Source organism: Benincasa hispida, chromosome 12 (genome assembly GCF_027475165.1).
Source record: "Benincasa hispida cultivar pf3 chromosome 12, pf3_genome.v1.1, whole genome shotgun sequence".
NCBI classification, from domain to species: Eukaryota; Viridiplantae; Streptophyta; class Magnoliopsida; order Cucurbitales; family Cucurbitaceae; genus Benincasa; species Benincasa hispida.
Window position 1 is genome coordinate 16,201,588 of NC_143489.1, and position 72,089 is coordinate 16,273,676.

At 33.0% G+C, this 72,089-nt stretch overlaps 3 protein-coding genes and 1 non-coding gene across 4 annotated transcripts; 3 read left to right on the top strand and 1 right to left on the bottom strand.

Annotated features, from left to right (window-relative positions):
* The first annotated feature begins 2,398 nt into the window (after positions 1-2,398).
* On the top strand, positions 2,399-4,730 carry LOC120068331 (disease resistance RPP13-like protein 4). The gene has a single exon (XM_039020062.2). The coding sequence runs from the start codon at positions 2,559-2,561 to the stop codon at positions 4,581-4,583; it is 2,025 nt and encodes a 674-aa protein (XP_038875990.2). The 5' UTR covers positions 2,399-2,558; the 3' UTR covers positions 4,584-4,730.
* Positions 4,731-8,132: 3,402 nt separating this feature from the next.
* Positions 8,133-10,764, top strand: LOC120067342 (uncharacterized). The gene has a single exon (XM_039018910.2). It carries the CDS (start codon positions 8,249-8,251, stop codon positions 10,532-10,534), a length of 2,286 nt encoding a protein of 761 aa, XP_038874838.2. The 5' UTR covers positions 8,133-8,248; the 3' UTR covers positions 10,535-10,764.
* A 12,513-nt stretch (positions 10,765-23,277) lies between these two features.
* LOC120067419 (putative disease resistance protein At4g19060) lies at positions 23,278-24,535 on the bottom strand. The gene has a single exon (XM_039018986.2). The coding sequence runs from the start codon at positions 24,358-24,360 to the stop codon at positions 23,530-23,532; it is 831 nt and encodes a 276-aa protein (XP_038874914.1). The 5' UTR covers positions 24,361-24,535; the 3' UTR covers positions 23,278-23,529.
* A 25,601-nt stretch (positions 24,536-50,136) lies between these two features.
* Positions 50,137-50,210, top strand: TRNAI-UAU (transfer RNA isoleucine (anticodon UAU)). Its single transcript has one exon. It is a non-coding gene; the product is annotated as a tRNA-Ile (tRNA).
* Positions 50,211-72,089: the final 21,879 nt, after the last annotated feature.

A 72,089-nucleotide genomic window follows, 5' to 3' on the forward strand; every position in this document is an offset into this window, starting at 1 on the left:
AAACAGGTGTAGCAGTAGTCGTCATCTGCTCGTGTCAAAGAGGGTCACTGTCGTCCGTTCGTTCAGGTTCAGCAGGTATTGTTGTCACCATCGGTGTAGCAGTCATTATTCAGGTGTAATAGCAGTCGGCCGTTCGCACGCAACAGTCACGTTCCTCCGTTCACATTCGCATTCCTCCATTCGCATGTGACATTCAGATTCAGCAGTCGTCCGATAGTGAGGTTGAGTGAAAGTGTGAGGGAATGGAGAGTTAAAAAGGGAGGGAAAGGGTGAGTGGGTCGAAAATGGTAGAAGTGAAAATGGAAGAGGGGAAATAATTGGGGGAAGAAAGAGGGAGGGAAAAAACCTATAACTTTTAATTTTTTTTTCATAAAATTATATATATTTAATGATACATTTCTATGATGCTAAAAGTATTCAATATTTAGTGGCATTGATAGCTACGTTGCTAATTCTTTTAGTGACATTGATTAAAGATGTATTGCTAATAATAAACTTTTTATGACATTTTTACAAGGCATTGCTATAAATAGGCTTTTCTATATTCATATAGAAAAAGTAGAAGAAAAATTATTTCAAATGGTAAAATTGTTGAAAATATTTACAAGATATAGCAAAATTTTAAAACTATCAATGATAGATGTTGATAGACACTGATAGATTTCTATCCGTGTCTATTAACATCTATAATTGATAATTCTAAAATTTTACTATATTTTGTAAATATTTTAGTTCATTTTTCTATATTTAAAAATAACCCAAAATAGAATTTCAAACAATTTGAGAAATAATAATAAGAAAAAAAACAGAAATAAGAAAAGACAAATATGGAAAAATTAGGAGAACCTCAATATTCATTTTCCGAGAAAGTTCAAAATAATCTGATGAAAAATTAACTTTTTATTCAAATTTTTGTAGTCGATCTCGACCAAAATGCACCGAAAAAAAATTATTTGAAGGAATTTTTAAAAAATTCTAGTTTTGAAAGATGAAACTTTTTTGGATGCTTATTTCGACCATTCCCCAATCTAGAGGTTCGGTCAACAACAATAAGGGACTATTTAGGGCACTAAGATGATATATGATATCTGGAGATCTGATGTATGCGGAGTTATGATGTCTGGGGAGTTATGATGTCTGTGTTTGAGGTGCAGAGTTGTGTTGTCTGAGTTCATATGTCTGTGTTTGAGTGTGTAGAGTTATTATGTTTGAGTTCATATGTTTTGTTTGGGTGTGCAGAGTTCACATATCAGTTTGGTCTAGTTTTTTTATACTATAAAATAATTTGTCTGTATGAACACTATTTTTTTAATCTCATAGTTCAATTATTGTATCAATTTAGTTTTTTGTATTCAATTATTGTCTTTTAAATAATTATTTATTATTGTTGTTTTAAAAAAAAAAGTCAAAATTTAAGATTAATCGTAAATAGTCAACAAAATACCAACATTTAAAAATACGAAATTTAATTCTAAGCCAAGGATGAACAAACCTTTTTTCACTTTTAATACTAAATATAAATATAACTTTCGATCATAACTTGAATTTTAAAAAAATTCTTCAAAAGTAAGACCCATAAAAAATAAAAATAAACGAGTGAAAGTAGTATTTATAAATTTAGTTTTTAAAAATTATCAAGAACTAAAGGGTTATGAATGATCAATTAAATATTTTAATGAGGCATTTAGAAAAAAAAAAAAAAAAAGTTTTGCTTTTGTTTGATTTTAGGGATTTTGTTGAGGCTTTTCTCATATATATTCACGGATGAGTTTTATATTGAGGTTTTATAATGTGTTTTTGAATAGTAGATTTTGAATATTGATGTTGTATATGAAGAGATTTTTTTTATTTTTGAGAAATCGTGTACAAAGATTTAATCCAAAATATTGTGATTTTTTTAATGGGCATTATACAGATAAATAATGATATACTAAGCAAATAAAAATGGAAACTTGAATGACATAATTTATAGATAATAAATTATTAATATACTCTATCACATGACACTGGAGGGAAAAATGTAAGTTGAAGGTAAAAAATGGGTGCATAGAACTAATTGAAATACCATGGTTTCTTAATAAAATGGATATAGTAGAAAAAGATTACATTTGAAGTATAATGAAATAAACTCAATAAAAGAATAAAGAAATAAAAACATAAGTGGGTCATAGGAATGGAGGAGAGAGTGTAGATCGAGTATGAAAAGGGAGGAGACATATGAAGTGATGGTAGAGAAACTGGGAAAGTTGTTAGATGATATGAACTACCTAAACAAGAATTCTTGAACAACGAGAATTACTGTACACATGTTGAAAAAAGTGAAAAAGGATATGATATATCAGTCGGTCAAACCGTGAAATAAAAATGATATGATGTCCCGACATAATATATTTGACCCACAAATAGGCCCTAAAGAATTAAATTGTGGTCGTTATCCACATTAATATTTACTTCCAACCTCTAACCACACTTGGTCCACTTCTTCCGAGTTCCGACGAACTTTCATATCTTTCAATTTTCTTCGAATCTATGTGAACTTCACATACCTTTCTGCAGCAATGGCTTCCCGATCTGCTTCCTTCAATTCCCAAACTTCAACTGAAATTCTAACTATTTCCCAAATGATCGAATCGCTATCACAGCTGCACACAAATCTCTCCACTGCCATCCAAAATCGCACCGCCCCACCTCAATCCGCCGCCAATCAGATCGAGGAGGACCATCAAGACCCCAATTTCAAGAAATTGTTGAGCAACATCGAGCATTTGAAGGAGGCGTTGGAGACGACAAAGGAGCTCGATAAGCAGCTCAATGAGCCAATACACGGCATAAAAACCAGTCTGGAGGAAGTTATCAAAAGCGTCAATGCATCTCAAAGAATCGAAGAAACTTTTCTTGATGCGATAAGCAAGGATATGAAGACGTTGAAGTTCCGGATCCCTTCTTACCACAAATTTTCCTTGGCTGGAATCACAGCCCATTTGATTGATAGAGGGAGCGACACGCCAAGGAAGAGTGAATTCAAGTTGCCAAATTTGTATGCCCACGAGGTGTTTGGTGAAAGTCCTGCTTTTATAGAAATTCAGGAAATGTATAATAATGGGTTCAGTGATGATATTTGTAAGAAGTGTTTTTTGTATTTTGCTGTGTTTCCTGAAAATGTTGTGTTGAAGAAGCGGTTTCTTACACATTGGTGGATTGGAGAAGGCTTACTGGACCCTTTAGGTAGTGGGAATCAAACGCCTGAAGTTCATGCTGGTAAGATTCTTAAGGAATTTGCGGAGAAGGGTTTGATTGTGCCAGTGAAGGAAGAACAAAAGAAAGTCAAAAAGAGATTTAGAATCCCCCCTTTTGTGCGTTCTGCTGCAATTAAACTGGCCATAGCAAATGAGTTTTTAGATTATGATTTTGGGGACAACCCAACTGGTAAATCTTCTGGATGTGACAGGATTTTTCTAGTGAAAGGGGGAGGCTCTCACCCACCGGAAGCACCGACGAAGGATCGGAATTTGGAAGAAATAATGGAAGCAATCTTCAATGTTAACCAACCTTTCCCTGATTCTGCATTGGAGTGGTTAGCCAAGAAGGGAGAAGCAGACATGAGAACTACCAAAGTTGTGGAGTGGTTGCTAAAGCTGAGAAACCTCAAAGTTCTTTACTTGGGGAGGTGGCAGAGTGCAATTGATGAGCAGCAAATTGAAGTTGAAAACCTAGAGTTCTTACAAGGTTTGAAGAAAATGAAAAAACTGAGGCTTTTGAGCCTCCAAGGGATTTCTTGGATCAATGAGCTTCCAAATTCCATAACATCACTGAGCCATCTCAGTGTTTTAGACTTGAAATCTTGTTTCAATTTGGAGAAACTTCCTCAAGGCATAGGATCTCTCAAGAGGCTTACACATTTGGATGTCTCTGGTTGCTATATGCTTAATGGGATGCCCAAGAGTATATCTGCACTAACTGAACTGAGAGTCCTGAAGGGTTTTGTTACAGGAAATTCAAGTCTTAATGATCTGAAAGGCTTGAAGAAGCTAAGAAAGTTGAGCATCAACACAAGCCGCCGTGATTTCCCTAACAAAACGGATCTACGTGTTCTCCAAGATCTTGGGGAGCATGGTAGCCTTCGAAATCTCTCAATCGCATGGGGTGCGGAAGAGGTGAAGCAACCATCATTGAGCAAATGGGACATTACACGACAATTATCCAAGAAGATCAGCAAACAAATATCCAAGAAATTGACCAAACAAAGGAATCAGTCTGGTTGTGTGATCTTAGAATTGCCAAAAGAGCTAGAGAAGCTTGAGATGGAATGTCTTCCTGAGGAAAAGCTACCCCTATGGCTAAATCCTTCAAAATTGACAAGCCTCAAGAGACTCTACATTAGAGGAGGGAAACTAGCAGAGCTTGGGAACGAGTCGTGGACTGCCGAGGTTGTTCGTCTGAAATACATGAGAGAACTGAAGATAGACTGGAGAGAACTTCAGAATTTTTTTCCAAATTTGAGTTACTTGCAGAGAGTAAAATGTCCAAGAGTTACTTTCTGTCCCTGTGACGCCAATGGAGTTTGGATGAAGCCATCACAATAGTGATAAAAACAATGGTGGCATTAAGAAACAGCAAACACTAGAAGAGCTGCTTGTGGTATCTTATGGTTCAGCTTGTATCTTGGTTTCTGCTTGTGATACATTATTAGTTGGTACTTAATAAATTTCCATATTCATTATGAAACTAAACTTATTGATTGGCCAAAGGGACATTTACTTATTAGTAATTGACATGTACTCTCTTTTGAAGTTAAAAGTGTGACCCTCTATTCCGGTATTGTTGTAGTTAAAGAAAGAAAAGAACCTATTTTGATTGTTTAATTTGAAAATTCGATTTAAAATTTTTGATTTTATGTTAAATTGCAAGTCTATTCATTAATTTTGATTTTTTGTTTTTTTTTTTTTTAACTTTAAAAAATGCGTGATGAGTTTTTCAACTTTTAAAAAATGTCTAACATGTCCTTAATCTTTTGATTTTGAATTTTAATTTTTATTAAGATATTTTTTTAAAATCCATCAACCTACTAAAAACTAAATTGAAAGTAAGTTAGGAGTTTTATTAGACATAAAATTTCAATTTTATATCTAATATATTAGTTAATTTTTAAAAAATTTGAATATATCAGAAATCAATTATATAGGCTTGGTAGGATTTCATTGATAGATCGATCATATGAGCCACAATCGCAAACGTATTTGGATTGCTTTTGATCATGTTTATTTAGAATTATGAATTTACCACATTTACTGCTACTTTCACCATTATCGCTAGACATAATCTGTCATATTTATTGTTACTTTTGTCATTACTATTACCACTAGACTCAAGCGGTAATGATAATGGTAATGATAACAGTAACAATAAATATTACATATTCATAATTCTAATATAGTAATAGCAATAATATTTATAACAGTAATGATAACGGTTTGTGAGTTTCACATCAATTTCAAACGCAATCATATTGAGCACTCTCAATTCCTCGATCAGATTACATTCTTTGATTACAAAATTTGAAATGGATCCCACATTTCATTACGATTATGGAATATAGGTAAACAAAAACAAACGTAATCTGACGGTAAATTACAAATAACATAGAAAAATTGAATAAAAATTGAGAAACAAACACGTAAACAATTAGGTTGAAGCAAGGATATATCACTCTTTTTAAGGAGATTGAAGTCCTCTGCGGTGTATATTGAATTTCTTTATATCAACTACTGGTGCAACAAACATTCTTTGGTCCGTCTCCTTCAAGATACAACAATCCAACTTAAACGTTGTGTAGCTCAACCACTTTGCATCGAAAGGTTCAAAGAACTAAAATACCCTTCTTTTGGCCAAGTGCTCTTAAAAGAGCTAATGGGAGAAAATAAAAGAGAAAGATATATCGAGTATTGGTTGGTGTGTTTTTTAGAGTAAAGAGGGAGACCTATTTATAGTAAAATTATAGATTTGGAATCTACTATATAATAAATGGGAATTTGTTTAACATCGAACCAAATATGTTTTCCTTTAAGAATTAAAACTTTCTTATTATTTCTCCAAAGTGAAACTTCAATTTAACAAAACTTATCAAATATTTAAAAATGTAACAACATAATCAAATTGGATTCACTTTTCATATTACCATTGATTTATTACGTTTACAAAAATACGATCATATTTCAAATGATTATTTGACATTTTCATAATTGAGAGTTGAAACCTATTAGACGGTGGTTATAATTTAAACTTAAAATTTTGATTTTTTTTAAATAATATTATTTTAATATTTATTGATAAAAATAGGATTTGTTTGAAAATACTGACAAAAATGACGTTGTGAAATTGTGGATGGGGTCCACATTTCCTAGCCACATGTCAAGCATGCTATATTGACCAGAATAATGTGGACTAAGTCCACGATTTCCTTGGTCTCAAATCCTACCCACCCTCTGATCAGTTTCTTCCTCCCTCTCGACTCTCTTTCTTTCTTCCTCTCTCCCCTAACCCCACGCACTTGCCATCTCTCGTCGTCCGCCAGTCCGTAGTAGTTTTATTGAAAAATTGGAAAATCTAGTATCCGAAGTTTGTTTTGTCTGGGATTTAGTATTTTTTTTTTACCATTAGATTGGATTTTAAAATTTATTCTTGAATTATTTTAGTTTTGACATGAAAATTTGGATTTTTTTTTTTTGAATTTATTGTTGTAATTTGCGCTGATAATGTATTTTTTTTATTGTTTTTTCGATTTTAATTTTTTTTAATTTTTAATTAACAATTTACTTTACTTGTTTTTGTTCTTCTTCTTTTATATCATACGCATTTAGTGGATTTAGTGTCTCAAAATATATATATATATATATATATATATATATATAAACTTCAAATATATTTTTTTGATTTCGTGTCTGAATCTTTTATATTTGAGGTAGATAAAATACTCATTTTCTATAGATAAAATACTCATTTTCTATAGATAAAATATTCATTTTCTATAGATAAAATACTCATTTTCCATGCTATAGAATGATTGGTTAGTTGTCTTATTGATGCATTGAGAAGTCAAAAAGCACATGAATTCATTTAATAAATTGTAACGAGTATTTACTATTATAATGTTGGAAATACAACTTATGTATTATCCCATTAAATCTATTTTCATAATTACTTTAAAAAACTACCTTATTCTTCAACTTAACCCTAAATTTTTCTATAAAAAAATGAATTTTTAAAAGAGGAATCTCTTCCCATGTGTGTATTAAAGAAAACATAAAATTTAATGGGGATGTATTTCCAACGTTATAATAGTAAATATTATTAAATGACTTCATGTGCTTTTTGACTTCTCAATGCATCAATGAGACACTTAATCAATCATTCTATGACATAAAATATGAGTATTTTATCTACCTCAAATATAAAAGTTTCACGCACGAAATCAAAAAATATATATTTAAAGTTTTTCTTAATCAAAATGAGTCTAATTCAATTGATATAGTATTTGTGTTACTAACCTTAAAATTAGAAGTTTGATTCCTCATCCTTATATATTGTCGATATATATATATATAGTTCTAAGTTGACATTTCAATTGATGGTTGAAAATTTGAAAAGAAAAATAGACTAGAGAAAATCAAACATTTAAGTTACAAAAAATTCACTAGATGCCCATGACCTAAACTAAATTCAACACTACAAACACATATTTTTTCAAGTCAACGATTATTTAACTCCACAAATAATTATTTACCACTCAACTTAATTCCAAATGACAATTGACAATTGTTTTCTAAATGTGTATTTAAGTTGATTTATTTGTTTAATATATAAAATGAGAAAATTTCATTGTAAAGTACTCGATCTCCTCAAATTCCATAATCACGAAATTAAACGAAAAATTTTATAGGAATGGAGAATAAAATGGAAAGATAGAGTGAAAAATCAAAAGTCATCCCTAATCCTATCCGATTGTGTGCACATTCCATACTTTCAAGTTTAAGTCTCGTCTTTGTCTCAAAAAAAAAAGAAAAAAAAAGTAATAAATAAATAAATAAAATATATCCTATCTTTAAATTTTTCATTTTTAGGCTTCCAATTCGTCGGTAGACTTGGACCCACTGTTTCTTCTTTTTCTTTTTTGTTTATTCTTCTTCTTCAACTTTAACACCATTTTTAACATGAACCCATTTCACCATTGAGCTTGAAAACCAGTTCTTCCATGGCTTCATTGAGTGAAAAGTTCCCAATACCCACTCTATATCTTCAAACTCCACCTTCAAAAAATCAAACCTTCGATGTAATTTCACCACATGTCAAAGAACTCTGGGAAAGATGGAACATCAGAGCCTTAATCCTCTTCAGTCTCTCTTTACAAACCTTCTTAATCATCTGTGCTCCTCTCAGGAAACGAACCTCAAGAAAATTCCCCATGTTCCTCATCTGGTCCGCCTATCTCCTCGCCGATTGGACCGCCAGTTTCGTCGTCGGCTTAATTTCCAATAGCCAGAGCAAATCCGACGCCAATGTCGACCTTCTCGCCTTCTGGTCTCCTTTTCTTCTCCTCCATCTCGGCGGCCCCGACACCATTACCGCTTTCGCTCTCGAAGACAACGCTCTCTGGCTTCGCCATTTGATCGGATTGATTTTTCAGGTCATTGCTACTGTTTATGTCTTCATTCAAACCATGCCCCAGAACAAGCTCTGGGTTCCTGCCATTTTGATGTTTCTTGCAGGAATTATCAAGTATGCCGAGCGAACTAGGGCTTTGTATTTGGCTAGTTTGGGGAGTTTCAGAGCTTCTATGCTTAAAGATCCTGACCCAGGTCCTGATTATGCTAAATTAATGGAGGAATTTACTTGTAAGAAAGATGCTCATTTGCCTACTAATATTCAACTTGTGAATGAGCCTAATAAAGAATGGAACGCTTTCACTAGCACTGCAAAAGAGGGTCATCTGAGCCAGCTTGAGGTTGTTCAATATGCCTTTCTTTACTTCAACAAATTCAAGGGTTTGATTGTCGATTTGATTTTTAGCTTTACGGAGAGAAATGAAAGCAGGGATTTCTTTTTGAAGAGAGAGCCCCTTGATGCCCTCAAGGTGATTGAAGTTGAGCTTAACTTCATATATGAAGTTCTCTTCACCAAAGTAGTGGTTCTTCATAACATATTTGGGATGATTTTTAGATCCATTTCTTTGTGTTCTGTGACTGTGGCTTTGGTACTGTTTAGCAGATTGGATAAAAATGATTTTAGGAAAATTGATGTAAGGATTACTTATGCTTTGCTTATTGGGGCCTTGGCTTTAGATTTTATATCCATTTCCATGACTGTCTTCTCTGATTGGACTATAGCTACCCTTATAAAGGATGATTCAATTTTTGCCACTTTTTTTGAAAACTTTCTCCGGTTCAAAGCACAAAGAGGAGAGTCTGTGCATAAGAAGTCCCCATTTTCAGGCTCTACGAAGCTCGCCACTCCATGGATGTTTTGCCGGTGGCGAGAATCTGTGTCTCAGTTCAATTTGATAGCATATTGTCTTAGTGAACGCATCCCAATGGATGATTCAAGAAACAGATCAGTCTTTTGTGGCTGCTCTCTTGTTTGGATCAATAAAACGTTTCGGCTTTTTCGTCGTATAAACAATTTCATCATCAATTATATAGGCGCCAAAGAGTTGCTTGATGATTGGAAATATGTCTCCAGGCAACCAGTTTTGGAGAAGCTTTGGGATTTAATCTTTTACGAGATGCTTGAAAAGTCCAAAGCAGCAGAAAGTGTAGAAGTTACTGAAGAAATATGTTCATCTAGAGGCTCCTATGTACTAAAATTAATGGACCTTCCATCGGAAATTGACATCGGCGAGTTAATATCCGACATAGATGAAGTAGTTTTTGATGAGAGCCTTATGATGTGGCACATAGCAACAGAACTTTGCTATAGAGACGAACAAAACACAAATGACAACGCCAACGCCAACGCCAACACTACTTGTCGCGAATTCAGCAAGCTCTTATCAGATTACATGCTCTACCTCATAGTGATGCTCCCCTCGATGATGTCGGCTGTGGCAGGAATTGGGGGAATAAGGTTCAGGGACACTTGTGCCGAGGCTAAAAGGTTCTTCGACCGAAGAGGATACGAATGTAGCTCAAATGAAGGTATAACCACGAAGGCTTGTCGCGAAATGCTTGCCGTGAATGTAAATGATGCAAAACCTGTGGAAGTGAAGGGAGATAAAAGCAAATCTGTACTGTTTAACGGTTCATTACTTGCTAAGAAGCTACAAAAGTATGGAGATAAGCAATGGGAGATAATGAGCAAAGTTTGGGTTGAAATGTTGGGATATGCAGCCAGCCATTGCAGACCAGAACAACATGCTCAACAAGTTACTAACGGAGGAGAGCTCATTACTTTAGTTTGGTTATTGATGGCACATTTTGGGCTTGGAGAACAGTTTCAAATCAGTGAAGGCCATGCCAGAGCAAAACTCATAGTACATAAGTAGCTGAGATGGATTTTCTTTTCTTTTCTTTTGAAAAAGATTGCAATCTTCTATAATGGGGTTGTTCTTTTCCTTTGGATTTCAAGTGTTATGATATGAATCTTTCTTTCTTTGAGATGTGTTGTAAAACCCAGCTATTGGTGTATTGTTGTATTAGTTAGGACATAGGAGTATGTATGAGAATTTTGTAATGAAAGGCAATTGCCAGTGTGGATTTAAGTTCCACTTATGAACTGAAATGCCTCAACTTGTGAGAGTGATTTTTAATTATGTCGTTCGCGTGCAGGTTTGGAATCTTATAAATATTTAATTTATTGTACTTAATCACCATTAGATTTTAAATTAATTTAAATTTGTCGTCTTAATTATTTCAATATAGTTAAGTTTAAAATAAACTAAAAAATTTAGAAGAATATGTTTTTAAAAAACTTTAAAATATAGAAATTTTGACTAAATTTATAATTTTAATTAATCTATTGTTTTAATAATTTGATATTTTAATCTTACTAGATTTTGAAATAAAATTTCATAGACTTTTGTCACTTTAGCTAATTTGAAAATGATCAATTTTTTTTTATCATAATACGCTGACTTAAAATTGAAATAAACTAGTATTCTAATATTAAATTCAATGATTGAAAAACTGTACTTTTTTTTCTTATAAATTATATTTGAGGAATAAAAAATCATAAATTTTGAGTTTTAGTTTTTATTTGTTCGTTAAGTTGTTTTAAACATTTTAAATTTTTACGTTTAAAAAATGATCATAAGTGTTCGAGTTAGTTAAATTGACCAACAAAAAAAATTAAAATGTTATTAAATTAAATTGAGCTTTCAAACATATATAGTTCTACACATATAACCTAAATAAATATAGCTATACAATTGCAGACGTGTTTGGAATGACTTAAAAAATATATATTTTTCAAAAATTCATTTTTAATGAAAAACTTTTGATAAGAACTCATTAAAAAAACCATAAATGTATTACAATTCTTTCTTAAAAGTATTTTTATAATTTATCTAGTTTGTTATATACTAAAAGTATTTTTCTTAATGTTTTTCAAGGTTGGTTGGTGGCGGTCATTGGAGATGGCAGTCAAAAGGTGGCCAATGGCATTGGTGGCTTGAAATTTGCTGGAGGGAAAAGGAGTTGACAAATGGTGGTCAGAGTTGGCCAGGGACACTGGAGGTTGACCGACGACGGTTACCAAGGTGGCAACCAAAGTTGGCCGATGGCAATCGCTGAGGTGGTAGTCGAAGTTGGCCGATGACGATTGTAGGAGGTGACGACTAGAGTTGGCCGATGGCAGACGCCAAAGGTGGCAGTCGGAGTTGGTCAGTGGCGGTTGTCGGAGGTGGCGTCCAGAGTTGGTCGGTGGCGTTTGGTGGAGGTGGCTGCTAGAGTTGGCCTGCGGCGGTCGTCGGAGAGTGGTAATCAGAGTTGGCCGCGATGGTTACCGAAAGTGGTGTCCGGAGATTGGGCGCGTACTTCCTAGATTAAATTAAAAAAAATAAAATAAAATAACCCATGGGTTTGAATAATAAATACCATTCAAACCATGTTCAAACCCATGGGAAAAAGATGTAGGCTTCCTAGATTCATGTCCTTTGGGTTTAGGATGCGTAACCTATCCAATCCCATCTCTTGAAACAAACACCCCCTTACATTTTGAAATTGTTTGAAAAAAAAAAACTTGGGAGATTTTTCTATTATAACGATGATTGTAGATTTACCTAAGAGTTGATGTGTAAAAGGTTTGACATTATTTACAACATCATTTCCATAAAATGATTTTTTTTAATAGATGATGTCAATGATATCTTTTGTCTTTGAAAAGTTTTTAGATGAAAATTGATGTAGTTGTTGACGTGTAAAAAGGATAAAAGGATAATAAAATATTTTAACGTCATTTACAACATCATTCTCATAAATTTTGATATTGAAGCTAACGTGTAAAAATTGATGTTGTAAGTGATATCAATAATATCATTGCAAAAATGAGCTTAGTTCAATGGTAATTGGCATGACCTTCTTTTCAAGAGGTAGGAGATTTGATCCTTCATCTCTGCAATCTATGGCCAAGTAAATGAAGTTCATTCCTTAAAAGATGAGAACTCTTTAAAAGAACCGAAGTTCGAACTCTAAAGTGGCTAAAAAGTTAGGTCATCAAGATGTTTAGGTCTTTTTATGACATCTTCAACTATCACCATGGTATGAAGTCATTCAAGAAGAATTCTCGAGTGGTGAACCTCTTGTCAAATATTTTTCAAAAAGTCATTCACAACGCAATTTATAATAAAATAAAAATGTGTTCTGTTACATTAAGTTTATTTGATTTGGCTATATGCTAAAAGTGTACTAAAGTTAAATTACTATATAAGACGACTACTAAACACTACGAATTATAATTTCAATTTTGTAGTTAAAACAGTTTTACCAACTAAGTTTATTTGTGTTTTTTTTTTTTTAGTATATGAACAGTTGAATTAGTCGTTAGAGTTAGTTATTGGAGATGATTGATAAGTTGATGGTCAAAGTTAGCCACTAGATGTGATCGTCAAAGTTGGTAGTCGAAAGTAGTTGCTGAGATAGTTGCCGTTGAAGGTGGTTGTCAAAGTTTGACACTCATAAGTGGTCATCGAAGCATGTCACCAGAGTGAGGTAGTAGAAGTCGTCGACAGTGATTATCGCCAAAATTGGGTGTCAGAGGTGGTCACCGAGTTGATCACCAAAGGTGATCTCTAGAAAATGTTACGACGAGGAACGGTTGAATTGGTCGTTAGAGTTAGTCATTGGAGATGATTGATGAAGTTGGTGGTCAGAGTTGGTCACCAGATATGATTGTTAAAGTTCACTAGAGTCACTGTCGAAGGTGGTTGTAAAGTTTGGCATGCAAAGGTGGTCAATGAAGTATGTCACCGGAGTGAGGCTGTAGAAGTCGCCGTCAGTGGTTGTTGTCAAAATTGGGTGTCAGAAGTGGTCATCAAGTTGATCACCAAAGGTGGTCGCTAGAACATGTCACGATGATGATTGCCGCCACTGGCTAGCAGATAGAATCATTAGAAATATTAGAGGGAGCGAGAGAGAGGAAGATAGAGTTTTCCGATAAATGTGCGAACTTCAAAAGTAAACATCGTTGAAATTGGTGGAGTTTAATTATTTGACATGAAGTTGGTGGGCCAAATATTAAAGTGAAGTTTAAAACTCAACTCAACTCAATTCTTCAAACATCTCCTAAACATTTATGTTTCATTGGCCACCACCGCTCTCAAAAGTTATTGTGATGTTGGTAACCCATTCCAAAGTACTTGGACAATTTTTTAATATTTATATATATGTAAATAGATAGAGGTTAGTACTTGAATTTTGAACTTTGTGCCTGATTGGTTCGTCAACTTTTAAGAATCTCTAATAAATCTCTAAACTTCCTTAAAAAGTTTAAAATTTTTGAAAATTTATTTATTTTTGTATATAAATTTAAATGTTATGTCTAATATAACTTTAAACTTTTAATTTTGTATTTAGTAGATTCATGAATTTTAAAAAATTTAAGTTTTTAGAATATATATATACTTTAAAACTGTTACTTTTAAAAAGTCTTTGGGGCTTCAAAATTGAAGAAGCTCATAAAGTATATATCTTCCATTTTTTCCCCGTTAAAATATTGTGATTTTAAACTAAATCTTATGGAAAAGAAAAGAGAGAAAAAAAAAATGGAAATGGTGAGTGTTAATCGAGAGATTCATGTCAATTGCTTCTTTTATCATATATATTTTGTTCCACCACTTTAATAATCATCTTTTTAAGAAAATTAATTCTATAAATACTTTTTTTTCTATGTTTTTTTGTTATTTGAGAAGTGTTATCAAAATCTTAATTAAATTTTAAAACTGCGAAAAAGAAATCTTTTAACAACTTGTTTTTTATTTTGGAATTTGGCTCGTTTACATAAGAAATGTGATAAAGCATATATAATTTTTAAATATCAAGTAGTTATCAAATGGAGAACTTAGACCGACCCTATTTACTTTTTAATTTTTGAAAATAAGACTATGAACACCCTTGTCACCTCAAAATTTCTTGTTTTACGGATTCAAAAGCTTAAACTAATGGATGAAAACAAATTTAATATCATATCATCTAACACTTTATTATCTACTTTTACCGAGGTTTTCCGCGCTAAAATTTGAAGACTAAAAAAGTAATTTTAAAAAATTTATTTATTTATTAAAATTTGGCAGAGAATTCAACTATTTTACTAAAAAAAAATGCAAATTACGATAAAAAAAAATTAAGAGAAAATATGTTTAATTATCAAAAACCAAAAATAAAAAAAATTAAGACCCCATTTGATAATTTTTTTTTGTTTTTTATAATTAAACCTATTTTCTCTCTATGTCTTACAATGATTTGCATCATTCTTAAGTACAATAATTGAATTCTTAGCCAAATTCCAAAAATAAAACAAGTTTTTAAAATTATTTTTTTTAATTTTCAAAACTGGCTTGATTTTTTAAACCATCTATAAAAAGTAGATAACAAATGAAGAAATTCGAAGGTGGAAATAGTGTCTATAGCCTTGATTTTCAAAAACAGAAGTAAAATACAAAATGGTTACTAAACAAAGTCTAAATATTTACCAAACTACACCATTTTAATTATTATTATAAAATGGATACCAAATCATTTATTACATTTCCATGTTTCTTCTAATCATTATAATTATAATTATTATTAGTTTCTTTTGGAATATTGTTAAATATACATAATAAGTTCGAGTTGTTTTCAAATAAATAATAATAGTATTTATTAACATCAAGTTGTTTTAAATAATAATATGTTCGAGTGGTTGTTCAATAAACATGGAATAGTTATAGCGAATTAATTGTTACATGGTCCTGAATTAAATATCCTTTTAGACATATAGTATAAATTCTTTACTTCCATTTCAAACAATGGCTTTTTACTTTATGAAATTGTATAAATATCCTTGGCCTTTTAAGTCTATATTTTGGAGAAATTTTGAAATAGTGGAAATCACTTTTGTTATTTTCTAAATCATTTTGAGATACCTTTTTAATAATTTTAAAATTAATCTAAAATTTAATTATACACTTTTAAATGTAAAATTAATATCATCATAATTGAATTTGAATGATTTGAAGTATGTTTTAGAGTGATTTTAAAAATAATAAGAGTGATTTTAACCATATCAGGATTACTATTAAACATGACTTAAAGTTAATTTTTTTTTTTTTAAAAAATGTCATTTAAACTAAAATTATTCTCAAATAACTTAAACTAGCTTTATTGATAATTTTCTATTGACTATGATAATTTTAAAAAATATAAATAATGTCAAAATATACATAGTTCAACTGGTATAGCGTTTAACGATTCTCTCATTCCACACATTGTAAATAAATAAATACATAATATTAATATTTTGTTAAAGTATTTGATATCATTTTAAAATCATCTTCAGTTAAGCTACGCTATTATGTTATTTCTTTTTTTTTAAAAAAACTTATTATAATTTTTTACTTAACATAAAAGTAAGTGTTTTTAGAAAAAATGGGGAAGCTATTGTTTAGAAATAAACTAAATCTCAAGAGAATTAACGTGGTACCAATTATCATTTTAAATATCAACAGTTTAACCATTTCTTTATAATTGCTTAAGCTGAAAATCTTTTTAAAAGACAAATATGAACAAACTCTAAATATTATAGGATCATTATAAATTATCTCGTCAGATTCGTCGAAGTGTACAACAAATATGAACTTATTTTAAGACAAAGAATCTAGAAAGGGTTGAGAAAGGAGATATTATTTGTTTCTTTTCCTTGTTCTTTATTTAAAAAAAGAGAAAGAAAAAGAGTAAGGTAGATTTGAAGGTTAGGATGAATTATTTAGTTTCATTAATATTTTTGTTGGTTAAAATATTTTTAATGAATTTATAATGCATAATTCAATTGATCTTAACTTTTTTTGTTTAAAAAAAAATTACTCTGTAATTTTTAAATTTCTATATATTTTTTTCGTCCAAAACCAACTCCGACCAACCGATGAACACTTCTAATATAGTGATAACATGCATTATAAATATTTAAGTGAAAATGAGCATAAATTAATTGACATAGAACATGTATTATTGACCTCAATATTAAAGGTTTGATTCTGCTCTCTACATGTGTCAGGAAAAAATCATGTTAAAGAAATGCTAAAAAGAAAGTCATACGTGACACTAATACAACGACATTTATTGGTTTTTTTAGTACAACAACATTGGGATAAGGATCAAACTTTCAATCTCTAAGGCGAAAGATCATGTCAATTAGTTTTGAACTAACCTCTATTTGGTTAATTATTAATTTTTTACCGTAAAAGAAAAAGAAGAACCAACAAACAACTATTATTTTGAACTAAAAGAGGAAGACTATTGGTCTATTATTTTTTATTAAATTACACATTAATCTCTCAACGTTTGAAACTATTAATTTGATCTTGAAATTTCAATTTTTTTTTCAAAATTCACACCTCTACTAGATACAAAATTAAAATTTAAAAACAAATTATTAGACATAATTAAAAATTTAAAAACTTATTAAACACTCTTTAATATATCAAAACGATGAGAGTTTTAAAATTTAAAGGTCAAATTTGTAATTTAACCATTATTTTATTAGATGTACTGGCATTGAATGTATGTTTATTAGTTGACTCATTGACTCACTGTGCCTGCTTGTGCAATAAATGCTAGACTCAGGACAGATATATATAAATACTATATATAAATACATTGTGATAATTAATGTTTTGTCACTATACTATAGTTGAATTCCCTTTTTAAAGTTCAATTCAAGGGTGTGATATTACACTTTTGACCTTTGATTAAAATGTTCTAATTGATATCATATTTATAGATTTAAAATTTATGACTAAAAAAAGAGTGTCTATAATTTATGCAATAAATAATATATTAATAAATCTTTAACCCGTTTAAAAACAAGTGGAGTTGATAAACTATGAGACAATTTTAAAGACAATTAGATTCTATTTTATATTTTTAGATTCACTGAATTTTACCTACATATACAAAATATATGCGTTTTAAAAAAGAATTATTTTATGATCTAATATTATAACACTATTTTTATATTATTAGTCTTTTCATATTTTGAATTTGAAATTTTCAATGCAAATTTATATTTAAATAAGATTTTTTTTAAACAAAATATAACATTTCGTGTTATAATTGAATTTATTTTTGTCAAATTTAAATGTTATAGTAGAATATATTATTAATTAACATAATGAATATACAAGTTTTGAACATAAAATGTACATAAGTTAGCAATAATTTTTATTCAACCTTATATTTTTATGGATGACTATGTAAGTAGTTTTATGTTTTATAAATATATTATATCAAGGAAAATTTTCACCAATAGAAAAAATGTCAAACTGTTTATAGAAATAATAATAATAAAAATACTAATAGATATTGATAGAAAGAAGTCTATCAGTGATAGAAAATGATAGATGTCTATCATTGATAGATGTTGATAGAAGTTGAAGAAGTCTATTAGTGTCTATCAGTAATAGAAATTGATAGAAGTCTAAATGATTAAAATTTTCTATTTTGTATAAATAATTTTTCTTGTTTTTCTATTTTTTAAAACTCTCTCTTATATCAAAAGATTTTGGTTAATAATTTAAAGTTAAACTCAATAATTATTTTTTCTATTCAACCCCTTATTTTCAAATTATATACCAAAAAAGTCTAATTACTTCTCAAACATAGATCTAACTATTTAATTCCAAATCTTGCCTAACCAATCAAAACAAAATTCTCATAATTATTTTATAGAAAAAATACAATTTTGAATTGTTTTATTAATCTAGATGTCAAATGTAGTAAGTTAGCTGATTCCTTCCACTCTGAGATTGACAAGGATATGATTTGAGCTTTACATTAATTAACATTTCCTCAACCAGTCTTTTGTATTATCTTTTCTACAATCTCCTCAACCAGTCACCCTCAATCATTTTTTTTTGGTTGTTTGAAGACCCATCACGAACCATCTTGGAGAGCAAATTGGAAGAAGTGTCTCTTCATCTGTGCGTATCAAATAGAGAGCGTTATGGCGCTGCACGACAGCACTGCAACGGTTGCCTAATAGATTTTTTCTGTGAATGGCGCGGGGCACAAGCGTCATAGCACTTGCACAACGCCATTCCTCTCTTACTCGATTGTTTGCTAATTGCTCCATTTAAGCCCAAATTACATCCGGTACGTCCGGACGGCTTCTTTTTCTTGATAATGTAGCTAAGAACTAAAATAAATATTAAACTCCTAAGAACCAACACGATTTAGGATGATACTTTTTTTATTTGACTATTTATCGTTTTGGTATGTTTCAAGAGGAGATTTTGATTTTGGAATTTTGTGAAATTTTGTGGTATTTTATGTTTTAGCTTAAAATTTTAGTTTTTGTTTTGGTTGTTAAGAAAATTGGTGTCCGTTAAGAATTGAAAGATTAAGAAAAATATAAGAGTACTTATATGAAAAAAATAAGGATATCTATATAATTTATTTTAAAATTGGTTCTTTTCTAACTTAAATTTCAAATAATTTGATAAGTAGGAGCATTTTTTATTTTTTATTTTTAAAGTAATTTTTGTCACGAGGAATTGACGATTTTTGTTCAAATAGTAACGATGGAGGTATTTTTTTTTTTAACTTTTATTAAGTTAAGGGTATTTTTGAAACGTTTTGAAAATTCAGGGGTATTTTTAAACAAAATTTTAACGGTTTCCCTAAAAAACTAAGGTATCTTTTGAACTCTTTTTTAAAGTTAAAGGTATTTTTGAAACTTTTAAATCTTCAAGGACATTTTTGACACAAAGTGTAAAGTCCAGGGGCATTTTTTTACAATTTAACCTTAAATTTTCGTCGACGTTTCGACATTCATACCGATATTTTCATATTCTTATGAGTTCAATATTGATACAAGAGGTGAATCAGCATTTCTATTATATTATGTAAAATTTCTTAAACATAAAAAATAGGCAACATACTAATGTGAAGATGGTATAAATAATAAACATTTGAGCTTATTTACCAAATATACAATGTTTATTTATTAATTTTTTGTTTCTATAATTTTTTTAAGATATCCATCAACAAGGACATTTTACGGATATTTCCATCGAAATATCGGTACAATTGAGATTTGGAGTTTTTTTTTGTTTTTTTTTTTTTTTGACATTGACATTTTAAACTTTGGTTTGTTGATAGTATTAATCATCATTTTCCTCTTCTTCAATTTTAAGTTAAATGGCATACTCACAAGGAAGGGAAGAGTTGTATTTATCAATTTTAAAAATTCTCTCATTGGAAAATTTTATAATAAAATACTTCATTTCGGAGCATAATGAAATATTTTCCTGGAATTGTAAGATTTTAAAGCATAGAGATCTAACCGACTTATTTTCCAAACTTTATAAGTTAAAAAACACATCTTATCTTGTCTCATGTACTTCTCTTTGTCGTTCCAGCAACTTGATCCCACCAAATTGATGTATGATCTGTGCTAACAAGTTTCATATTTGTATACATCATCTCGTTCATCTCGATCAAAAAACTTTTCCACACTACTCTTTCATTCAAGAAAGTCCTCGAGATGCAATCAGGCATGAGATTTTAAATTCCCGCTTTCATCCAACCTCTTCTTTTTTTTTTAATGAAGTCATTCTCAATTAGAAATAATGTCTACATTAAAAAAAAAAAACAAGAATCTCAATTGGAACTTCTCCATAATCATGTAATCGAATCTAGTCGAATGGACTTAAATCGAAGCTCTTGAACTCAAATTTGTGTAGACTCTTGTCGTACCATTTTAAGCAATAATTTCAATTATAAATATAAAATTACTAAAATTTCGTAACAAAATTGCGAAATTTCATAATATATAAAAAAAAATATTTCATAAAATAAATAAATTAGATGAAAATAAATAGGATATGTGATATTTGAATTTTTGACCTTTTAATTGATAATTCATATATTATGCTGATTGAGTTATATTCTTATATTCACATTTAATAAATTATTTCTACAATGAAAAATAAACCTTAAATATTCATTCAATCGATTAATACACACTTTTTTTTTCTCCTTTCTCCCTCTTTATCTAAAATGTGAACCACGTGAACCTTTCATATTTATATCTTTTTTTATTATTTCATCAATCCATTTTCTTCATTCATTAATTTACCATCATTACTTTACCAACTACAACTACATAGTACATACATGTTTTTTTAATTAATAAAAAGAAAAATATCATTGAAATTTTGTAATTTGTGTAAAAAAAAGACTAATTAAACTTTCAAAATTTTCTTTAAACTAAAAAAATAGAAATACTCTTATTGTTAGTTTTTTTTTTTTTTTTAAAAGGTTAATATTTTGTTTAAAAAATATTCTTAAACTTAAAAAAGGTTAAAACATTTTGTTATTGTCAGTATATGAATAGAAACGGTTAAAACCCCCATTATAAAATATCTCTAAACTTTCAAAAATTGACCCTTACTGTTTATTTATACTGTTTATCTACTCTCATCTAATCACCTCCTTCTTCCATTTCCTCTCTGTCCTACTTTAATTTAATGACCTAACACCCAGAGATGTCCACGGGGTCGGAGATATCATTCCCCATCCCGTGAAATTTTCCAAAGGGATCGGGGTGGGATTTTCAAGGAATTTTTTCCCGTTACCTTTTTTTTGTTGGTAAAAAGCCAATCAATTTAAATCACTAATGTGAGAAAAATTTAATTAAATAATTAACTTTATCACTAAATTGTTTATTATGGTTAGTTTTATATGACAATTTGAATTTAAAGATAAATTAACTCAAATTTTGGCCTAAAAAAGATAATTAATTTTTTTTAGTAGAAAGAACTAAATATAAATCAAATTATTCACATATATAATCTAAATTTAAACGTATTCATTATCTTTTTAAATAAATAATCAAATTTGAAATTTAAATGTAATTTTTATATAATAATAATAATAACATAACATTAAATAACTATACTATATAAATATGTAAAAGCTAATCGGGGCGGGGACGAGGACACCCCCAACACTCCCTTCCCCATTCCCCGCCCCTCCCCGTTGGACATCTCTACTAACACCTCCCTACTTTTCCTTTTTTTCCTTAATATTCTCTCTCTTACTCCCTCGTCCATTGATTCTCTTATTGTTACTGATTCTGTTATTTCATGTTAACTGTATAACCTTTGTTTATTTATTTATTTATTTTTTTTAAAAAAAAAGTCCCTTTCAATTAAAGTATATAGACTATAGCAAGAAGGAAAAGAATAATGGAACCACCATGCCAAAAATTGTTTGAAATGTCGATGTTTATCAATGTCTTAATTTTGGAAAAATTTCGATGAAAATATTGGTAGAATTTTGATTTCAATGGATATTTATGAAAAAATCATAAAAATAATAATAAAAAAATTAGTAAATAAACATTTTTTGATTTTTTAAATAAGTTAACATATCTATTGTTTATATTATATTTACAATAGTGATATTTTATTGTTTAATTGTTATGTTTCGTTTTTTTACGATATAATAGAAATATCGATTCACCCTTCATTTCAATATCGAGCCTATGGAAACGTGGAAGTATCAATGGAAATATCGACATGTCGGTAGAAATTTAGTACTATGGTCATATGTTAGTTGTTGATCATATGTTAATAAGTTGTTCGAGTTTAATACACAAAAGGAAAGATACGTTGAGATCTAATTCATAATTTTGAGGACAACTAATAGGAGGAAAAAGAAGAAAACAGGTACATTATCAAATTTGTAGCGATGAAGGCTTTGTTTTTTTTTTTTACAATTCAAATTACTCAATTTATCATGAATAGTTAACAAGATTCATACTAAGATCAAAGATGATATTCCATAGCCAATATTATATATATAAAATGAGGGTAACTTTGTATGTTGTTTTAAAATTTGTTTTTTCCAACTCAAGATAAGTTCAAAAAAAATTATCTGTACTATAATAACGATAGGATAATTTTTTTTTGGAAAGGTTTAGAGTATTAATGTAACTTTTGAAAGTTCAAAGGTATTTTTGCAATGACTTTGAGCATAGGATTTAAAGGGGTGCCATATATAAATCCTCTAGTTCCATTGGTGCCTAAGTATATACATTTTTTTTCTGTATTCTCCTCAAATTATAAAACTACTCTTTCTCTCAGATGTGGCTAACACACTATTAATGAACCATGTAAATCTCTATGTCGTTCTTTACTATTCATGCTTTTTTAATTTGTCAATTTCATTTATGTCATAATAATACATTAGTGATACACTAAACTCTTTTATGTAGTTGATCTATGCATATTATTATTAATATACCAAAATTAGTGATACATAATTACATACATCAAGTTTATAATTGATCTACAAAAAAAAAATGTATTACATTATGAATAGATCAACAACTCTTCGTGTCCTACATGGGAGTTAATTTCCCTCTTCACTCCCCCAAATTATTTATACATTAACAAATTTTTAACTTAACATGGAGTGAAGTTGTGAAGTCATTGACTCACACTCAAAGAGTCAATAAATATAAAATTGACGTTCTTAATAGTTGAGACCACAAACGCCTAAGGACTAAATTAAATGCCCAAACAACTCCAACTCATACAATTCCTTAATCTCAATACCTCCTTAAGAAGTCAATCAAAACATAACATAACTATCACAATCTAAAATGGGCTTAGCTCCATGTTAATTGGAAAAAAAAAAAAAAAAAGAACATTTTTATTTTGGATAATGAACAATAATTAATCCAAACAAAATGAGAAACGAAAGAGGAACAGAAACTTTTGATTCTTAGTTTTCTCCTTGAACTTCATCATCTTGTTCTTGTTTTTTCTTCTTCTACTGTATCTTAACTCCTTTGTAATTCATTTTGGAATTGAATCTTCCCCATCATTTTAGCGATGAATGGAAGACCACCACATTTCTTCAACAATTCTACTTTCAATACCTCCAAATTTGGAGGATCGGAGATGGAATTTCCATTTTCCCCGACTTCTTGCCAGAAAATCTTCCAGAAACTTTCTGGGTCTTTATGAGGAACCAAACACCGCAAATTTCCCTCTCCGACCATAGCTTTTGCAGCTTTTTCGCTTCTGCTCGTTACAATCACAGCCCCTCCATTTCCTTTTGGAAACCCATCTCTTAATTTCTCTCCAATTTTCTCACAAGAATTCAAATCCCAGTACCAATCACTCTGTTCTTCCCCTGTTTTAAATTCTTGAACATCATCCAACACAATCAGATACCGTTTGCCTCTCAGTTGAAGGCGGACGGCGTAGAGGAGGCCGCCGAGTGTTTCCCCACCGGGAAAATTTGTGTCCACTCCGAGAGAGCTCAGCATTCTCTTTAGAAGAGCGATTTTGGGATCTCTGTCTTCGGTGAAATTTCTTGACATCGAGACCCAAATTCTGGGGAAATATTTGGATTTCACTTCTCGGTCTTGGAGAAGGGCTCGGCAAATTGTTGATTTTCCGATCCCTCGGACTCCGATGATTCCGATTGCTCTGAAGCCCTTTCCGCCGCCGCTGGGTGGTTTCTGGAGCATTTTCTGCAGAACCAGAAGCTCGTTTTCGACGCCGTGGACGGTGGATCCGGCGACGGGTTCAGTAACCCATCTCGAGATTTGGGTTTTTGGTTGGTCGGCGGGAAGGATCTCGGAATTATGGAGTTCGCCGTTCATGTCTCCAGTGGTCGTGGGTTTGTGTTTTGAGGTGCTTTATTGGCGGAATGAGTGGATCGGAAGATCTGCAATTTATTCCTCACGTGGAAGATGAGGCCATCTCTTATTGGAGTTCCGAGTTTGAAGTGTTAGTAACCATGGAAAATATATCTTTTAGTAAAAATTTACCTTTTAAAATTTTAAGCCCATTTTACATAAAATTCAAAATTTAAACTTCCAAACGGCCGAGCACACAAATTTCGATCCATTTCTATCAATATTTTCACATTTTCATATGTTCGTTATTGATATTAAGGGTGAATCAATATTTCAATTATGTCGTATAAAAATCCACAAAACATGATAATCAAGCAACAAAATATTACTAATATATATATAAGGTAAATAATAGACAATCATATAATATTTCTTTATTAATTTAAATTTATTTTTTAATTTGTTATTTTTATAATATTTCCAAAATTATCCATTGAAATTGAAATTTTATCGATATTTTCATCCAAATTTTCGTAAAATTAAGATGTCAATATCTCTATTAACATCGATATTTTAAACATTGATAGACATGATATAAATTTTGAAGTTAATATTTAATTACTGTAATCTCTAAATTTTGTTCTTCTTTTTAAATTTTCAGATTACACACAAAATTGAAAGTTTTAAACTTTTTGAAAAATTGATTAGGTTAAATTAAAAGTTGTTAGATACATAATAAAAAATTTATGAACTTAGCTCCAATTGGATTGACTTGAAAAAAGTGTTTTTAAAAAAACTCATTTTTATTTAAATATTTTTTTATAAAAATTTATTAAAATACATTTGAAAAAACTATTTCGAGTGAGTGCCAAATACTTTAATTTCTTTCAAAATGATTTATTTTTTTAATTAAAACACTCAAAATGTATTATAAACCTACCATTAATTACATAATTTAAAAAAAATCAAAAACTAAATAGATCTAAACATTCCAATTTAGAGACTAAAATTATAATTTTATCTATTTATAGTATTTCATTTGGCGATGTGATAATAGTAACTGAAAAGTATAAAGTAAAAATTATTATTGGCCCTGAATTAAGTAACATTAAGATAACTATCGCAAGTAATGATTTGGTCCCTTTAATTAAAAAAATATATACAATAATTTAGTCATTTCAATGAAGAAAAAAATAAGGATTGTTTTTAAATATAGAAAAATAAACTAAAATATTTATAAAATATAATAAAATTTTACAACTATCAATAATAGAAACTGATATAAGTGTCTATTAGTGATATTGATAGACACTGATAGAAGTCTACCAGTATCTATCAGTGTCTATCATTGATAGTTGTAAAATTTTGCTATATCTTATAAATATTTTCAATAGTTTTACCATTTGAAATAATTTCCCAAAAAATGATAAAAAAATTCCTTTATTAGTTTTGTTAAATTGGATAGTTAAGTTAGAATTTATGACTTACAGTTTGATAAAGGTATCAGAGACTATTCATGAGAAATTGAGAATTTTATCCAACCATAAGGACTATTTATGAGACTTTTTCTATTAGAAAAACTAAATTCTAACTTTCTCCAAATTATAGAGACCAAATTTGTAATTAAACCATTTTACTAATATTTTTTCCTTCTCATCACTTGTATTTGTATAAACTTCTTTTCCAAAATCCTTCAATTCTAGCTAATCTACTCTTTTAAATAGTCTTTTTTTTTCCCATTCAATGACAGAAGCTACTAAATGTTGTTCGTTGTTAACTCTGGATCTCAATCGTCGTTGTGTCATGAAAAATCCATTACCTTAAAAACAAAAATCGGCATAGTCTCGATTCTATACATCCCAATTGTTTGTTGCTTTTCAAGGTTTACACAACTTTCCAAATGCAAATATGTACTCGTCGGAGAAAGGAATGAAATCAAAGAAATACTTATTCAGATAAAATCAAAGAGATGAAAATAATCTCTATCTTCCAAAATAAAAAATTGTGTCCTCAATTTATAGAAAATCATTTTAGATCTAAAATTAATTTTAAATATGTAACAAGCGGATTACACATTAGAATGGTAATCATCATTACAATTTTTGTAACCATCAAAATATTTTTTTTTTTATTATAATATTAAATAAGTCACAAAGTTAAGAATAGAAGTCATCACAATGATAAATCATTCTCTAACACTTTAACATGTTGTTTGGAGCACAAGTTTGGAATAAAAAAAAACTTTGGTGTTTATTGGTTGGATGATTTCTGATGAGTTGTTTTTGCTTGATTTGGTTAGTCTTTTTTCTTTTCTAAAAAAAAAAATATTTAGGCATTTTAACCTCCATTTCTGGAACATGATAATTTGTTTTTAAATTGCATATCAATATTTTGACAAAACCCTTCATTTTTTAAATAATTTTTCAAAAAGATTCATAAACATCAACATTATTCATTTTTATTTCTTAAAATTGAGACATCGATATTTTTATCCACCTCGAGATTCAAAATCTTATCTAGAAGGTTAAGTTAAATGAAGCTTCAAATTATCCTCAAAATTTAGCTTAATTTTATAATAACATCAAACAATATTTTAACAGTACTGTGTTCAAAATTAAAAAACTAACGGTCTGTTTGGAGTTAACATGTCTATGGAGTTAGAAAGTCTATGTTTAAGGTGTAAACTTGTTTAGTCTAGAGTTAGAAAGTTTTTGTTTGAGGTGCAAAGTTAAGATGTTAAATCAGGAGTATCTAATGCAATTCTTTGTAATCTAAAAAAGTAAAATTTTCTAGTGGTTATTTTTATTTACTTAATTTTTTTAACCCTTTAATTGCATATAAATTTTACATATTTTTTAATACTCAATTGAGATGTCAACTTAAAACATTCACATATATTTTACAATTTTTTTTCATGCAACTATTCTACTTTGTTAATTGTGTATATTATATTGAATGATCAGAATAATAAGCTTGAATCAGAATACACTGAATTACAGAATAAATAGATACAAGTCCAACAAAGGAAAGAACCATAAAGGAAAAAAATACAGAAGGAAAAGATACAAAAGATCAATAATCGAAATAAATCCTAATTAACTTTAGCACCGTCCCTCAAACTCAAGGTGGTAGAAGTAACTTGAGTTTGTGAATGACGGACTGAAGCGACTATATGACAGAAACAGAATTAAACTTCTGAATCAAATCACGGTAGACTTGGACCAGAAACAAAAACCCATGAAAAACTTTTAGATTGGAAACAAAAACCCAAAAATAAATGAAAACACAAAAAAATTATGGGTTGGAGACAGAACCCATAGAGAACTTCTGGGTTAAGAAATAGAGATTCTCATGAAGAGATCTAAAACAAAACCCACTTATATGAAAACCCTAAGTTTTGAAAATTAAAAATCCAAATATTGAACCCCTAATATCAAATTCTAAAACCTTTAATCAATTTGACTATAATCCCAAAGGAAAGGTCTATATTTAGATTACCTTTTGATCGAAGACCAAGAGATAAGGAGAACTAGTTCTTTACTCCAAATTTGAACGCTTCACAAATAAGATGATCAGACTTACCTAAATGTTCTTAGCATGCAACCCTAATTCAAGAATTGCAAAAGTGTTGATGAAACTCTTTCATCTACCAGAGAATTTTCATTCAAAGAAAACTCTAAGACTTCAACATCCAAAAACTCTCCCCTACAACCTAATGGTCAGGCTTTATATAGCCTCCCAAAATCCTAATTTGTGCCACATTGTAGATTTAATAAAATGACAAAATTAATCTTGTTGGACATGTTTAGAAAGGATAAAAATGGAAAAAAAAATTAAATTTACACCAAAATTATTAAATAAACATAAATAATAACTTGATGCCGGGGAGGTTCATATCACTCTCCTCCTTTGAAGGATTTGTCCTAGAATCCAAATCAAAGTCTTGTAAGATAGTTTTAAAATTATGAGAAGAAAATGATGTCACTCTTCTTAAAATTCTCCTGGATGGTCTCCCTTGCAAAATTACCTTATAGTCATGAAATGTCAAATGTTAAAAAATATATATAATAATTGAGTCATTTTAATTAAAAAAATGATTTTTTTTAAATATAGAAAAATAAACTAAAATATTTACAAAATATAGCAAAATTTTATAACTATCAAGGATAGAAACTGATATCAGTTTCTATAAGTGATATTGATAGACACTAATAGAAGTCTACCAGTATCTATCAGTGTCTATCATTGATAGTTCTAAAATTTTGCTATATCTTATAAATATTTTCAATAGTTTTACCATTTGAAATAATTTCCCAAAAAATAATTTAAAAAAATTTCTTTATTATTGTTAAATTGGATAGTTAAGTTAGAATTTATGACTTACAGTTTGATAAAGGCTTCAGAGACTATTCATGTCACCAAAAAGCTGATAGAAGCTGATATCAGTATCTACTACATGTCTCCAAAAAGAATTAGGCAACTGATCATAACTCATCATTGAACAAACCATGTCCAACAGGGTTCTATTTCTCCTTTCCGCTACTCCATTCTATTGAGGTGTATCGGGTGCTGTGAGTTGAGATTGAATTCTCTATTTTATCAAATAGTCCTGGAATTTTAAGTCCATATACTCACCCCCGATCTGATCGAAGTGTTTTAGTCTTTTCACCTAATTGGTTCTCAACCTCTGCCTTATATTCTTTGAACTTTTCAAGGGTTTCAGACTTATGATACATTAGGTAAATATAGTTATATCTAGAATAATCATTGATTTCATCAAACCATAGAGGTCTGAATGTATGAGCTCTAAGGGTTCTTTTGCTCTAAGACATTTTCTCATAAAAGATCTTTTGGTCATTTTACCCTCAAGACATGATTCACAAGATGGTAGAGAGTTATCTTTCAACTGACTTAAGAGTCTACTCTTAACCAATCTCCCAATCTTATTGGGATTACTGTGGCCAAATCTTAAGTGCCAAATATAGGCTTTAGGAGAAAATTTTTTGTTTCTTATTTTGAGTTTCAACTGTTTTAAACATTTTTATATTCAAAACAACTTTTACCTCAGTTGGTTTTAACACATATAAGTTATTTCCAGTTTTGTGGATACATATTTTAATACATTTTGAAATAATGAACACTTCATTATCTTCAAAAGAGACTTTATACTTTTGTTCTATCAAACATGAGATAGATATTAAATTTCTCCTCATGGTAGAAATGTAATAAACATTTTCAAGTGAAATGAATCTATCTTCAACAAATAACTTTTTATCTCCCTGCTTTAACTGAGATAACCTCCCCGCTCTCCGTACCTTAAAGGTTGTTTCGCCTTCTGCAAGTTGCCTCTAGGAACTAGTTTCCTGAGCGAAAGCGCACATATGATTAGCAGCACCTGAATCTAATATCCATGTTAATTTATTATTTTCTGCTACACCTGTCCCAATGACAAGTAGATCATATTTACTTTGTTGTGCTTTCTTAGTTTCCTCATGTATGACATTCATGTTTCTTAGTTTTAACATATTTAGAACATGTTCATTAACAGAGGTTTTATCCCTTATGTCATGGTTATAAACTTCTTCAAGAATATCATTCTTGACAAATGATCCAAACAATGTATGTAATGAATCCTTGATTTCTTTAGCAGAAACCATGTTCTGGAATTTCTTAACTAGTATATCGGATATATTTGTTTAGATATGAATTCGGGCCTTTTCATTTGTCTTAATCCATTTGTCATATGCACTCCAAACTCTTTGGTTTAGAGATGAGCTGGGAGATAGAGGGTATTCCTATGTTAAAACAAACTTTAAATCATCATATGCTAGTATTGCGTTTATATTTGATTTCCATGTTGAAAATTAATATTGTTAAATTTATCGAAAGCGAGTAATTTAAAATAATTTGACATGCTGAAAATATAAATAAATTCTAATCAGTATATTGCTTTTAAATCTAATCAAAATTTTAGTAGAAGTAATAATGTACTTAAATTTTATTATTTATTTACAACGATACTTTAGTGACTCAGAATAGATTCTACCTAGGGGCAGTCAAATACTCCTTCACTGAAGCAAGACATTCTTGACTAAATACTAATTCCAGAAAAACTTTTACTTCTATAGTTATTTAGTTACCGTTTTTTATCAAGAACTCACGAACTCTTAGTAACTTTTGTAAGTGTAACCCTCCATTTTCAGACCTCAAAGTTCAACCCCAATGATGCTTCTGAATTGGAGAGTCAAGGTTGGAAATGGACCTAAGAAATCCTATCCATTTTTGAAGTTTGAGTTGTTTTGAATCCCATGTTACAATTCTCTCAAGGGATAGCCACCGAAAAAAACGACTAGCTTATGTTGCCTAAAAACGACAAGCAGACACAACATAGAAATCTCACGGACTAATGGAAGAGATCGCAGGATATGTTGATACACATCCTTCACCTACTTACTATGAACTACTTCCCCTATTCACCTTGCTATTGACCCATGCAAACACTTTTTGAATGAAGGTCACTCCCAGGGTGATACGAAGCCGAGCATGAATCTCACGGTGTGAACTCTTAGGGATGTGAGAGCTAAGAATAACATATCGTATATATTATTAATTTTCCACTGAAGTTTTCTATTTGTTTTGGGTAAATATTTACTTAGGTATATTCCAGCTAATAAACAACCTAAGTCTAGGTATTTATCCAAGTATAACATTTATATTTGGATTTAACCTACAATGTCTAAGTGATCAACCATTTTATTACCTCACTTTACTCATGCATGCTCATAAAAATGGGTTAACAAAACTCAAGAACTGATTAAAATCTCCAGGTAGTAGGTGCTTCATAAACCGTCAACTTAAGTACCTCCAGCCTTAGACAGGATTTTAGCCCGGGTGAGTTTGTAACCAAAGTTACAAGATAACGACCTATTTAACTATTAAAAAAATTGTTATTTGTTAACCCTAGGTGAGCATGCATCTTATCTTTGTTATGGATTTTAAATGTCTAATTTATTTTATCACACTTTATAAAATATAGACATGCTTTCAATCCATAACATTCATCAAACATTTCACAATTTAATATAACACTTTATATTAAAAAATGAAATTCTAACACCTGCATACTATATATTATAACCATTCACAACATACTTCAATGCATGCTACATGCTTCCTATGGTAGGATTTTCAATCTACATGGCATACTATGTGCACATACAAGATTTATTTAATTGTAACATACATTCATAATGCCTAAATAATTAAGTACACACTGATATGGACCAATTTTGACATCCTAAACAAGCAAACAACCTAAGTTATTACAATAGCAATTAAAAATAGCTTCAAACAGCCTTTAGACTGCACAAATCGACATCAACGGGACCCGAACCACCCAAATCGAACCTCCAAGGCTTGAAATCAAGCTGAACCGATCAAAACAAGGATGAACCAAACCTCCACGACCTGAACCGGCCGAACCGGTTCACCGTCGAACTGTTCGAATCACATGCGCGTATTTCTGGAATGGATGAAGCACAACGCTGTAACACTTCAAAGCAGCATTGCAACGCTTTGAGGAATATCTTCATGTTGGTGGGTTGTCTGAAGAATAGCGTTGCAATGCTGCAAGGCAATAACTTCAAAAATGTTTTTATACTGCTGAGCTTGTTTCCTTCTTTCTTCAATTATAACCTAATTAAAACTTTATTGACTCTAACAAATTTATAAACATTTAATCACGCATTAAGACCCATAAACAAAGAGTCAATTACAACAATTACAACAGAATTGAAGATAAATCTAATGCCAAAACTGAAATTATCTATATCAACACCGATATTCATACAACTTATGAAAATCACCCACCAAGCTAAAATTAACATGAATTAAGTGCTTAAATCTGCTTTGATATCAGTTGTTGGTATTGACAATCAACAAGTGGAAGGAATTTGGATCTTAAGAACTCTAATTTCATCAATTTTAGCAATCTAGCAACCATGGTCATAATAACGAAATAGAATTTAAGAAGTTCATACCTTAGAAGAATTCTACTATTACTTCAATTCCAACTCGAATTTATTCTCCAACATCTTGTAGACCACCACTTGATCTTCTCTACTATCCTCTAAGACCTTAGATTGGATTGTAAGATTAAAATGAGCTGTAATTGGAGGGAATTTTTTGAGTTTGGATGAAGAAGTCCTGAATATTTTTCAACCATAGAGAAAGAACTTTTCTTTCTCTTAATTCAACAGCCTCTCCTACTCTTCTCAGCAAGACAATTCGGTCTTTTTTGTCAAAATCAACATGCAAATCTAATTTGATGTCAAATGGACACCAAGAACTCATGCATTAAGTGGAAAATGAAGTGGTCTATTTAGTGGGAAAATCCTACTTGAATTTAAAATCAATTTCAAATGAATTTTCTTTAAAATTCATGAAAATTAAATTTAAATTTATAAAATACTTGATTCATCAATCAATATTTATAAAATATTAATTTTAAACAAAATTGATTTTAAATAATTAATTAAACAATTTTAATTTAATATCAAATATTAAATAATTAAACCACTAATACCACAGACATGAATCCCTATTCATCAATTTAATATTTAAAGCACATTTAAATATTCTTCTATTCTCTAATTTCATTTAATTCGATAATTAAACGTATAATAACCGATTCCATTAATTCAAATTTGAGTGTTTCAAATTTTCTCATCGCGCTATTCTAAAGTTTAATCCGTTTGTGAGCTAGTAGGGGGACCTAATGGACCTACAGATCATGAGCTCTAACGACTCCGAGATTAATTGGCTAAACTCTTTAAACCGAACTAATTAACATTCGTTAACTACCAAGTCACTCCACTAAAGCCCAGTAGTTGCACTCCTTTCACTGTAGATATATTTCTATCCACACGATATAACCGTAATAAGTAGGTCAGCCCTTCACAGATTGTTCGTAATAATGGCTGGGTCAAAAGCTATTTTACCTCCGAGATTACACCATACTCCTTAAGTCTCACGGATCTTCTAATAAACAATTGGTTTATAATCTAATCATCAAACTGAGTCCCCCTCAGGCCAATGAGAGGGTGGGGTCTTTTGTTTAAGACCTGGAGTCATCACTTAAGGGAACGACCTCTCTACTATCCCTCAAAGTGGGTAGGATTGAATTTCATCTTCCATCCTATGTCCCCAACTATCTACCCAGTCTTACCCTTGAAATGGGAGGCTTATTGAGCCGGTGCTGTTAGGTCGACCCTCACCCATACAAATATAAGGATAATACCGAATAAACAGGAGTTTACAGTTAGCTCGAGATTAAAGGTTAAGTTACTTAGGTAATCACTTTGAAATAGTCAGTCTTATACAGCAAACAATGTTATAAAGTAAGAGTGACGTATTTCTTGGTTTGGTCTTATACAAACTCTTTGCATAGGATGCCTCCACTCGTATGTCTCCACTTGAATGATTTAGGATCACATCCTTTGCACTAAATACAAAGTGGGTCGCGTTCGATAGTGTTTCCATAATAAGGTACCCAAGTGTTATTTGTATACTATAGATCATTTTGGCTATCTACTTGAACTTGATCCACTCTTATGTCTCCACATAAAGTCCAAGTACTCATGTAATAACCATGGATCTTAGTTTATTAGATTTAGGTTCTTTCTAAAATGAAATGAGCAATTCATACATTCAATAACAACTTTATTGAATAAGCCTCAATAACATCATTATTGATAAATAAGTTTACTTTTAGAACTGCGAGTTTTAGGACGTAAAACTCAACATTATTGACAATCTTCTTGTAAACACAAGGTTCGTCAATGTTCTGTTCAAAGCAATAAGATTTGGTCACAGTGTTAAATCTTATATTCCAGGGTCGAGACACTTGTTTTAACCCATAATGGATCTTTTAAGCTTGCAAATCTTTTACTCTTGACCTTGTTGAATAAACCCCTCTGGTTGAGACATATAGATACTCTCTTCAAGATAGCCATTCAGAAAGGCTGTCTTGACATCCATTTGCCATATCTCATAAACTTAAAAGGTAGGAATGGATAAAAGTATTCTAATTGACTTAATCATGGCAACTGGAGAGAAGATTTTTTCATAGTCCACCCCATTTCTTTGTGTAAACCTTTTTGCCACGAGTCGAGCTTTGTAGGTCTGAACCATACCAACTTGGTCTCGTTTTCTTTTATAGAACCATTTGCAACCAATAGGTTTTACCCCATTTAGTTGATCTATAAATTTCTAGACTAAATTGAAGTACATAGACTTCATTTCGAGATCCATGCTTTTTATCCATTGGTCTCGATCTACTTCATCCATTGCCTGTTTAAAGTTTAATGGATCCTCCAAGCCATCATCAGATATGACGACCTGAGTTTCTGTTAAACCCATGTGACGATCAGGCTATTGAACAATCCTCCCACTACGTCGAGTCATTCTCAACTCTTGAAATGGTTGTGTGTGACCAAATGTGCTAGTTTCATCAACGACTTTTGTTGATGGACCAGCCTGATCAACAACTTTTGTTGATCTATCTATAGTTTCTCTGGACATCTCATTTAATTCTAGTTTAGTGCGAGGTTGATGATTTCTTATATAGTCTTTCTTTAAGAATGTAGCATTTGTCAATACAAACACTTTATTATCTTCAAGATCATAAAATAGACCACATTTTATTTATTTGGGATATCCTGCAAATAGGCATACTTTTGAATGTCGTTCTAGTTTCTTTGGGTTTTACACCAATACATGTATCGAGCATCCCTAAATTCTGAAGTAATGTAAACTACCTTTACGACATCTCCACAACTCGTTTGGTATTACTGAAACACTTTTTGCAGGAACCATGTTCAAAATATACACTGCAACCTGTATTGAATATTCCCAAAATGAAGTGAGCATAACTCATCATGTAACAAACCATGTCCAACAGGGTTCTATTTCTCCTCTCCGTTACACCATTTTGTTGTGGCGTATCGGGTGCTGTGAGCTGAGATGAGACTGAATTCCATATTCTATTTAATAGTCTTGGAATTTCAATTCCATATACTCACCACTTCGATCTGATCGAAGTATTTTAATATTTTTACCTAATATGTTATCAACCTCTGCCTTATATTCCTTGAACTTTTCAAGAGTTTTAGACTTATGATGATTAGCTAAATATAGCCATATCTACAATAATTATCAATGAAACTAATGAAATATTTAGATCCTCCTCGTGCTTTAATGTTCATCGAACCACAGAGGTCTGAATGTATAAGCTCTAAAGGTTCTTTGGCTTTTTGACATTTTTCCCATAAAAGATCTTTTAGTCATTTTACCCTCAAGACATGATTCGCATGGATGTAGGGAATTGTCTTCTAACTGATTTAGGAGTTCACTCCTTAACAATCTCCCAATCATTTTGAGATTTTTGTATCTAAGTCTCAAGTGCCAAAGATAGGCATTAGGAAAAATTTTTCATTTTTTTTTATTTTGAGTTTCAGTTGTTTTAAACATCTCTATTTAAAATAGTTTTTCCTTAGTTGGTTTTAATATATATAAGTTATTTTCAAGTTTAGCAGAACATATTTGAATACCTTTTGAACTAATGAACACTTCATTGCAATTAAAAGTAACTTTATACATATGTGCTAATAAACAAGAGATTGATATTAAGTTCCTTTTCATGTCTGGTACACAATAAACATTTTCTAACAAAATGTAGGCATCTTTGAAAAATAATTTCAAATCTCCAACTACACGAGCTGAAACGACTCACCTGTTCCTACCTTGAAAGTCATCTCATTCTCTGTAGCTATTTCCAAGAACTAGTTTCCTGAATGAAAGTGCAAATATGGTTAGCAACGCCCGAATCTAATTTTTAGGTTCAATGACAAGTAAATCAGATTTACCTTGTTTCGTCTTTTCAACATTCTTTTCAGCAAGGTATTTTGGGCAGTTTATTTTTCAATGCCCATCTTCATCATTTACCTTTAGTAACTTTGGCCTTGCTTTTATTTGCAGGAGCTTTCCTTTTCCTTTTTCCCTTCTTCTTCATCTGAATACTCTTATCTTTAGAAGTAGAAGGTACATACTTCTTTCCAGAGGGTTTAGTCCTAGAGACAATCCCGTCTGGAATTTTTCAGGAGTTACGACATTTGTTTTAACTTCCTGATCTTTATTTTTCATCAGAGTTTGATAAGTCTAAAGCTCATTAAGAAGAGTAGTCAGATTATATTCTATTTTGTTCCAAATGGAGCAGTCGCCGTAAAAGCGACACGAAACCAAGTATGGATCTCATGGTGTGAACTCTTAGAGACGTGAGAGCTAAAAACAATACATCATATATATTATTAATGTCCTACTAAAGTGTTCTATTTGTTTTGGATAATTGTTAATCAGGTATATTTCAGCTAAAAAACAACCTAAGTCTAGGTGATTATCCAAGTATAATATTTACATTTGGATTTAACCTACAATGTCTAAGTGATAAACCAATTTATTACCTCACATCGTTTACGCATGCTCATAAACCCGGGTTAACAACACTCAAGAACCAGCTAAAATCCCCAAGTAGCAGGTGTTCCGTAAAACATCAACTTAAGTACCTTCAACCTTAGATAGGATTTAGCTCGGGTGTGTTTGTAACCATAGTTTTACAAGATAACGACCTATTTTAACTAATTAAAACAAGTTGTTATGTGTTTACCCTAAGTGAGCATGCATCTTATCTTTGTTATAGATTTTAAATGTCTAATTCATTTTATAACACTTTATAAAATTGTAGACATGCTTTTCCATCTATAACAACACCAAGCATTTCATAATTTAATATAACAAATTATATTAAACACATGAAACCCTAAATCATGCATACTATATATTATAACAAATTACAACATACTTTCAATGCATGATCATGCTTTCTATGGTGGGATTTTAAATCTACATTGCATACATTATCCACAAATAAGATTTGATTTAATTTAATTATAACAGACATTCCATAATGCATAAATAATTAAACACACACCGATATGGACTAGTTTTGGCATCCTAAGCAAGCAAAAACTAAATTATTACAAGAATAATTTTAGAAACGGCTATGGATCACCCTTGAATCGCCTGAATCGGTTCCAAAACTCTCGAGCCAAACCTCCAAGGCAAGGGAATGGGCTAAACTTGACCTAAAGCAGCTGAACTAGACCATCAGTAGCCGAACCGACCAAAATTGAACCACCCGAACCTACTGCATCCCCGCATGTGCCTTCCTGGGCTGGCTAAAGAACAACATCGTAACTTTGTTCATGTAGCGCTGCAATGCTGCGAAGGTAGTGGCAATTTTGCTAGTGTTTTCTACGAGCTTGCTTCAATTCTTCTTCAATTATAACTTAATTGCAGCTCTATTGATTATAACAAATTTATAGGCTCTTAATCACACATTAAGACCCATAAACAAGGAGTCAATTACAAAAACTACAACATATTTAAATAGAAATCTAATGCCAAAACTATAATAAATCCATATCAACACTCATTTCATACAACATATGAAAAACACCTACCAAGCTAAAATAACGTAAATTGAATACTTAATATATGCCCTAATACTAATTGCTAGAGTTGACATTCAATATGCAGAAGTAATTTTGATTTTAAGCATTATAGCTATATTAATTTTAGTGAATTAGCATGCATGTCCATTTTTTAAAAATTAGGGTTAGAGAAGAACAACCTTTGAATAATCCCTTAATTACTCCAATCTACTGCAAATTTCTTCTTGAAAACTTGACGTAGACTGCCACAAGAACTTCTCTACTATCTTCTTGATCTTAAATTAGGTAGTGAAATCCAAATTGAGAGATGTTTTGAATGAATTTAGAGTTAGAGAGGATTTTTGGAGAAAAACAAATTTTCCTTCAAAATTTAAATTTTGCATGAACCTCTCAATCTAATTAAAATTCATCTATTTATAGATGAATTACATGCAAATATATTAAACAAGAAATAGACACCAAATCAATTTCTTTTTAATGGGTTTATGGGCGTTTAAAATTAAAAATAAGATAATGGGAAATGTGGGAACTTCCCACTTTCTTATTTTTAATTATTTTATAAAATTAAATTTCTAAAATAAAATTTAAAAGGAATTTTAAATAAAATTAATGCAATTTAAATAATTTTATTTAAAGTAACTAATTAAATAATTTTAATTAAATTAATTTAATATCAAATATTAAATTAATAAAACACATATTCCATAAAATGAATCCTTATTCATATAAATAATATTTAAATCAAATTGAAATATTTTAACTCTCCAATTTTGTTTAATACGATAATTAAACATTAATTAAATATAATAATCCAAATCCTAATTTGAATTTGGATAATTTAAAATTCTCTCAGCACACTATTCTAAGATTTGATCCATTTACGAGCTAGTAGAGGGACATAATAGACAAAAAAATCATGATAAATTGACTAAACACTTTTAACTAAATTAATCAATATTCGTTAACTACCGGATCACTCCACTAAAGCTCAGTAGCTGCACTCTCATTACTGTAGATATATTTATGCCCATTTGATTTAACCATGATCAGTAAGTCGATCCTTCACATGTTTTTCGTATTTACAGCTGGTCAAAATTACCATTTTACCCTTGTAATACATAGACTAGGAGTCAGTACTTAAAGGAACAACTTATCTACAAACCCTGAATTTTGGTAGAAATGAATTCCGTTTTATAGGTTATGTTCCTAACTATCTACCCAATGTTACCCTTAAAATAGGAGGCTTATTGAGTGACGATGTTGAGTCACGCCCATGATCCTAAATAAACAGGAGTTTATAGTTAGCTCAGGATTAAGATTGAGTTACGTTAGGTCAACAATTGAAATAGTCAGTTTTAACAGTAATAACAGTAAATGACGTTTTAAAGAAAAATGACTATTTCGTGGCTTAGTCTTATACAAACATCTTTTCAGGATGCCCAACTCGTTCGTATGTCTCCACATGAACGATTTTAAGATCACATCGTTTATATCAAATATAAAGTGGGTCGCATCCATAGTGTCCCCAGGATAAGGTACCCAACCCCATCCTTATAGACCATTTTGGCTATATATTCAAACTTGATCCTTTTTTATATCTCAACATAAAGTTCAAGTACTCGTATTATAGTCAGGGGTTCGTTAGTTTATTGGATTTAGGCTTTACAAGTGCAATTTACACATTCAATAACAACTTTATTGAATAAACTTCAATAACATCTTTATTGCAAATAGAATAAGTTAAATGTTTACAAAACTGTAAGTTTTAGGACATACAACCCATCAGAACTAACTTTTTTCACTAATGTGTTGGCATTAAAATTGGGCTTAGATTTAGTATACTTTGAAGTTCATCTTTGAAGTTGTTTTTCTATCTTGATGGCAACATGTACCATCTCTTTCAAATCCTGACAAGGTTGAATTTCTTCCCAATAAGGAAGCATCTCGACTATCTCCTCATTAAGTCTTCTGTAGAATCGATCTATGGTAGCTTCTTCATCCTCATATATATATATGGTCATCTCCTCAAGTAATAGCAACATCTCATCATAATCGTTTTTAACACTCTTGCACCCTTGTTTCAAAGTTTGTAGTTTGTGAAAAGACTTCGGCGCAAAATGTTTCCTCGTGAGAAACTTAATTTCTTTCCATGAAGGCATTGCTTGAGTTTTACTCCTCTTTTTTTATAACATATTATTCCACCATATTAATGCATATTCTTCAAATGTATCGACAATAAATTTTACCTTTCTAACTTTTCACTATAGTGGTGGTGGTCAAATATGGTGTCAATTTCCTCCTTCCAAAGAAGATACTCCTCTGAATTTGTACTTCCGAAGAACAACGGAAGCTTGTTTCGGACACCATGGTAGTAATCTTTTGGTACTCTTCTTTGTGTATTCATGAAAATTTAAATTGTTTATAACTAAAAATTTAGCTACTTACTTGACGTACATGCTTGACGTTCCCCCCTCCGAAGTCACCGCCAGCCCACGATTTTTCTTTTTTAGTTTTTTTCCTTTCTATCAATCTCAACTCTAGGAAGATTAGATCCGATTGATTTTCTTTTTTAATAATTCAAACACAAATTACACTCAATCTTGATGCAATTACTATTTTTCTGTCAAAGAATAACGCAACAAAAAACCCTAATTAGAAAAAAAAAAACAAAAAAAAAACCAATGGAATAAAACAAATACCCAATCTAGAGCTTAGGCTATGATACCAAATGATACGAAAATCCTAGGAATTGAAAATTAAAAACCCAAATGTTGAACCTCTAATATCAAATTCTAAAACCCTCAAATCAATATGATTTCAACCCTAAGGATTGGGTTAGACACGGATTTCTTAAGATCAAATATCTTGAAACAAAAAATAAGTTCCCTAGCCCAAGATTCGAATACTCCATTGATCGATCCCCTTGAATGTTCTTAACATGCAATTCAAATGAATTACAAATTCAAGAACCTCTTTGGCTAACCTTGAAAACAAAATAAAAAGGCTAAAACTCAATTCATCATAAATATGATAAAAACAACCTAATAGCAAGGCTTAAATAGCCTCTCAATAAAAACCCTAATGCAACATAAAAAGACTAAATTCCACCTACTTAAATGTCATAAAAAGGATAGAATTGGAAAATGCTAAAATTTCATCAAATATAGTAAACAAAATATAAATAATAATTTGATGTTTGAGCGGTTCATACCAGATTGAAAAAAAAAAAGCTATTGAGTTAGATATTTTGAAATTCAAAGGAGAAAAAAAAAAAAGAATGAAGATACAAGGTTTGGGGGTGTTCGCATGAGATTTATAGAGAAAATTGTTTCGTGGATTAAACTTATATTTGTGTTGATGTGGCTTTAGTACTTGATCCTCATTCTCTCTAAGTTGAATGTTCTTGAAGTCAAGGTCTTGGAAGAAATTGTGAATCTTCCAGCTGTCGAGGAGTTATAATTTAGAGAATTCTCTAGAATTGCCAACGGGCTTGGTTTAGTTGGTCCAAACCTGGACCTATTTTGGCATTTGGGCAACCAGACTATAGCCCAAATTATAAAATTAAATTGGGTCAAATTAATTTTATTTATCTAATGTTTGTGATGAAAACACGTGGCGTCACATTTGGAAATTCGTCATTAATTTAGTAAATGATGTGAAAATTTGTGATTGATCCAAATTTCTCTTCAAAAAATGCCCATTTTCAAGATTTATGCATAGAAGTGGGTGGATGAATCTCAAAAAAGTTGAAATTAGAATCAAAATACAAGTAATTTATTATTGACTTTGATATGTCGAATTACCCAAACCTTTAATTAAAATTTGTAATAAAGTTTGGGACATGACCAAACTTTAATTTAAGAAAAGCTTCAAGTTTTATCGTCGATTTAATTTGATTTGGAGCTAAAAACTTAGAAATTTGAATTTAGTATGAAATTTGGAAGATAACCAAAATTTTAATTTAAGAAAATGATTTGGAGCTAAAAACTTAGAAATTTGAATTTAGTATGAAATTTGGAGTATGACCAAATTTTTAATTTAAAGAAAAATTTCAAACTTTATCTCTAATTTAATTTGATTTGGAGATAAAAAATTAAAATTTTGAATTTAAAAATGAAATTTGGAATATCACCAAATTTAAATGAAGTTCTTCTTTCATATATATATATATATATATAATGGTAATAATAATAATGAAATTTAAATCTAATCAGATTTCATAATTTGAAAAGATTCCATTTGGTAAATCTAAATCAATTTCCCAAATTGAAAAGATTATCTAAACGAATTAGATTCAAAAATTCAAATTTTTCTATAAATTGACTCAACCCAGTTAATTTGCCAAGAGGTAAACAACAAATGCCAGGCAAAAATTTCATTTCTTTTCTTTTCTTTTTCATTTCAGTTGATTTTTCTAAAATTGAAGCAATGAACCAGTCTGAAGAAAACTCCAAATGAATTGGGATTAATCACAGATGAAACAAGTCGTCATAAAGAAAGTTTATATATAAATATATATACTGTTGTCACCCTCTCCGCCTTGCCGCCGAAATCTCCGTTTGCGCATACAGAATGCTCGTATAGATCTAGTCGCATGGTGGCAGGCACGACGCACACGCTAGCCATGCACGGTGGCAGCCACCCTACCCACTTCTGGAGAAATGGATCTGGTCGCATCATGCAGATCTAGTCACCGTCAGAGGTACCAACTCAGCGTTCGTAGTCGTCGTTGCCGTTTTCCTGGTCGCCATTGTGGAATTTCGCCGGATGGGTCATCATGCCATAGCCCAGTCTGTTGAGTGGGAGGGGGGAAAAAATGAAGAATGTGAGAGAGAAGAGAGAGAAGGCGAGATGGGAGAGAGAATAAGGGAGAAGAGGGAAAGAAAGTGAGAGGAGGAAAAGAAAAAATAAAAAGGAATCTAGGGTTTTTCTTTAGATTTTTATTTTTAATTTTTAATTCTTTCCTTCCTTTTTTTTTTTTTTTTTTTTTTTTCTTTTCTTCTCTCCACGACTTTCATCTTCTTCTTTTTTTTTTTTAAACTTAATTTTCCAATTTTTTTCTTTTTTTTTTTTCATTTTTTTCTTTAATTCAATTAATTTCAACTCCCCTTTTCCTCTTTTTTAACTAATTTAATTTGATTTTTTCTTCTTTTATGATTTTTTCAGATGTTTTTCTCTCTCTCTCTGTTAACTTTAATTTTCCAAATTTTTTTTCCTTTTTTCTTTTCTTTTTTTTTTTCATACTTTATTCTTTTTTATTTTTAACTAATTCAATTTCATCCCTTCTTTTTCTTCTTCTTTTTTTTTTCTTTTCCCTTTTTTTCTTTTCCTTCCTTTTTTTTTGAAACTAATTTGATTTTCCAAATATTTTTTAAAACTAATTTAATCTTTCCAAAAATTTTCTTTTTTGTTTCTCTTCTTTTTTTTTTTTTTTGTAATTTTTTTTAACTAAATTAATTTTGACATTTTTTTTCTTTCTTTTTAAACTAATTTTATTTCAAATTTCCTTCTTTTCTTTATATTTTTTAGAACTAATTTCTTAAAAACTAATTTAATTTTGTTCACATTTGATTTCTTTTTTTTTTTACTCACTTGCCTCTATTCTTATCTACACGATATAAGTTATCGGGACTATTCTTATCTACACGATATAAGCTATCGAGACGCATTTAAGGGGTATTGCAAAAGGTGCGTTTTTTTTTTTTTTTTTTTTGTGTGTGTGCAGTAGCGTCTTCAATATGTGACCACCAACTTTTATTAATCTTAGGGAAGACGAATTCATCTAGGCCAGACTATTTTGACCTTAGAGGGGTTCGGGACTCTTCTTCTCGAGAGGGCTAGATCATCTTGCCCTTAGTGGGAGCCAGATCATCTGACCTTGTCGAATCATCTCAACCTTGGAGAGGGTTGGATCATCCGGCTCTTAATGAGGGCCGGATCATATGACCCTACTGCATTGTTTGACCCTTAGAGAGAGTCGGACCATCTTACCATTAGTGGGGATCGAGTTGTCTTCTTTTGAAGTGGGTCAAATCATCTTACCCTTGGAAAGAGCCAGATCATCTTGCTTTTAGTAAGGGTCGGGTCATCCTCCCTTAAAGAGGGCCAGGTCATCTTCTTCTGGAAAGGGTCAGATCATCTTTCCCTTAGTGAGGGTCGAATAATCTGACCCTACCACATAATCTCACCCTTGAAAAGGGCCAGATCATCTTACCCTTAGTGAGGGTTGGGTCATCCTCCCCTGAAGAGAGCCAGGTCATCTTCTTTTGGAGAGGGTCGGATCATCTTGCCCTTACTGAGAGCCGGATCATCTGACCTTGCCACATTTTCTCACTTTTGGAGAGGACTGGATCATCTTGCCTTTAGTGAGGGTCGGGTCATCCTCCCCTGAAGAGGGTGGGGTCATCTTCTTCTGGAGAAGGTCGGATCATCTTGCCCTTAGTAAGGGCTAGATCATCTGAAACTTAGAGAGAGCCAGATCACCTTGCCTTTAGTGAGGGTCGGGTCGGATCATCTGGAAAGAGTCGGATCAACTAACATGCTTGCCTTATCTACAGATAGTGACATTAAAAGGCTCCTTCGATCCTCTCTGTTCACACGGTCTCAGCATATGTCCAAGCCTCATGGACTTCACCATCTTTTGCTTCCTACTTATTTTAAAACCGTACCACTGAAATTTATTTCTCCTTAGTGACACTATTTTTTTTATTTTTATTTTTTGTAGAGTAATGGTTAAGTTAATTGAACATGTCTCCTCTGGGAAGAAATGCCTCGTAATCCATGAAGATATGAATCAACCTATAGCCAATGGACTTAGCCTACCTGTGGAGGAGCCATTAGTTGGTTCCTTAGCCAATGTATGGCTTGATTTAGACAATGACACGACCCCATTTGAATTATCAGCAGAAGTGCCCTTGACTCAGGAAGAGAAAATGTGGGTGTTCCATTCCTCAATTCATAAAAAAAAATCCTACTTCTGATCGGGTGTTAACTCTTGGGCATCACATAATTGATGGTGAGACTCGTTGGAATGCCACTATAAAAGTCCCTGGAGAATTTACCTTTATTGGTGATGACTTTTACATATACGTAAAATTAAAATAGTGACATGACTCGAGCTTTTTGCAAAGCTTGGTGTCCATCGACCAATACCCTTCATACTATCGGGGGTGAATTACCGATCTCCTATGGGATCTATGGTCATTCGGTGGCCTTTCGATCAGAGAAGGCCTTTACGAATAGGTCATTCTTTATCTTAGAGAGTTAACTGGCTCTCGAGAAAAAGAGAAATACCTCCCAAATTCTTGTGAACATCTTTTCTAGGCGTACCATTCAATAATTTGCCTATAGAAAGAGCGTACATTGAAGAAAGATCATGCATCGTCTTCTAAGAATGACTCCCTGGTGACCATTAGCTCGTGGATTTCGTTTTGGTTCCTCGGGGCTCAAAGATATGACAAGCCTACTATTCAAATGCAAAAGAAAGCCTCTCGCTCCCGGTCTACTCAAAATCCAGATGATGCAGACATCAAGTCTCAAGATTGGTCAAGTAGAGAAAACATGTTATTCAAAGAACTCAGGATAGAAGACGATTCAAAGGATAAAACATACTTGGTTGCATTTTTATCTTACTGGTTGTGTCTTTCATATTCTTGCACAAAGGAGGTTACCTTCAGCCTCACCATTCCAGTTCTAGCCAATATTTACCACGACGTACATTTGATATCTAAAGCTTTAACTCCGATCGACGTATGACCTTTTACTTTCCTATGCATTATGTCTACAGTTGGCCAATTCACTATTTTAACACCCATTACCCTATTCCAGTGGATATCTAGGGTCTGAAGATGGCCAACTTTTTTGTTAAAGGAGGCTCAATTTACTTTGGAGAATATGACGCATGAGAACTGATCCATAAAGATGCAAATATCCTATGGCACGTGAATTCTCAAAACCGGAGCAGAAATGAGCATTTAATTGATGACAGAGATCAATCCTTTCACCAATCCAACCAAATCTCCAGTATGCGATCATGGAAGGAACTCTTAACGAAGAGCATCCATGAGTGCATTCGGATCTTTTCAATTTCATTGTGACCGAAATTACCACACACACATTCTATCAAACAGTTATGCAATTTACACTAATTAACGACATGCTTTGATAAATAAAATACAAGGGATTGAGTTCATATACTTTTCATTTCGAACTCAGCGGAAACTACCTTCTACGAACTTTATCGTCCACCAAAGAGTCGGCTATGATAGCATGATCGTCTACACGAATGGTAGCAACACGAACAAGCACGAGCAAGCAGGAACGAGGATGACACCACCACTTAGAACCCTTGGTATTCTCGGAGTGAGATTCCAAAGTGTGGTCTTTATTGAATTTGGTAGAGGAAGGAGGAACAGGCTAATCATGTAGAACGATAAGCAAGTGGGAGAAAGCTATCGTATAGCGAGGATGCTTATCGTTTAGAGAAAGCTACACGATCGTGTAGGTTTTACTAAGCAATCGTCTAGTAATAGGTAAACGATCGTTTAGAAAACACGATATGCTAGGCGATCATATAGATAAGCTAAGCGATCGTTTAGAGACTGCATGCGATCGTTTAGACGATGAGACTCTATCGTATAGGCTCTCAGCTAAGCGATCAAAACGTTTTCACACCGTGAGCAATTTTTTCAAACTCCTTACAAAATGAAACAAATTTCCATTTTATTCTTTAGTTACCATAACCAAATACAGATTCTCCCACTAACGCACGATTGAGGAGATATTTCATGCTAGTTATCACATAATTAACCAATTTAATTAATAAATGAATATAATCATATTATATTCCTACCCTATTATTTGATATCATATATCTACTATAGTAATTTCTCCTCCACTTGATATAAATTATATTTATATCTAATTTCCTCCAAAATAATATATCTCATACATTTAGTCAATTATATCATACATAATTAACCAGTTCAATTATATCATATATAATCGAACTCTCTCTTGTTAATTTGAACATTTCAAATTGACCCAAAAACTGATTCTTGACTTTATCCTAGCTACCTAGGGGACCTTATAGACTTGTGGCTCGAAGCTCCAATGGTACATGAATAGCTGACTAAACTCTTTAGCCACGAGATACACCATGTGTTAACTGCCAGATATTTCATTAAAGACCAACAGCTGAACTCTTAACACAGATACATTTCTGTGTCCATCAGATATAACCAATCATGAGTACGATGACCTTCACAGATGCTCGTCAGTACAACTGGGCCAATTTACCGTTTTTCCCCTGTAGTTACATCTCACTCCTTAAGTACCACTATTCCTCTAATTAACAATACAACATAGTCCAACTATGTGTGAACACCTCTTGGGCCAAGAGAAGATGTGTGATGCCACATCGTTCAAGCCCTGGAATCAGCCCTTAAGAGAGCTATCTATCTACTTGCCCCTACTTCGGAGAATGAGTGAATTCTATCTTGTGTAGCTGAGTTCTCAGCCCCCAAATCAGACGAATCCCCAAAATAGTAGGTTTGAATCGGCGACCTGGCCACTTGCACCCATACAAATCAAAGGACTGCCCTCAATGGCAAGAGTTCCCAACTCACTTAGGATTGAGGTCATGTTACCTATGGTCATTCTAGTGAAGTGAAGTCTCTGTCAAGAACGGTGTTATATAACGAGATATTAACACTTCGTGGTTAGGTCGTATACAAACTCTTTGTATAGGATGCCCCCACTCGCATGTCCCCTACACAAATGATCAGGATCAGACCATCTATAACAAGTCACAATACTTGTAACCATTTCACAAAGCGGATCGCATCCATAGCATTACCAAGATAAGGTTTCCCTCCTATATCCATATACTACAGATCATTTTGGTTATCACTTAAAGACATGATCTACTTATATATCCGCTGTGGTTTGTGGTAAAGCAAATAAAACATACGACTGAGCAAAAAACAAGATGTGAAGTAAAATATCATATATTATACAACACAAGTATTCGTACAAACTGTTTACAAACTACAGGACACAAGACTTTAGGGCATCAACCCCAACAGCTATCTCTCCTCTCGATGTGAAGATATTTTGATCATTGAACCTTATAGTCCTTATCGGTTTGGTTGGCAATTTGGATTTTTACCAAGATATCCCAATGATATAGGGGAAATTCCACCTGTCTTCACATTCTACAACGTGATATATCATTTTAGGGTTTGCATTAGATGTCGATCATCGTCTTAAGTGTTCATACCAGCCCGCACATTGGATCCACGCAATCACGTTACTCTATGATATAGAAAATGGTGGCTGACAAAATATGGGAGTTATTTCTAGGAAAACATACATCGTTTAGTGAGTTGCACTATCCCCATCCCTTCCATCCTAAATTACCCAATAATAAAGGGAATAACCAGGGTGGCAAGCAAATTCGTTAGTTGTGATATGTATTTGTAAATTTTTAGGAAAAAAAAACGCTCTCAATTTTTAGATAAAATAGCCATCATTTAGAAAGATGGAAATCCTAACATGTATTTGTAAATTTTTATACTGTAACTTTTATAAAACTTAAACTATTCATTTTTTTTAAGTCTATAATTATTATAGAAACTCACATGATTTAGTTTATAAACATTAATTTGGTAATTTAAAATTTTTTAAATCTTTTTTAACAACGTTAAATATTCTATTCATTCATGTATCTCCCTAAAACTCAATACCGTTTTCTGAAAAATAATTTGATATATTATATAAGACAAATTCAATGGATAGCAATTTAAATATACTTTTTTGTAGTATGTTATTGATATTTGATATTTTGAAAATATGGCAACAGACTTCCGATCTAAATTTTCAATTAGTTTTTTCTATATTTGTTTTGAATTGATAGGGAGAGAGAGTGAAAAAAAAAAGTTGTGAACCTTGTCCTATCTCCACTTTTTATTAATTTTTTTAAAAAATTATCAGGTTGGTAATTTTTTTTTAATTATTGTGTTATACAAAAAAAAAAATATTTTATGTTTAATTATTTAATTAATTTTATTTTAAAAATCCAAAATATCAAATTTAATGTGAATACCTCACTAAACAATAAATTTTAAATCCCTAGCTCATTGAATAATACCTTATTAACAAGTTCTATCATTATGTTCTAAATTGTGTAGGAGCTTCCAACCATTTGAATTTTACTGATATCAAATTATTTATCCGGTTAGTATCTTTATTTTATATTTTCAATAAAATGACTAGTAAATTACTTTCTCTAGGAAAAAGTTTTAGCCTTCATTTTTCGGGTCCGGTCTGGCCGGGGCAGTTGGTTGGACTTTTTGCTCAAATTTTGAGTTTATTTTTTTTACACATATAAAATAATATAGTTTTTTGAAATAAAAATAAAAATGTGAAAAATAAATCTATTAAGTATTTTCCCTCGCTTCCACCTAAATATAGAAATATTATCAAAGCATTTTTTTAATCTTACTCTTTAAAAAATAATTTTGTTTGTTAAGATTTAAATTATTTTTAAATTATCAAAATTCGAAACTATCCATTTTTTAATTTTTAAAAAATGGATAAATTATTTTTTTTAACATGTGGAGTGGGACAAACTTTGTCCAAGCTAATGTTACTTATTTTGACAAAACCAAAAATTCATTTACTAAGATTACAACAATAAATTTTTGTAAACTCCATGTACCCAACGTCCTTGGTTTCAAGTAAATAAATATATTTAATAGGATTAAAAAACAATAATTAATTTTCTTTTTTAAAAAATAACTAATTTTTTTAATGATATCTTAACATTTTAATTGATTTCCAAACGTCAATGATTTCAAATTTAAAATGTTGTCAATTACTGCATAAAATATCTTAATGTGTAAACTTACTTTTTTTTAGTAGGAGAACATATCAAATTATATAACAAAAAAATTACAAATTAAAGTTCATAAGTTTTTAATTCATAAATCAAAACTAAAAAAATGATTATAGTTAAATTATTAGAAGAATGGTGTGTACCTCAATTGATTAGAGAGTTGAGTTGAAATTTATGAGATAGGTCCCAAACTGGACAATTTAGTTTTTTAAAATATTTTATCATATTTTAATTTTAAAAATTATTTTTCTAACATAATTAAAGAGTTGACATATTTTATTTATAAATTTATAGTTAATTCTCTTTTTAGTAAAAAGGAATTCTTTAAAAGAACAAGGTTTCGTAGCTCAGTTGGTTAGAGCATTGGTCTTATGAGCCGAAGGTCATGGGTTCAAGCCCCTCCGAAACCAATATAACAAAGATGTTTGGTTATAATTTTTTCCAATTTCTTACAACTTGTCGTTAGTTGAAACACCCGTACAACCCGGATAAGGTTACAAAACCCCAACAACTTCGTGTATCTAGGACGTTTTGTCAAGGATTTCTCAAAAATAGCTCAACCGTTGGGTGCGTTGTTAGAAGCAGATAGGAAGTTTGACTTTGATGATAATTGCCGCAATGCATTCATGATTTTAAAGAATGCATTGACGACTGCATCCATTTTGATCGCACCAGATTGGACACTTCCTTTTGAAATAAGATGCGATGCAAGCGGGTATGCGATGGGAGCTGTACTAGCACAGAAGAGAAAAGCAATCTTGCATCCCATCGCATATGTGCTCAAATTAATTACACTACCACAGAAAAAGAGCTGCTTGCGGTAATATTTGCATTAGAAAAGTTCAAAGCATATCTGCTGGGAAAAAAAGTGCTCATTCATACTGACCACTCGATGATAAAATATCTAAAGATGAAGAAGGATACAAAGCCGAGGGTGATCAGATGGGTTCTCCTCCTTCAAGAATTTGATATGAAAATAATTGACCGCAAGGGGATGGAGAACCAAGTTGCGGATCATTTATCCAGATTAGAAAATCCTGAGGTTGACCGCAAGGAGTCAGAGGTGAGTGCAGTGTTTCTGGATGAGCAGCTGTTTCAGATTGAAGAAGTGCCATGGTATGCTGACATAGTCAACTATCTGGTTTACGAGCAATTTCCTGAAGATTATACCTACCATCAACAGAAGAAGCTCAAACATGAATGCAAATATTATTATTGGGATGAGTCGAATCTGTATAAGAGGGGATCAGACCAGGTTATGCAACTATGTGTACAGGAAGCTGCCCATCAATGCATATTATTGCAATGTCACGATTCACCATATGGTGGATACTTTGGAGGGCAGCGCACCGTAGCAAAAGTCTTACAAAGTGGGTTCTATTGGCTGACATTATTTAAGGATGCCAGAGACTATGCAATGAAATGTGACCGGTGCCAATGCATGGGTAACATTTCATGGAAACATGTGATGCCCATGAACATCATTCTAGAATTGGAGTTGTTCGACGTTTGGGATATTGATTTCATGGGACCATTCCCACCTTCAAATGGTGACAAGTATATTCTGCTAGCCGTCGACTATGTGTCCAAGTGGGTAGAAGCAATAGCATGCACTGCAAGTGACGCGGCAGTAGTCTCCAAATTCTTGAAGAAAAATATTTTCACGCGTTTTGGCACTCCCCATACCATAATAAGTGACGAAGGCTCCCACTTTGTCAATTACTCTGTCAAAAATCTACTGCTGAAATATAATATCCTTCACAAAGTGATAACCGCATACCATCCACAGATGAATGGTCAGGTCAAAGTGTCCAATCGAGAGATCAAGATGATACTTGAAAAGGTAGTAAGGCCTTCGAAAAGGGATTGGGCAACAAAGCTCGACGATGCATTGTGGGCATACCGAACTGCATTTAAGACACCCATAGGTATGTCTCCGTATGCATTGGTATTTGGTAAAGCATGTCATCTGCCATTGGAGCTGGAATATAACGCGTTGTGGGCGGTGAAGAAGCTTAACTTCGACTTAAGAGCAACAGGGGAAGCAAGAAAGCTACAACTGGTCGAGCTTGATGAGTGGAGAACGCAAGCTTATGAAAATGCCAAAATAGACAAGGAACAAACAAAACGGTGGCATGACAGTAGGCTATGCTATAAAAATCTCTATGTTGGACAAAAGGTCTTACTCTTCAATTCACGTCTCCGGCTCTTTCCTGGCAAGTTAAAGTCGCGGTGGAGCTAATTACTGAGGACGGGAGTTGTACATTTAAGGTAATGGGCAGCGAGTTAAGGCATATTGCAGGGGTGATTTTCAGCGAGAAAAGACCTTTATAGAGCCGGGAAACCCGGATTAGAGGAAAATGGAGTGGCCCCTGCATTGGCATGCAACATCATCTAGGGTGCAAATCTTCTAGAGTATCCTTTGTTTGGTTCATGAACTCTCATTTCTACGATACTTCAATTGTCATTTATCTATCTGCATTTTACTTATCATTTTTTACTTCTCTAAAAAAAAATGGCCAAGAAAAATTTTGTCAACTTTTTCTTTTATCATTTGACCCTCGATGATGTTTCTTTGTCAACGATCAAGGTACATGATTGCGGAGGCACTACGCGAAGATGTAACTTCACTCCGTCACCGCAATCCAAAGGAGTACGATCGCCGCAAAGCAGGATACGCCAACAAACAATGCAGGCGACAACAAAAATTTGGGGGTTGTATTCTTCCTTAACTTTATTCCAAATTTTGCACTATCACATTGTATTTTAATTTTGAACATCTTATCACCGCATCCTCTTTGATTACTGCAATCATCTGACATTGATAAATTTAATAAGTCAACACATGCTGTCTCTTTACCAATTATGATTTCAATGATGAAACACATACTTCTATTTTTTTCATATATACTAGAGTCAACTTAATCTTAGAAAAGTCACCTCATGAAATATTTCTAGAAGTTAGAAGTCTGCTAGCTTTCTTTCAAACTCTCTTTACATAGCTTCCTAAGAACATCGGATGACTTCTTTCAATCTTTTGGCAATGGGGACATTGCCGCATTTTAAATTTAAGGGTGAGGTATTTATTTATCGCCTTGTTATTTAGAATAACAACTCCACTGTCAACGCAACGGGGAAACCTATGTTGATAAGAGTTAAGTTGTGAAGGGTACTTACCCGTAGTTAGATGTCCGCATGACACACGTTGGGGCAAGCCAAAACAAAAGTAAGTCGCCAGGATCAACGCATAAATAAATGACCGCAACTCCGCTGCCAAGTAAGTATGAGTTTAGTCTGAGGAAGAGCGCCTTACTCGTAGTTGGATGTCTGCATGACACACGAGAGGGCAAGCCAAAGTGAAGGCGAGGCACTTAGATCAGCGCAAGGTCAGAGAGAAATAATAATAATAATAATAATAATGTCAAAAATATGTAAGGATAAAAATCATTTGACAACTCGGTGGAATGTTTTTTTGAAATAAATCATGCGATGTCCTGAAATTGAGTAAAGTCCTTTTGAAGGTTAAACTTGCGGACCCTAGATCTTAGAAATATTTTAAGAGGAGACTTGAATAAGACTTAAGAAAATTTTGGTCTATAAGATTTGAAGGAAGTATCCTTGAGAAATCTAGGAAAAGAGATTACGGTCGACTTTCTAAAGGAAATTTTTAGCTTATGCTTGAGGACAAGCATTGTTTAAATTTGGGGGTATGATAATGGGCAGAAATGCACGTTATTACAGTACTAAGTTCTTAAACAATGCTTGCTTGCGTTGGTAAAATATGTTAGATTGTGTCCAAAAAGCATCAAGTTCATAACATTGCGGTCGCATGCGTCTATCACATAGAAACAGTTAATTTTTTTATTTTTATGCAGAATATGCGTTGACGCAAGGCGAAAAGCACGATCGTAAGAAATCAACGGTCGAATGCAGCATCACCGCAAGGCTTTGCGGTGATTTGTGTTCGCAAGCATCTGCTCAAAAAGGATTTCTGCATAGAGTCGCCGCAACTTGGTGGGTGCATTTGGGTGAAAGGCATAATTAATCACAATGGGACAGAAAAATGATGACGGTCGAATCCGAATTAAGTTGACAAGCTGCTAACGATAACAACTACACTCAACTTTTCGATGACAAATATTCGGCGTATCAGTCAGAGAATTAAAGCCATCCCATCTATGCAGTCATAAAAGAGAAGCCGCCTTTCACCCCGAAGGCTCTATAAATACCGAAGGCAACCTTTAGAAAAGGGTGGGGGAACACTTAGAGAATTTTCCTTTAGCTTAGCCTTGTTCTTAGTTTTTCTTTTATTTTAAGACGGAAGTAAGAGACGGAGGTTGTGCCGGTAGATCGTTCCGGTGAGCTCGGGTGAGTGTCAGAAGCATCAAGATCAGAGAGAGGGCAAGCTCCTGCAGAAGCAGGGATATCTTTGAACCGAATAGAGTTGCTAGTGTAAAGGCCTTGGGCAGTGAGGGATTGCTACCAGGCTCTCTACCTTTATCTTCCATTGTTATTTTGTACTCAAACTCATTTATAGAAATGGAATTTACTTCTCTATATCTATTTACTCTCTGTTTATTATGCATGAGTAGCTAAATCTGTTGAATGGGTTGAGAAACACTTAGCTAGCATAACTGGGGATCTTCATTCTTTGCGATTATATTGTATTATGTATGCTTCATTCGTCCAATAAAGGTACTCGGGAGGGTAGTATAAAGACAGGATTTAGGCTTGAAAAAGTCAGGTTAGAATCTAGGCTCGGAAGAGTCAGATTATAACACATAATCAAGAGATAGAAGCTTAGAAATAAGCATTGTTTACTATTACCGTATCGCATGCATCCTAGAGATAGGATATAATTGTGTGTGGTCACCTTGTCTTTATGTGCGTTTTGCATCATCGCATAGGAAAAAAGTAGAGACTTAGGAATAAACTCTATGGACACTTTTGCATTCAACACATGCGTCCTAGACTTAGGAGCACCGCATTTGCATTGGAAAATGACTTGCTGTGCATGGGTGTAGCATGATCGTATAGTCTGACGTATTCCTAAGTAACGATAGTTAAAGACCTTCTCAACCTGTTCATCCTCATACTCAGTGCATCTATTGCATAATTAAACTTTTCTCAAATCCACCACATTTATTTATTTCATTACCTCAAACAACAATCACAACAACTACTGATTTATTTGGTTACTGCAAGGTTTTCGTGAAAAATTATCACCGCATACCGTTTTCCCAAGTCCCTGAGTTCGACCCTAGACTTACCAGAAAACTCAGTGGGGTTTACACTTGGATTCCACTGAAAAAACTTGATTGCTCAACAAAACTCCATCACCGCATTTCATTCCATTTTTTCACCTCATAAAACAACGCATCACATACGTCCTAGAGTTAGGCTCAAGTGTGTGTAGCATGATCGCATGGCTTACGTTGACTAAGGTTGGCCTTGCGGTCATTTTTAAGTATTGCAATGAAGACATCTCCACATTTTATCTATTTTTCCATTCATTTATTTCATGTCAAGAGTTATCGTGTCTCTACCTCTAATTCATATTCTTATTGCGTTGTCTGTTAGTTAGGAGTAGGAGTAGTGTTAGCATAGAAACCCCTCTATCATTCTTTTATTCAATCGCCGCATGCACATTACTGCATTCATCCAGCTACAAGTCCCTGAGTTCGACCTCGGATCACTCGAGAAACTTGCGTTTGCATTATACTTGGCGTGAGCATAAGAAAACTTGTGACAGGATGCATGGTCATCGCATATAATCGTTAACGCATAGTCATTCCAACACATGACCATCGACATGTGACAATCAACGCATACTTCAAAAACATGCATCGCATATTGCATCCACAGAATTTTAGTTGTTAAATAATTGACTTCTAATTTCTCGTCATCAACGGCCTTCCTTTCCTACAGCCAGTGAGGATAGTTCTTCTTCCAGTGTCCATCTTGGTTGTAGTGGAAACACTTTCCCTTTTCAACCGGTGGTGGACACTTTCTTGGGGCGACAGGCGCCGGGTTAGCAGGGCCTTCCCTTTTCCCTTACCACCCTTCTTCTTCTTCCCCTTTGCAGAGTTAGAAGTAGAAGGTGCAAACTTCGTTTCTGAGGTCGAACCTCTATGAAATGTCCTAGAGCATGAAGTAACATTTGCCTCACTCTTTTTCCTCTTCTTCCTCTTCAATAAAGATTGGTAGGTCTGTAACTCGTTGAGGTGAGTTATAAGGTTATATTTCACTTGGTTAAGAATCACATTACTAACAAAGTGCAGGAAGCTCTCCGACAAAGAATGTAGGATTATACTAACCTGGCTGCCTTCATCGATGGTGACCCATTCAACTCCGCCATATTGAAGTGGAAAGCATATGTTCACGAACAGAGGTGCCTTCTTCCATTTTGGAGTTGAATATATACTTAAGAGCCTCATGCATAAGTTGTTCAGATGGTTGTCCAAAAATCCCCTGCAAGGACTCCATGATCTCATGCATTGAGACCATGGGCTCATGTTTCTTGGCCAAGACTTTAGAAAGACTTGCCTCGGGCCTTCTCATTCGCCTATGTCCATCGCTCGTATGACTCCTGTACATTTCAAGCGACATTGAGAGCTAGAATAGGAGGACATATCTCCATAAGGGCGAACATGAGATCCTCGATGATAAGAATCATCGTGATCATGTGTTTCCATGTCGAAAAGTTATCGCCAGTTAATTTTTCGGCGCTAAGCAAAGCTAACGTGGTTGTGGTCATTTCGAAAAGATTGTTGCTGAAAATATGAACAAAAATTTATTAGATTTTTCTAAACCACATTTTAACCAATTAATTTTGCAAAACAGTTTCAAGTACCCTAAGTGAAAGACTTCTATTGTGCAATGATGCCCTAGTGAGGTAGGACAAACGTCACCGATGGGGTGATCAGATGCCTCTTCGCTAAGATTGGACATTCTCAACCATTAGACCGAACCAACTTTTGGAACTGAACCTAATAGCCATCATTTATTCGGTTCAGAACTATTAACCTTTACCAATTTCGCGTAAGTATAACCCCTCGCTTTCGGTGCTAGAGTCCCACCCTAATGAGCCCACCATAGGGAAGAAGCAGATTAGGACAAGAGACTAAGTTACCTTATCCTCCTACAGAAGATCAAATAAAGAAATGCACAAAACTTCCATCCTTTAGGGGGACACTCCTAGGGTGCCTCGAGGCGATACGCAGTAACTTTATTCAATTCAACGAAGGAGACCGAGGGATATGCTGTCGCACTTCCTGCTCCCACTTACTATGAGCACTCTTTCTATCCACCTTGATATTAACCTACCCAAACACCATCTGTTTGGAAGACATGCCAAAGGTGCCTTGAGGCCGAGGGTAGATCTCACGGTGTGGATTATTTAGGAGAAACGTGAAAGGTTTAAGTGAAGCATCATATGCCCCAAGTACCTCCCACTGAATGTTCTACCTAGGGGTTCATTAACCTAGACAATTCGGCTACTGATTTTAGTCTAAGTTGTCTTTTTAAAGCTGCTGATAAATAACTTTTGTCTATGAATTATGAACAAGTTCAAGTAGTCTCATTTAAACACTTTAATGGACTGTTCTTAATTTGCATGCATATATCAAATCTATCTAATTCACCTTTCCAGGTAACTTAAATACCCCAGCCTAGACAGAACCTGCCTTAGACAAAAGGTCCCTTATAGATAGATTTGCTACACTTTAACCTTTTATTAGTGAATTTAATTATATTAAACTGATTAAAAGATTAAAGCCTTAAGGTTGCTAATCATATTAGAATCGTGATCCTAGGTCTATGTCATCCAAGTTTTAAAAATTTTACCATGAATTAAACCTAAGTGAGCATGCATATCTTTCTTATTGCTTTTAGTTCTAATTTCTCTTTAACCTTTAAAAAGAAACAACTAAAATACATTGCGCACAACTAGGTGTTTATAATACTTATAAAGTAACCTATGTGTCATGTTTCATGCAATGTCCGGTCATTACTATACATAACTTTTATATACGCGCGTAATAACCAAACAAACATGCTTTCCATTCACCCTTATACTATAACAATTATAATATAAAGATGATGCATGTCAATGCTTTTTATGCATGCATAAATATAACTCTTATATTATATGATGCATGAGCATGCTCTTACATAATTAAATCTTGCTTCTCTAAATTATAACATTTACAATAAAGAGAAGATGCATGACTAATGCATAACCTAAAGTGGGATTTACTATATGTATATACCATATGACATATAAACACCATACATCGCATGTAATAAACTAAGGATTAATGGACCGGGATGAGCCTTTATAAAAATCGGAATGAAATAACCCTATCTATTACATTTTCCATTGAGCGAACCGATTCATAGGCGAACCGGGTCTTGAACCGCCAGGAAACCTCCATCATTTAGTAAACGTCGAAGGTAAAAAGATCGCTCAGTGCACACTAGACGATAGATGCAAAGCTAAATGATTTCTTAGACGACAACGAGGCTGCGAAGCTTGATTCTTTATGCGATCGCTGAACGCGGCGAAAGGTAAACGATTTACCGTACGTTGCTAAGCGATCGTTTAGTCAGTTACTAAGCGATGAAGCTTGCTGAGCTAAACGATCGTTTAGTGCACGTGCATGTTAAATGATACACGAGCATCCCATCGTCTACACAACCCGATACCCAATGATCGCTTACTCCATCATCTACACGACCCGATTAACCCCTGATCGTCTTCTTCCTTGAAGAACAACAACCCTTGCTTCAATGTGCTCAAGACTCAATCTGACTTTGAATTACAGACTCGATAACAATTAATAATGCGAAAAAATGCAGGGGCCTTTACAAACAATCGAAAATGTAAAAGAATTAAATCAAACCAAGGCTAACATCCCAGAAAACTCCATTAATCCACATATCCATAACAATTTAACAATTAAACAGAGCAGATATGCACCCACCAAAAATGTATATGCAATTCGTTGCAACAATGAAATTGGAATATCAGAACCTGGCTCTGATATCAATTGAAGGAACTCTTAACAAAGAGAATCCATGAGCGCGTTCGGATATTTTCGATTTCATTGTGACCGAAATTACCACACACAAATTCTATCAAACATTTATGCAATTTACACTAATTAACGACATGCTTTGATAAATAAAATACAAGGGATTAGGTTCACATACCAGTTGAAGACTCTCTTCACTTCGAACTCAACGCAGTGGAAAATACTCTCTACGAACTTTATCGTCCACCAAAGAGTCAGCAGAAACACGATTGTCTACATGAACGGCAACAACACGACCAAGCACGAGCAAGTAGGAGCGGGGACGACACCACCACTTAGAACCCTTGGTATTCTCAGAGTGAGAATCCAAAGTGTGGTCTTTGTTGAAATTAGTAGAGGAAGGAAGAATAGGTTGATCGTGTAGAATAATAAGCAAGTGGGAGAAAGCTATCGTATAGTTACGATGCTTATCGTTTAGAGAAAGCTACACGATCATGTAGGTTTTACTAAAAGATCGTCTAGTAATAGGTAAACGATCGTTAAGAAAACACGATACGCTAGGCGATTGTATAGAAAAGCTAAGCGATCGTTTAGACGATGAGACTCTATCGTATAGGCTCTCAGCTAAGTGATCAAAACGTTTGCAAAATGAAACAAATTTTCATTTTATTCTTCAGTTACAATAATTGAATACGGATTCTCCCACTAACGAACGATTGAGGAGATATTTCAGGCCAATTATCACATAGTTAACTATTTTAATTAATAAATGAATATAATCATATTATATTCCTATCCTATTGTTTGATATCATATATCTACTATAGTAATTTCTCCTCCACTTGATATAAATCATATTTATATCTAATTTCTTCCAAAATAATGTATCTCATACATTTAGTCAATTATATCATACATAATTAACCAGTTCAATTATATCATATATAATCGAACTCCCTCTTGTCAATTTAAATATTTCAAATTGACCCAAAAACTGATTCTCGACTTTATCCAAGCTACCTAAGGGACCTTATGGACCTGTGGCTCGAAGCTCTGATGGTACGTGAATAGCTGACTAAACTCTTTAGCCACGAGATCCACCGTTCATTAACTGTCAGACATTTCACTAAAGAACAATAGTTGAAGTCTTCTTACCACAAATATATTTTTGTGTCTATCGGATATAATCAATCATGAGTACGATGACCCTTCACAGATGCTCGTAAGTACAACTGGGCCAATTTACCATTTTGCCCCTGTAGTTACATCTCACTCCTTAAGAATCACTGATTCCTCTAATGAACAATACAACATAGTCCAACTATGAGTGAACACCTCTCGGGCCAAGAAAAGGTATGTGGCGCCACATCGTTCAAGCCCTGCAATCAGTTCTTAAGGGAGCTATCTATCTACTTGCCCCTACTTTGGGGAAGGAGTGAATTCCATCTTGTGTAGCTGAGTTCCCAGCTCCCAAATCAGATGAATCCCCAAAATGGTAGGTTTGAGTCGACGACCTGGCCACTTGCACCCATACAAATCAAAGAACCACCCTCAATGGCAGGATTTTCCAACTCACTTAGAATTGAGGTCATGTTACCTATGGTCATCCTAGTGAGGTGAAGTCTCTTTCATGAACGGTGTTATATAACGAGATATTAACACTTCGTGGTCAGGTCTTATACAAACTCTTTGTATAGGACGCCCCCGGTCGCATGTCGCCTACACGAATGATCAGGATCAGACAATCTATGACAAGTCATAACACTTGTGACCATTCCACAAAGCGGGCTGCATTCGTAGCGTTACCAGGATAAGGTTTCCCTCCTATATCCATATACTACAGATCATTTTGGTTATCACTTAAAGACATGAGCTACTTGTATGTCACCACGTACATGCTTAAGTTACATACAGATAACCAGGGATTTTATGTTTATTGGTTTGTGGTAAAGCAAATAAAATATACAACTGAGCAAAAAACAAGATGTGAAGTAAAATATCATATATTATACAACATAAGCATTCGTATAAACCATTTACAAACTACAGGACATGAGACTTTAGGGCATCAACCCCAACCGCTACCTCTCCTCTCGGTGTGGGGATATTTTGATCATAGAACCTTATAGTTCTTATCGGTTTGGTTGGCAATTTGGATTTTACCAAGATATCCCTAATGATATAGGGGAAATTCCACTTGTCTTCACATTCTACAACGTGATATATCATTATAGGGTTTGCATTAGACGTCGATCATGGTCTTAAGTGTTCATACTAACCCGCACGTTGGATCCACGCAATCACATTACTCTATGATATAGAAAATGGTAGCTGACAAAATATGAGAGTTATTTCTAGGAAAACATACATTGCTTAGTGAGTTGCACTATTCTCATCCCCTCCATTCTAAATTACCCAATAATAAAGGGAATAACCAGGGTGGCAAGCTAATTCGTTAGTTGTGACATGTATTTGTAAATTTTTAGAAAAAAAAAAGATGCTCTAAATTTTTAGATAAAATAGCTATCATTTAGAAAGATGGAATCCTAACATGTATTTGTAAATTTTTATAAGTTATAACACTTAAACTATTCATTTTTTTAAGTGTATAATTATTATAGAAACTCACATGATTTAGTTTATAAATATTAATTTGATAATTTAAAATTTTTTAAATCTTTTTTTGTTAAATATTCTATTCATTCATGTATCTCCCTAAAACTCAATACCGTTTTCTAAAAAATAATTTGATATGTTATATAAGACAAATTCAATGGATAGCAATTTAAATATGCTTTTTTATAGTGTGTTATTGATTTTTGATATTTTGAAAATATGGCAACAGACTTCCGATCTAAATTTTCATTTAATTTTTTCTATATTTGTTTCGAATAGTCCATTAATAGGGAGAGAGAAATATAGTAGAAAAAAAGTTGTGAACCTTGTTCTGTCTCCACTTTTTATTAAAAATTTTTGAAAATTATCAGGTTGGTAAACATTTTTTAATTATTGTGTTATACAGAAACAAAATAATATTTTATGTTTAATCATTTAATTAATTTTTTTAAAAAAATCCAAAAATATCAAATTTAATGTGCAACACCTCACTAAACAATAAATTTTAAATCCCTGGCTCATTGAATAATACCTTACAAGTTCTATCATTATGTTCTAAATTATATAGGAGCTTCCAACCATTTGAATTTTACTGATATCAAATTATTTATCTGGTTAGTATCTTTATTTTATATTTTCAATAAAATGACTAATAAATTACTTTCTCTAGGAAAAAGTTTTAGCCTTCATTTCTTCGGGTCCGGTCTGGCCCGAGCAGTTGATTAGACTTTTTGCTCAAATTTTGAGTTTAATTTTTTTTACACATATAAAATAATATAGTTTTTTGAAATAAAAATAAAAATGTGAAAAATAAATCTATTAAGTATTTTCCCTCGCTTTCACCTAAATATAGAAATATTATCAGATATTTTTTTTATCTTACTCTTTAAAAAATAATTTTGTTTGTTAAGATTTAAATTGTTTTTAAATTATCAAAATTCGAAACTATACATTTTTAATTTTAAAAAAAATGGATAAATTATTTTTTTAACATGTGGAGTGGAGACAAACTTTGTCCAAGCTAATGTTACTTATTTTGACAAAACCAAAAAATCATTTACTAAGATTACAACATTAAACTTTTGTAAACTCCATGTAATTCAACATCCTTGGTTTCAAGTAAATAAATATATTTAATAGGATTAAAAAACAATAACTAATTTTCTTTTTTAAAAAATAACTAATTTTTTTAATGATATCTTAACATTTTAATTGATTTCTAAATGTCAATGATTTCAAATTTAAAATATGGTTAATTACTGCATAAAATATCTTAATGTGTAAATTTACTTTTTTTAGTAGGAGAACATATCAAATTATATAACGAAAAAACTACAAATTAAAGTTCATAACTTTTTAATTCATAAATCAAAACTAAAAAATGATTATAGTTAAATTATTAGAAGAATGGTGTGTACCTCATAGAGTTGAGTTGAAATTTATGAGATAGGTCCCCAAACTAGACCATTTAGTTTTTAAAATATTTTATCATATTTTAATTTTAAAAATTATTTTTCTAACATAATTAAATAGTTGACACATTTTATTTATAAATTTATAGTTAATTCTCTTTTTAGTAAAAATAAATATTTTAAAAGAACAAGGTTTCGTAGTTCAGTTGGTTAGAGTGTTGGTCTTATGAGCTGAAAGTCGTGGGTTCAAATCTCACCAAACATTGGGTGTTACGTTTCCGTGAACGTTCTAATTTCTCTTTAACTCTTAAAAATAAATAACTAAAAAAAAATTACGCATAACGAGGCATTTATAACAATTATAAAGTAACCTATGTATCATGCTTCATGTAATGTCCGGTCATTACTATATAACTTTTATATAATACATGTCAATGCTTTTTATGCATGCATAAATATAACTTTTATATTAATGATGCATGAGCATGCTCTTACAAAATAAAATCATGCTTCTCTAAATTATAACAATTACAATAAAGAGATTATGCATGATCAATGCATAACCTAAGGTGAGATTTACTATATGTGCATACCATATGACATATAAGACATACATCGCATGTATTAAACAAATAGATTAATGGACTAGGATGAGCCTTTAAACCAAAAAATAACCGGAATGAAAAACCCTATCTATTATATTTTTTATTGAGCAAACCTATTCACAGGCGAACCGGATCTTGAACCGTCAGGAGGTCTCCATCGTGTAGCAATCTTTAGTAGGTAGACGATCGTTTAATGCACATTAAACGATAGGAACTTTAGCAAACGATCGCGTAGACGACGACAAGGCTGCGAAGCCTGATCGTCCATGCGATCATGTAGCGCGACGATAGGTAAACGATTTACCTTAAGTTACTAAGTGATCGTTTAGTCAGATACTAAGCGATAAAGCTTCCTGACCTAAACGATCGTCTAGCGTGCTTTAAACGATATGCGAGTGTCTGATCCTTTAACTGATGCGTGCAACTTGTAAACGATTTACCTTGCGATGCTAAGCGATCGTTTAATCAGTTACTAAGCGATGAAGCTTGCTGACCTAAAGGATCGTCTTGCTCGTGCGCGCATTAAAAGATACTTAGCGATCGCGTGCCTGATCGTCTTCTCGATATGACCAACACTTGATCGCATACCCCATTGTTCAACCGATGCGTTCAACCACGATCGCATAGTCCTTCATCTTCATGATGCGATGGACAACGATTGCATAGAACTTTTTCTGCACGATGCGATCAACCCTAGATCATCTCCTTCCTCGAAGAGCCGCAACCTTTGCCCAGAACTTCGACGAACGACTCAAAACTTCAAACACTTTGAATACAAACTCGATTACGATTATATATGCCCAAAAATGCAAGGGCCTTTACATACAATCACAAATGTAAAAGGAATTTAAACAGACCGAGGAAATTAATCCCGAAAACATCCATTAATCCGACACATCCACAATAGTACTAACATTTAAAACAGCATAGAAATGCACTCACCATGAATGTAAACGTTATTTCGTTGCAACAAATGAAATTGGAGTATCAGAAATCTGGCTTTGATACCAATTGAAGAATCTCAATATGAGAGTTTCATGGTCAGGTCTTATACAAACTCTTTGTATAGGATGCCCCCGCTCGCATGTCCCCAACATGAATGATCAGGATCAGATCATCTGTGGTATGTCACAACACTTGTGACTATTCCACAAAGCAGGCCGCGTCCGTAGCATTACCAGGATAAGGTTTCCCTCCTATATCTATATACTACATACCATTTTGGTTATCACTCAAGACATGATCCACTTGTATGTCACCACATACATGCTTAAGTCACATACAGATAACTAGGGATTTTATGTTTATTGGTTTGTGGTAAAGCAAATAAAACACGTAAATGAGAAAAACAAGATGTGAAGTAAATATCATATATTAACAATCACAGGTGTTCATATATACTGTTTACAAACTACAGGACACGAGACTTTAGGACACAACCCCAACAACCTTATCGATAGATGATGTGAGTATGGATAAAGTCCACCACGTTTACCTTTTAAGCTTCTCTCAAGGTGATGGCCTCAACCTACCTTGAAAAGTAATCAGTGGTTGAGGCCATCACAGAGCTTCAACTACGGGAATTGGAAGGATTCTCTACTCAGAGACTCACCTCTTGGCCTTGTCTTTTAGTTCTCCGGATCTACTCTATAAGTCGCTTCAGACCAGCCTCTCTCTCAGAATCAGTCTATGCACGTTTCTATGTATATATGTATGTACCAGTATCTGTATCTGTATGTGTATATCTTTTCAGTGAATTTGAAGAAGCTATTTATAAACGAAGCTTGGCTCTTTGAATTTGCGGTCCCCACTTTATAGTTATGGTAGTTCCTGAAATGGCAGAGTGAAAATTTCTTCTGTTACGCAATCAATCCGTCAGAAATGCACAACTGAAAGCTGTACATTTGTCAGAATTTTCCATAAATGCATTGCTCTTTACATCTTTGATCGATCGTCGCATGCGATGTTGTTTTTTATTACCGCATGTGGTTGAAATTGCATTGATCGCCAAAGCTCTTGATCGATTGTCCATGCGCCGTCATTGCGTTGATCGTCTCTTCGTTCTTGATTGATGGTGCGCAATGCGATGTAGATGCGTTGTTCATTTCGTCTTTGAGCCATGAACGCATGCGGTGACCGATTTCCTGAAAAATTGAAACTGAAACATTCTATTCTACCATCGCAATGGTGTTAGTGGGTGTATTGACGACATTTCATAATTTTCGCATTTCTTAGCCAATTTATATACTATCGACGCAACTTTTCTTTCTTTTAGCTGCAATATCTAAATAAAATAGTATAAATAACTTGTATTTCTACAAGTTATCACACCCCAAATTTAGATATATACTTGTCCTCAAGCATATCTTCAACTAAGGAAATATTGTTTAATTCCTATCCTTACTTTGCGTTGATTGGTTGATCCGAATGCTCTACCTAGGCAACATTACTTAACAACGCAATTTCCTTCTGTCCTTTAATAATTCATAAACATGCCCTACTTTATTCTTTTATACAACAAATCTCTATTAAAAAATTCCCTTCTTGTTTTGAAAAGAATGTTTACCTCTTCATGCAAAAACAACTTGGTGCGTCTGTATGCGATGGTCTAGTTTGTGTCATTTTATTAGAACTATTGATCATGGTTACACCCTTCGTTTTGGCTTGTTCCCATGGGTGTCATGCGAACATCCAACTACGGTTGTGTGCCAATCTCAACTTCAACTTTTGATTTTCAACTAAGTTTAACTTTCGCTGGTCAGAGGAGTTGTCTCTTATATTCTTTTATTTTTCTCTCATTTTTTTTCTCTTTTCTTTCTTTTCATATTGCGTCGATTTTGGAAACTCACCTTCGTTTTGGCTTGCTCCCAAGGGTGTCATGCGAACATCCAACTATGAACAGGTTCCTTTCATGACTTTACTTTTATCAGGTTGGGATTGTTTTTGGATTTCCCTTGCACTGACATTGGAGTTTATATGAATTTCTTTTTTTTTTTTACAATGAACGCATTTTCTAATAATAACCGCATTCGCTTGATCGCATCTGCTTAGACCTTCCCCACCCCCAAATTTAGAGATGTGCAAGGTTCTCATTGCGTTATTTTGGACAGAATAGACAAAATACTTAGTCAAAATTTTGAAAAGAAGATTTGAGTAGAGTCTTATAGGATAAAAGGTAAAACAGTGCTATTGCTACGAATTATCTAAGTGTTAGTCAGAAAATACAAAGTGTGGGACATGTTACTAAGGGTATGCATATTACTCATCATGGCAGCGCAATGAATAATGCAAAATATAAGGTAAAGAACATCGCAATAATTGACAAAGGATGATAAGTAAGAGGCTAACGCATACGGAAAGAATAGCTACTCAGTTGTATTAAAAATTAACCAAGTATACAAAGAATTACAATTAACGCAATACAAAATTTCAGCATGTACAAAGAATCAAGAAATAGCTTCTATACATAAAAATAATGAATGAAATTATCCTTTGTATTTTACTCGGATGGGTGCAAAGTTAAAGATTAACGCATTGCATCTGTTACCACAAGTGCATATTTGCAGAGGATGAGCAACAACGCATGCATTAGTGCAACATACCCCTTAACTCAGTGCATTTCTGGAGGACGGGCACACGGTATTTCTACTGGTGCAACACTACCTCAACATAGTGCGTTTTTGCTAAAGATGGGCGAAAAATACATACGAGCGCAACACACCCCTTAGCACAATGCATTTGGGTAGGGTGGACGCAAAGTGTATCTTGTTAGCACAAAATGCACCCATCATCGTAATGCATACCGGGTGTTGATTGTTATTATTATTTCTGATATTATTATGATTTTTTTTTATCAACGCAATTCACTAGGACTTTGCGGTATTCATTTTCTTCTTATTAGTCATGCATGAAAATTAAGAATAACGCAATTAATGCATAAAAAGTAAGGAAATTGGACAAAGCACAGAAATTAACGTAATTGAATTAAATGAGAAGTAAATTCGTAAAGCAATCAAAGCTAGTTTAAGGAAGCAATAAATAACGAAATTCATAAAGCAATAAAGGAAGCAATTAAGAAAGCAAGTAAACATAGATTTTAGAGATATGGATTGAAAGACAATTTTCCATGATTACTGCAATCCACACCTCTGCAAGCGGTCAAGCTTGCCTGCGCAATGTCATCAAGGACAATGTTCCTTCTCGTGAGATCTTGGGGCTTCAGAATTACTTGGCAGCGTTCCAGATGTTCTATTGCAAAGTTCGGCTACCAGTTGCCCAACTTGGATCTCCAAGTTCTTGATTGAAAACGCCTGCGACTACATGACAGCATCGTTTTTCTTAATATACTGCTTCAGCAGGGACTCCAATGATGATGAATTTCCAGAGGTGTTTGAGGAGGACGGTTGGTTTTGCGATTTTTTCTGATGACCCTGATTCTGATTCTGATGAAAAGATGGAGGATTTCCTCGATTCCCAGAATTGTTGCTTTGATGGTTATTCAGCCCTCCTTGGTTGTGATTCCCTCCCCAACCGAAGTTAGGGTGATTCCCCAATAAGGATTATAAGTGTTGCTGTATGGATTGTTCTGGATAGCAAACACTTGTTGCGGGTTCGATGGGCACATTTCTACCACATGGCCCCTTCCACATTGGACACAATATATTACGGCCACTTGTGCCGGCGCATTAGGTCGTGCTAAATTTTGAGAGAGGACACCTTGATTAAGTGCCATCGTTTGGAGGAGAGTTGTCACCGCGGCCATCTGTGCGGCCAAAGTTGTCATTGTATCTGCAGGTACAATGGCATTATCGTTTCTTCTTCTCTCGGAGCCTCTACCCCCATACCCGTCATCCATCTAGTCATCCGTGTTCCGCGAAATGTGATCAAGGATGACATTGGCTTCTATGTAGGTCTTATCCATAAATCCTCTTGCTGCAGAGGCATCAGCAACAACTTGCGTTGATCTATTCAGGCCGTTATAAAATGTTTCCATCAGAACGCAATCGGGAATCCCGATATGCGGACAATTTTTCACTAACCTTCAGAACCACAGCCAAGCAGTGCTCAGATTCTCGTTATCCATTTGCTCGAAGTTTAGCACATCCTTTCGTCTTCTTACGTTGTTGACTGCTGGAGAGAAGAACTTATTCATGAACCTTTCCACCAACTGGTTCCAGGATGTGATTTCGTTTGGCTTCAACGAATGAGCCCACCTCTTTGCCTCATCCCACAGTGTATATGGGAAAAGGTAAAGTCTAATACCTTCTGGGGTGACGCCAGGGATGGAGAAAGTACTGCACATCTCTACAAAGCTGGTAAGATGGGCATGCGGATCCTCCCCTTGTAGACCTTCAAATTGCCACGTGTTTTGTATCATTTGGAGCATGGCCGACTTTATTTCGAAACGTGCGTTCTCCTCAACCATAGGTCGTGAAATTCCAGGCGAGAAGTCGTAGAGATTAGGCACCGCATAATTCCTCATGAGGATATTGCGGTCAGCAGCAAGAAATACAGGGTTTTATGCTGGCCGGTTTTCCCCTTGATTTCCTTCAAGTGCATTGTTATTATTGTCTGCCATATTGACTCTTCTTTGCCTTTCTATATTCTAGCGTGCCCTTGCATGAAAAGTACGCTCGATCTCTGGTTTAGCTTCGAATTCTGGATCGGTTCCAGTACTCATAAACTGTCAGCCTGTTCTTCGCGTTAAACAGATAGTACAAAGAGATATGTCCTACAAAATACCACAAAAGTACTCAACACTAACCATTACCAATACCCGTCAACGGCACCATAAACTTGATGACAGAAAATTAATTCCTTGTTATGCATGCACTGTGATGATAGATAATGTGCTACAAGCTCATGTCCCTGACAACGGCGCCATAAACTTGATGACATAGAATTTAATCTCTTTTTCTTTATCTAAATCTAACGCATGGTTTTTGAATGAAATGAATGATGTGCTGTATATGCGCCCAAGTGCTTTTGTTATAAAGACATTTTTTATGCGATACTATGTCTAAATATATGCGTTGTTAATGATATGCTCGTAGTATGTGATGGAGTAGTGGTGTCACAAGTTTCGTTGCACTGAAACCAAGTATAATTCCAACGCAAATTTTTCAGAATGATTCGAGGTCGAACACAGGGATTGTTTTCGTTAATGTGTTACTTAAGTGATACATGCCCGTTTTTTAATTATGAATAAAGAATGTTTATTTATACAGAAATGTAAATTGTGGTGAAAGTAAAAATGCGTTAATAAAATAAATCCTAAACTAATATGATACACGATACAAGATACATAATACATGATACTGAGGTCCAAAACTGACTGTGAAGTTGTACAAAGAATCGATACATGCGATGGCAAGTCTTTATGAATGAAGCAGAAAGAGAAAGATTAAATAGTAAAAACATCGCTAGTTTGTCAATTGCGTTAAAAATTCAACTAAGATTCTGCTTTCCCTTGGCGTACACCTCTCGGTGATCGGCCACGTCTCCATATCTCTATGGTGAAACAGGGATGAGCGTGATGAACGCAAGGTTGTTTCCATCTCTGGAAATACTTCTTGCTTTAGTTAACACATTCTTCCAACCTTCTCTCGATAGGCGGAATAACATCTTCACTTCTGCTCTCACAGGTGAAGATGTCGTCGAGCATGCTTTAACTAAACTTAATTATTTCCTTAACACAATTTAACTCACTCGCTTAATTCTTGCTATTTACACATGGGATTAAGAAAACATCATGGAGAAAATAGGTTGTGGATGTATGGAAAAAGACAGAGAGATGACAATGGAAATTATCATAACATTTAATACTAAAATTAAGCGCCTGATACATGTTGTGAATGAAAGAGTAAAGAAGATGAATACAGATGATGAAATAGAGATTAGAAACAAATACAGAAAGAGTGTCAACGTCTTGACACAGATCCCGAACAGAGATCGTGCTTACCGACGTGTGAAAGTGGTGGAGAGGAAAGCTTCCTTCTTAGGCTTGCTTTCCCGGTAGAATTGACCTTCGCACAGAGCTTCAACTACGGGATTGGAAGGATTCTCTACTCAGAGACTCACCTCTCGGCCTTGTCTTCTAGTTATCCAGATCTACTCTGTAAGTCACTTCAAACCAGCCTCTCTCTCAGAATCAGTCTATGCACGTTTCTATGTATATATGTATGTACCAGTATCTGTATCTGTATGTGTATACCTTTTCAGCGAATTTGAAGAAGCTATTTATAAATGAAGCTTGGCTCTTTGAATTTGTGGTCCCCACTTTATAGTTATGGTAGTTTCTGAAATGGCGGAGTGAAAATTTCTTCTGTTATGCAATTTTATCCGTCAGAAATGCATAACTGAAAGCTGTACATTTGTCAGAATTTTCCGCAAATGCGTTGCTCTTTACATCTTTAATCGATCGCCGCATGCGGTGTTGTTTTTGATTACCACATGCTGTTGAAATTTCGTTGATCGCTAAAGCTCTTGATCGATTTTCGCATGCACCGTCATTGCGTTGATTGTCTCTTTGTTCTTGATTGATGGGCACAATGCGACGTAGATGTATTGTTCATTTCGTCTTTGAGCCATGAACGCATGCGATGACCAATTTCCTACAAAACAGTAACTAAAACATTCTATTCTACCATCGCAATGGTGTTAGTGGGTGTATAGACGACATTTCATAATTTTTGCATTTCTTGGCCAATTTATATACTATCAATGCAACTTTTCTTTCTTTTAGCCGCAATATCTAAATGAAACAATATAAATAACTTGTATTTCTACAAGTTATCAATGTGCCATAGATGCCAGTACATTAGATGTGTTTGACTCTAAAAACACGTCGATAAGAGCCATCTTAGCTGCTTGATGGAATGACAACAGGTCATCCATACTAAATGACTGCAAGTATTTTAATTCTTCTATCGTTTTTTTATGAACTTAGAGGAGTATCCTTTTCCTCTATCATGCTGACAGTGTGACATGCAACAACCTCTGGCGTTTTCCTTGAATTTCGACAATAGAAGTTCTCTAGAAGGAAATCTACTAATGTCACCTATCGCCTGGGTTGAGAGAGGTCCTCATCTTCCTCGTCAACAAGCTTGGGATTCCGAGCCTTATTTTTTCCTAGCTTTTCTAAGTCATATTCCCTCTTCTATAACTTTGATAGTAGTGTGACCTTTTTTAGGTAGGACTCGACTTTCTCTTCTTTGGGTGTGCCACTAGAATCTATCCTTCATCATCGTCACCATCAAAATCTTATTCTCTATTTTGAAAATCTATCATTTGGATCTCTTGCTGAAATAGGATGACCATAGGTTCGAGGGTCCCAAACTGGACCAAACTTTCTCTTTCATCATAACATAAAGTCGACGTTGAAGCATGTTATTGAAGGATCTCAAAACAAGAATTCCATGAGCGAGTTTAGATCGCTTTGATTTTCACAGTGACCGGAATATAAACGATATACATTTTATATTAACAGTTATGCATAATAAAACTCAACAACAACATGCTCAGTAAAGGTTAAAACATAGAGAAGGGGTTCATTACCAGAGGAAGATGATCTTCGATTATATATGAACTCACAGCAGCAGAAAAACTCCACCGATCTACCA

Coding starts and splice junctions, on each gene's coding strand:
- LOC120068331 (XM_039020062.2), top strand. CDS start 2,559: ATGGCTTCCCGATCTGCTTCCTTCAATTCCCAAACTTCAACTGAAATT.
- LOC120067419 (XM_039018986.2), bottom strand. CDS start 24,360: ATGAACGGCGAACTCCATAATTCCGAGATCCTTCCCGCCGACCAACCA.
- LOC120067342 (XM_039018910.2), top strand. CDS start 8,249: ATGGCTTCATTGAGTGAAAAGTTCCCAATACCCACTCTATATCTTCAA.